The sequence below is a fragment of the Patiria miniata genome, unplaced genomic scaffold (genome assembly GCF_015706575.1).
Source record: "Patiria miniata isolate m_02_andy unplaced genomic scaffold, ASM1570657v1 HiC_scaffold_3, whole genome shotgun sequence".
In the NCBI taxonomy this organism is placed as follows: domain Eukaryota; kingdom Metazoa; phylum Echinodermata; class Asteroidea; order Valvatida; family Asterinidae; genus Patiria; species Patiria miniata.
The window spans coordinates 35,882,458-35,944,071 of NW_024037069.1; the positions used below are offsets into that span (position 1 = coordinate 35,882,458).

The 61,614-nt window shown below is 41.3% G+C and overlaps 3 protein-coding genes and 1 long non-coding RNA gene across 5 annotated transcripts; 1 reads left to right on the forward strand and 3 right to left on the reverse strand.

The window, feature by feature from the left end:
• Positions 1 to 2,067: 2,067 nt before the first annotated feature.
• On the reverse strand, positions 2,068 to 9,089 carry LOC119738129 (putative amidohydrolase YtcJ). The gene is made up of 7 exons (XM_038212871.1): positions 8,775 to 9,089; positions 6,290 to 6,596; positions 5,441 to 5,681; positions 4,532 to 4,811; positions 3,615 to 4,048; positions 2,893 to 3,126; positions 2,068 to 2,459 (listed from the first exon to the last, which is right to left on the reverse strand). Exons 1-7 carry the CDS (start codon positions 8,815 to 8,817, stop codon positions 2,094 to 2,096), a joined length of 1,905 nt encoding a protein of 634 aa, XP_038068799.1. The 5' UTR covers positions 8,818 to 9,089; the 3' UTR covers positions 2,068 to 2,093.
• Positions 9,090 to 37,375: 28,286 nt separating this feature from the next.
• On the reverse strand, positions 37,376 to 47,102 carry LOC119737518 (putative amidohydrolase YtcJ). The gene is made up of 7 exons (XM_038211941.1): positions 46,349 to 47,102; positions 43,897 to 44,203; positions 43,212 to 43,452; positions 40,683 to 40,962; positions 39,764 to 40,197; positions 39,041 to 39,274; positions 37,376 to 38,621 (listed from the first exon to the last, which is right to left on the reverse strand). The coding sequence occupies exons 1-7, from the start codon at positions 46,389 to 46,391 to the stop codon at positions 38,256 to 38,258; spliced, it is 1,905 nt and encodes a 634-aa protein (XP_038067869.1). The 5' UTR covers positions 46,392 to 47,102; the 3' UTR covers positions 37,376 to 38,255.
• A 3,132-nt stretch (positions 47,103 to 50,234) lies between these two features.
• Positions 50,235 to 53,326, forward strand: LOC119737519. Of its 2 annotated transcripts, none has more exons than XM_038211943.1 (2): positions 50,235 to 51,396; positions 53,238 to 53,326. In XM_038211943.1, exon 1 carries the CDS (start codon positions 50,273 to 50,275, stop codon positions 51,374 to 51,376), a length of 1,104 nt encoding a protein of 367 aa, XP_038067871.1. In that variant the 5' UTR covers positions 50,235 to 50,272; the 3' UTR covers positions 51,377 to 51,396; positions 53,238 to 53,326. The 2 variants fall into 2 exon arrangements, with proteins under 2 accessions (XP_038067871.1, XP_038067870.1); XM_038211942.1 differs by having other exon boundaries at positions 53,234 to 53,321.
• A 3,445-nt stretch (positions 53,327 to 56,771) lies between these two features.
• Positions 56,772 to 59,385, reverse strand: LOC119738182. The gene is made up of 2 exons (XR_005272438.1): positions 58,784 to 59,385; positions 56,772 to 57,482 (listed from the first exon to the last, which is right to left on the reverse strand). It is a non-coding gene; the product is annotated as an uncharacterized LOC119738182 (long non-coding RNA).
• Between the last annotated feature and the right edge of the window lie 2,229 nt (positions 59,386 to 61,614).

Here is a 61,614-nt window from a genome sequence, read left to right on the forward strand (position 1 = left end):
TCACAGAATAATGTACATATACCCGTAACCACGCTGGCTTTGTGCTATTTCGTATTTCGTGCAAAGGCGGACATTATTACTAGCAAAAAAATATTTTGTCGGAGCGGGGGGGGGGTTCACTTTTTTTCATGAATTTCTATGGCGTTTTTTGCCAGAGCCTTTATCCGCGCCTGGGAAAGTGAATATACGAGAAACATCTTTCGAAACTTAATTTCGCCCTACTTATCCTGAATATCGTGAGGGGACTAATCATCAGAAAGCATTTCTTCTCAATCACGATCATCAATGAGTGGAAACTTTTTCCTGCTGAAGTTGTGAAGGCTAGATCAACTAATCTATTCAAGAACAAGGATAAAGGGTCCAAAAGGCTTGAGCCTATTACTCACCAACCTGCGTGTACGTGTGTAAGTGTGTATTGTTAATGTTCAAAGCAACTTCTATAGATGAAGGATATATTTAAAAGCTGCTTGAAAAGAGTTGAGTCTTTGAGCATACTTAAACTCTCTTTTTTTATGAGGTAAACAAATATATAATTTTTTTTGCATGATGTCCAGAAACAGAACTGCCCCCCTTGCTTTAATTGTTTTAAGCACTGCCAGCAGGGATGGATTTGAAGACGTATATAAGGCACCTAGAAGGGTCGTAACGAATTAACAAATCAGAATTATATACCAGGGGCAGAACCATGTAAACAATGAAAAACAAGCAGAAGTAATTTGAAATGGCGAGAAAGCAACACTGGAGGTATGTGACCTTTACGACTTGCTATTAAAGCAGGCTGCTGTGTTCTGTAGTTTTTGTAATCGTGCAAGCTGTGTTTGGTCTTAAGTTCGTTGTAAAAGTCTAATAAAGCGGGATGATGTGAGGGCGTGGCATGAACATTAACTTCAGAGGTTGATTAACGTGTGATTGATTGATTAATAGGTTTCGCGAGTGGTACGGTATAGATTTACAAATATCAGATACACGGTTATGTAGAGTACATATGGAAATGAACAGCGCCCCTAGCGCCAGATGCGGTCAAGCGTCTGACCCCCCCCCCCTTGCCCTTTGTTGAATATACCCTTGAGTATTGGAAACACTGACTGCTAGACCCCTTCTCAGTTTAGAAGAAATACAAGGGTAGACATTGTATTAAATTGAAACTCAAAAAATGAAATTTCATTTCGGCAACAAAGCACTAACAATGCAAAAACCCGTTACAAACGCTTTATTCAAAACCACCATTTTTTCAATCACGATTAAAATTCATCTTAACTTAATTGTAAGGACAGAGAAATCAGCTTTAAAACAAACGACACCACAACATAAATTCAAAACTTGGCGTGTTTTTATAATTATGGAATATTTTATCTCTTGATAACCTCGAAAGTTAATTCCTTTATAGCGTTGCCGTAAAATGTGTAAGTCAGCATAACCCGATACCCTTTTCATCAAATACAAGCACTAAAAAATATTCCAACACCTTTATAATCTTAACATATCTTTCTGTCAGGCCAACTATTTTTTTTCTACATTTCATCCTAACACTACATAAGCAACAACCAGTATATCATAACTCAACCCACGTATTCCTCATACTTTTCGCCTTTCGTTTCTTTTTTGTACGTGAAAATCCTTTAACTTTACTTACGACTAAAAACATTTCTAATTTTTTAACTGCTCAAAACCCGAAACCTAAACATTTTCATCACACAGAAACAACAAATTCCAGCGTTTTCTTTTATCGAGAAAATTTAATTGTGAGGTGCAGAGGGAGCTTAATGTTTGTGGAATAATTCGTAAATGACCATTACAAATAAAATAAGTTTGAATTATTTTGTGATCAAACAGCACATATTTCCTTGAATACGGTCATTTTGCTCGTTGCTTTAGTTGCTTTAGTTGCTTATCGTATAGTTGGATATCGTTGCTTTAATATATCTGGCAGATTTAACGTGACAAAACTGCATGCGTATAATTAAGCCCTCATTCCTGAATGGATACGCCTATAGCAAGGCCTAGTTGATTGCAAATATTTGCAATGTTTGTTTTTATAATCATTTTGAGGAAAATATCGAATGATTCCTTATTCTGCGGCATGTCTAGTTTGCCTAAACCGGACGGTCTAGCACCTTGACGTTGACCGTGGGTATGGTCTTGATGTTGGCCAGGTTGTTGCGGCGCCCGTCCACGAAGGTCTCAATGACACGGATCTTCTCCAAGTCAAACGGGTCCACGTCGTAAGGGTTGTCAGAGAGAATCACCAGGTCGGCCTTCTTGCCAGGCTTGATACTTCCTACCTTCTGGTCCAGGTGGAGCTGCCAGGCCGCGTTGACGGTGTAGGACTTGAGAACTTCGTGGATGGACACGCGGTACTCCGGGCCGTAAGGAGTGGTAGGGTCATCCCTGGTGCAACGGGTGATGGCTGTCTTCATGTTGGCGAAAGGGTTGGCTTCTCCGGGGAAGGTCGGATGATCCTGTGAAGATGAAGAATATAAATTTCCGATCATTGTTTCTACCGTTATATCTTGAAGTGACTCTTTAATATTGTATTTTAATCCCCAGAAAATCCGTTCCCCCAAGTTATGGCCAGCAGATCCTCCCCTCCCCCCTTCTGATCTCCGAAATACAATTGCTGGTTTTAATTGAATTGTCCGACAGTGCTTTGTATGAATCAAGAACAAATATTTTTCGGTGCCCCGCGTCGAATGTTGACATTTTGCGCTGATGCTCATGATGTTTTATGTTATTGGATTCAAAACGGCAGATACATTTAGTCCGGCAAGATACCTTCTTAAACATATCAGACTCGTCACTAAAACAAAAGAAGGCGTAGCGATCATATCAGTAAAAAGGTATAAGGGGTCTGTTCAAAGCCCTTTAGGGGGTAAATAAAGAGCCGCCATCTACCTGATGAATGGTCCAAGTAATGCCATTCTTGGTTGCCTCAGACAGCGGAGTCCAGCGGTTGACTCGCTCACCAAAGATGTCAGTCTTGTAGACCAAGGCGTAGAAGCGGAGATGGTCCACGAAGAAAGAAAGTGCCAGATTGATCTTGCCAGCGCGTTCAATCTGGTCCACGGTCATCAAGCCAAGATGCTCCATGCGATGACGGTTGTTCTGATTCGGGAACTGGTTCAGGACCTAAAGGGAACATGATAGCTGGATAGTGAGTGATTGAAATCGGTACCAGATTGATCTCTCTGTCCTTTTACCAACATTTTTAAAAAGTGAGAGTCTCCTTGAATATGACAAACCGATAGAGTTTCGTAGTCTTCTGAAATGTCAGATTTCAGAACTGTAATTGGGAATGTGATATTCAAGTCAATCACGGGTCAAGTCACAAGGCAATCGCAAGACAAAACACAAGGTGTGTCACCAGAAGGACATGGACAAAGTTGACAATGACAAAGGAATGTATTTGTCATGCACAGCTGATTTGCATAGCTTATTTCTTGACTTGCGAAGTCTTGTAAATAATTCACTTGCGAAAACCTGTGATGACTTGTGACTGACTTTCCAAAACTTGAATACAATTCTGCGGAGGAGTATTTATTTTAGTTTCACCACAAAGTACGGGTCTTTCCCATTTATAGGAAATATCTTGATGTGCCCAATCATACTTCACTCACCTGCTCATACACCTTCAACACCTGTTCAGAGCTCCTCTCGCCGTGGCAGTGGATCGCCATCTGCTTCCCGTCCTGGTGATGTCTCTTGATGGTATCCAGGAGAGCATCGTCCTCCATGTTCAAGGTGCCGTAGCCAGGTGCCTTGGGGAACCCCAGGGTTTCAGTCAGCGGGGTGTACATGAAGGGTTCGCGGGTAGCGCATGTGCCGCAGTGCGGGGAGCCATCAGCAACCAACTTCAAGCCAACTTCCCACAGACGGGAGCTGTAGTTGCCAACTCCCCCGTCGTAGTTTTTCACGACGCTCCTGCCTTTCTTGGGTGGTGCGGGCTGAACGCGCCCCAGCTGGCTGCAGCATCTTACCTTCGGCGGAGGGGGAGCTGATTGGGGCTGATGCACCTCTTCGTCTGTCTGCGCATGGGTCATTTTGTACAGACCTGTCAAATGATTTAGAAACACTCCTCTAAGTCAAAACTGTAATTTTGTCATCCATAAACATCGAAGCATTACGATAACCTCATGGCTTACAAATTAGAGTGTCCTTGATATAACGTGCCAACAGTAATTAAGAAACATAAGTGAGTCAAAACAATTATTTCTGTCTATTACGTAACCATTAAAGAGTGCCCGAGTTGATGAACCCTCGTATTGGGACCTTGGAATGTATGAAACCCGTGAAGGAATGGATATCTTAGTACAGGACAAGGTGCATGCGCGAATCGGTTCACGCCCGTATGGTATACGAAGTATACGCATGACAACCTTTCCCCGAATTTCTACAAACTGTGCGCAGCATCATGAGGGAACTCGGAACGGCAGCAACGGTGCTCAGATGACATTCTGTTTCATATGAATTATAATTATGTTCAATCCTCTACACTCTTGTTCACTGTTGAGGGGTATTAAAGCTGATTACTCACCCAGGCGGACAGGGAAGTCTGGAGCATCAGCACAAGTCTTGAGAATCGCATCCATCTCGGGAGAAGGCATGTAGGCCAGATCAGTCACGGTGGTCAGCCCGGCTGAGGCGTAGGCTCTCCACTGATCATAGAAGCCCTGCATCACGAGCTCCTCGTCGGGAAGTGGGGCTCGACCCATGACCAGCATGATGGCCGGCTCCTCGAAGAGCTGCCCGGTGGGCCAGCCCTCGGCATCCAGGACCACGGTACCTCCAGATGGACTAGGGTAATTCTGGCCAATCTGGGGGGAAATGTTTATAATTATAAAACTTTGCATTATGGTACCGTTTTTGGCAAACTCTCCCTTGGTCCACGGGGCATTTTGGTCATAAGCCCCGTCTATCTTAGGTTTGTGTACTTTTCTCACACAGTTCATGTGACGAGTCTGACCGACTTACCGTGGTCACCTGATCACAAGTCGTGATCTAATTGGTCAATGCGCAATGTTTGATTGACAAGCACGGAAGGTCCATGTTGCTGGAAGGTTTCTAAGCATGAACTACACGCAATTTCAGTTTTAGCTGCCATTTTATAAACCTAGTCCCCTATTCAGATTGGAGTTCTGGAGTAGCGTGGAACTAAAAGTAGCCGACCCAATTAGATTTAAAAACGAATGTATAGAGTCCCATGTTAGCTAAACCCAAAATTTGGCTTTGTTTCAGAGTCAAAACTGACACTTTTCTGGCTCAAAATGAATATTCTGTTTCTGCTGGGTCATTTGATCCGGAAACATTAGCAAAAGTGTCGTGTTAACCAAGAAATGTGTCAATCCAGATAGAATTGTGGTTCATATCTAGCTGACCAGGGATTCTTGAGAGTATAAGATCGGTAAGTGGAGGAGCAAATGGAAACAAAACATAGGTCACTTACAGGTGGCTCAGGTGCCGCAAGAGCGGGACTGTTGACCCAGGCCACGTGACCGCTCTGACCAACCACGACGATCGGAATGGTGGAGGAGAAGTTGGCATCCAGGAAGTCGGCGCTGAGAGTGGGCAGGTCGGAGATGAGCTCAGGGTCCCAGCCGAAGAAGATGGCCCAGTCCTTGTTGTTGGGATCTGCGTCCAGCTCGCTGATTCTGTTCACCATGACGGTGTGAATGTCATCATAGCACCTGGGGTTTAGAATGGGTAAAGTCAAATAGAATCCAGATTCCGGGTCAATCTGACCATTGACTTTTTTTTAGTATAGTGCAAAATAGCTGAAAGTATGTGTCGCAAGAATACCGTATCCAATTTTTTAAACAAGTCTGACATCATGGTCTTTTGCCACAGTCTTTTGACTTTTCCTAGTCAATATGACCCGAAAGGCAGTCATCTGTGAGCTGGAAAAGAGTCATTTTGACCCCAAATAGAACGGTTGGCTGAAATAGGTGTCGCATGACTACAATATGCTATTTTGTAAAGGAATATGACATCATGGTCTTTTGCCACAGTCTTTTACTTTTCCTCGTCAAAATGATGACCCAAAAAGCAGTCATCTGTGAGCCGCAAGAGAGTCATTTTTACTCCAAATAGAACATTTTTGCTGAAGTAGGTGTCGCAAGACTACAATATCCAATTTTGTAAACAATATGACATCATGGTCTTTTTGCCACAGCAGCGTGCCAAATGTCATAATGAAGCAGTAATGCGATGGCCTTCTCGATGATGACGTACGCTGGATCGTGCACATTCGCCATCCTTACCCCCCCCCAACCACGCCCACAATAAAATCCTTTACCTGTAATTCAGGGCACTGATGTTGATGTACTGGCTCCGCATGAGGGCGCACTGTATAGCGTGCTGGTGGGGTTCGATGAAGCCCGGCATCAGGGTCTGTTGGTTCAGGAAGATGACCTGGGTGTCGGGTCCGGCGTGACGGAAGACCACATCGATGGAGCCCACGGCCAGGATGGTGTCCCCGCTGATCGCTACGGCCTCGGTCTTTGGCGGGGAGTCGGCATCGCGGGACCCCGGGTTGGCCTCGCTCCCCTCCATGGTGATGATGTCGCCCCCGTACAGGATGAGGTCGGCTGGCATGGCCGAGCCTTTGTTTGTTGCAAAAAAAATGATACCCAAACCATCATCTTAAAGACAGTGTTACAACGAACGTTGCTGGATTTTTCCTTCACGTTAATTCTTTCTGCACTCAGATTTGACCGGGAATTCCGGTCCTATTTAGCCTGACACTCTAGGCAGAGAAAACAAGTGTGTGTTTACGGTAACGCCTTCAAATTACCTAAAGTAGGTAAGGAATTCTTTCATTTTGTAACTTTTTCATGTTTCTGTTGGTCCATTTTACTTATTTTGTTTACTTGTTTTGGGGTACCTTTACAGGTAATGATTATACAACATTTGCTTTTGCGGTAATTTTCAGAAATCGATGGATATGGGGTTTATAGTATTTCATGGCAAAATGTTGTTTCACTGACCTGTTAAAAGTTTGTGTTTATAGATGACGTAAAATCCCCCCCCCAAAAAAAAAAGTTCTCAACTTCTTGTAGTCTGGCTCCCTGACCCTACTTGAGACGAAACGGAGCAGTTTATAGACGTTTTGGAATTGTCTAGTCAGGGAACCAGATTAGCTGGCTTGCACCAGTTCACGGATGTGTAAGCGATTGCAAACAAAATGTGGACTAAATAAATTGGGGGGCAATATTCGAAAAATGGCGGGGTTTTTTTCTTACGATGGTCGACAGCACACCAGGTGCCATGATTTTACAGGATGCTTGAGACTATTATTCACTTACAGTCTAGCAGGGTATTTCATAATGATTTGGTAGTTTTGTTTTTTGATGTTTGCAAATGTTGTATATTGCTTTTAACGGTATGATGTTTTATTAACCTGATTTATTGTTTAGGCCTAACCAATGACACACAAAACCGTCGCATAGGGAAGACTTTTTATTTTCAAAATAAAGTTAATTTTAAATGTTTGGCCAAATGTGGCAATAAAACATTTTGAGGTTGGTAAAATGGCCTTAAAAATCAGCTAGGTTGGGTTTTATACCATGGAGCAGGTTTAAGGATGATTTAGAGTACCGTGTTGGTTCAGGGACCCTGTTTCAAACAATAAATTATTGACAAATTCTGATTTGACCTGCGCCGCCGGCTTACAATTCAATGTTTATGTCAACATTATGCCAAGCCCCTTAGTTAAATAAACCAACTTGAACTACAACCACTAAAAACTGGAACACATACGTGTGTGCCTTTGGGGGTTGCCGAGCTCTGCCAATTATTTGTCTCACTTATGTGTGCATTTAAAGTAAATGATTTACCGGGACTTAAATCGTGGAGATTTAGGGTACGGTCTTTGTGACTCTACTAGCGCGCTTGGACTTGCGGGTACACGGCTCTGAGAAAAGTTTACTGTTGTTGATGGACATAAAAGGTTGACCGAAACGTCGAATTGATACCTCTGGTTCTTATCTTAACGGAATAGGATCATTGTGTATTTATCCCAAAAGTAACCTACCTAATTATTATCAAAACGTTTACTTGCATTGAAGATCTTCCTGGTACTAAACAACTCGTGAAATTAGAAGAAATGTAGAAATGTGGGTGATTTCCAACGATCAGTCATCGTGTTTACTGATCGAAGGGTTGTGCATGGTTTTTACTGTTTTCTTACAAAGTGTAATATCCACTGAGCTAAAACTTAAGCAGGGTAGGTTTTGAACATTCTTCTTTGGATTCTTAGTGGTGTTATTAGTGGAAACGATTAATATACGTGAAAAGCAAATGATCCTATATATGCCTTTAAATCGCTCCTGTTGGTTTTACTTCACTTGGCCTATCCGCAAACCTCTTCCAGGTTGCACTCAATTCGCATGTAACATTCCATGTTGCATAGGCTACATGGCTCATTGCGCTCAATGGTTGACGTCAGGTTGACGTAGCGGTTCTTTCCTCGCCTTCCACCGCGCGCTGTGACCCGGGCTCGAATCCCGCCTGGGCCAGTATGTGGCTTGGGTTCTCAGTCCCTACCTGATTCTGTGGGTTTTCCCCAGAATATATTCTGGGTTTTTCCTCGCACCTCTAAAACTGTAATTTCTTCTCATTGTCTTCTCTCTAAGTTGGTGTGATGTTTCCCCTGGGATGCTTTAATAAACACATACAGATACAATGTATATAACTCATGAAAAAAAGTTCCGAAGAAACTAGTAAGGAAACCCCTTGTGATTGGCTACCAATGCTTTAACGTCACATCGACAGGTGCCTACCTTTGGACATCCTGGATTTCGCTGTGAGCTGAGCTCTCTGCATGGTGACAGCGTTCTCTGGCAAAGTTTAGACAACAAACGACGCAAACAGACGGTGGGCCGTGTATGTAGGGTTTGTAGCAAGCGGCTCGCGACCAAGTTTCAACGAAGAAACCACAGTTGCAAGTGAGCTGTGCCTGAAGGGTAGCCCCGGGTTTTAAGCTCTCGCATCTGGCCCGTGGGTGGGGCAAAAGGGTACCGCAGTGGCGCCTAAACCGGCGCTTCTTGCCATTACAATTATGAAACAAACACCCATAGGAAAGGATTTATCACATTCGTACCTATGTGACTTATTTAATTTTTCAAATCTGGCAATATTTCATCGTGATATTTTTTCACTTAAAATGTTAATGTGCCAATGATATACATCATGTTATTTTACTAACAAACCCTTTTCGAACATTCTTTGTATTTGTTCCACCTTATTTTGAACAAGGGGGTAACAGCAAAAAGAGGATTAGGCCTGCCAGTATTTTGGCGGTGGTTGGGCCCAATAAAGCGCCCAAGGCTTACGACGTACCTGGACAAAACAAATCGCCAGATTTATTACAATGTCCTGGGGATTTATTTTTCAATTTTAAGTTTAGTTTACAAAAGCTGTTTTACGCAATAGCACTTGCCGGTGATCCTGTTATTATATGCCCCTGTGCACTTGGTACAGCGTGTGTCAATAAAAACGCAGGATTCAAAGCGATTTTTGTCTGATAAAATTATGCTACTGGTGTGCCAAATTTGATAAGGATTTGATTGTCCATAATTTCATCTTTGACAAGATTTTTGTTTGGTGGAATTTGGACTTTTGGTTCAAAAGTTATGACAAGTTTTGTGAAGCCCTTCTGAAGCGGGTTGGTCTGATTCAATGACGTGCGACGTACGACGTACCTGGACAAAACAAATCGCCAGATTCGTTACAATGTCCATGGGATTTTTTTCAAGTTTAAGTTTAGTTTACAAAAGCTGTTTTAACGCAACAGCACTTGCCGGTGATCCTGTTATTATATGCCCCTTTGCACTTGGTAGTACGGTGTTCCCTAAAGAGCGAATCTAGGTGCACAATTTACCGTTGTTACCATCCGCCATCGTGCGATTTCCACGGCAATAAAAGGACTCCATAGCACTTCACAGGAAATCGGTTAGACACCCACAGACATCCATATATATATATGATTGATCCAACAGTGATCAATAGTCTGCATCGCGTGTGTATCATAATTTATGACAGACGCGACAGTGTTTTCATGATTTTCTTTACCATTTGTTCCCACTTCACATGCATGGTTGACTTTTGAAATCGATTCCCGATTGTGGTCTTTCAACTGACCTCCTTTTTTGAAGCTATCAGCTTTCCTTGCCCTTCGTTTCTTTTTCTTTAATCCAAACGAAAAATTTTGGTAAATCAACGCTCCATGCATGACCAAATAAAACTCGGGAAATTCCAAGGGAAAAGAACCGTCAAACCAGTTAAACAAGAACATGAAATAAATCTTCGCATTTAAACGTGTTGTTGTACGAATATCCATGCCTCGATATATATGAACTATAATAACCCAAGAAACCATGCACTTAGACGCACCTATTGCCTTGCTTGAATTCTAGATGCATGCTCTGTGGTGCGATCTGAGGCTATTTCTGACTACTTTGTCCAATCTTTTGGAGGAAAACGACGCTGGTGTACGCAGTGCCTGCCTTTATTGCGACGCCACTGTAAAAATAAGATGGTTTCGTTTGGGAGGGGGGCATGGCCCCGTTGCCCCCCCCCCCCCCATCCGCCCTTGTTGCACAACACATTGCGTGCGAAAGACGAGTGAGGCCAACCTCGTCCCCAGTGCTTACTTTATTTCCAACCGCGTTTCCAATAGTAAACCCTGGATAGGAAACTTTCTTCCTGTAACCTGATTGGATATCGCAATTGGCTAGTAATGGATTTTTATCGTGTACTTGGTGCTATATATTCACAACGTGCAGTACGTGTTTTCGCGATCATTCGTCCACGCCTTCTCGAAAATACTAATTTCCTTTCCCAATTTGCTCATATTAATATGAAATATGATACTGCATGTTGTCTTGATAAGATCGTAACAGTTTGATTTCAAAAATCGTGTTTTCGTAACTCACGCCGTGCTCGCGCTGCTACGAATTGACTCTGTTTTTACCCCAGACACCGCATACAAAAACAAACGCTAACGTGTAACGCATATCCAGGCACCAGACTGTTCCTCATTTGCATACGTGTGCAAAAATTTTGCACATGCAAATGATCCAATACCAGGGTGAGAGAGCAGGTAGTGGTGGGCGCGTACTGCTCGACACCCTGGGGACGAGGTTGGAGTGAGGCGGCTTTGTATCCGCACTTCACTGTCAGTGTCAGTGTACTTTGTTACAAAAACCTGCCGTATAAGTGAGTTGAGTTGGATCCATGATACCGATGCGCACATGACATTTTTCACAAACAAAACCAATTTCGAACATTCTGTGTATCTGTTCTACCTAGTTTTGAACAAGGGGGTAACAGCAAAAAGAGGAGTAGGCCTGCCAGTATTTTGGCGGTGGTTGGGCCCAATAAAGCGCCCAAGGCTTACGACGTACCTGGACAAAACAAATCGCCAGATTTATTACAATGTCCAGGGGATTTTTTTTTTCAATTTTAAGTTTAGTTTACAAAAGCTGTTTTACGCAACAACACTTGCCGGTTATCCTGTTATTATATGCCCCTGTGCACTTGGTACAGCGTGTGTCAATAAAAACGCAGGATTCAAAGCGATTTTTTCTGATAAAATTATGCTACTGGTGTGCCTAATTTGATAAGGATTTGTTTGTCCATAATTTCATCTTTGACAAGATTTTTGTTTGGTGGAATTTGGACTTTTGGTTCAAAAGTTATGACAAGTTTTGTGAAGCCCTTCTGAAGCGGGTTGGTCTGATTCAATGACCTTAACACATCGACCAGTTATGTACAATGCAGGTATGCATTGAAGACAATTAAACCAGAACAAAACTTTCTTTAAAACAACTGATGATAAGTATCACTTAAATTTAATAACTGGACTATCATTGTTTCAAAGCATCGTGAATTATTGACTAATAACATTGATTGTGGACTAAAGGATTATGTAAGCCTAATCCTGCCACACATGTCACTTTCACCTGTACTGAATTCAAACCTTTCATTAGGTAAGTGTGATTTCACAAATCAGACCAGCTTGGAATTTATAACCCTTCTTCAATGTACTCTATTTCTGGACAGGATTGTCCAAATGATATGGGATAAAAAGCATAGTGAAGAGAAGGAAAGGTACTTTGAAAAGAAGGTTAACATTATGATGAATAGGGGTGGTTTATATTCTTAATATTTTTGTTTCTAATCCTGCGTTTTTATTGGCACACGCCGTAGTACGGTGTTCCCTAAAGAGCGAATGTAGGTGCACAATTTACCGTCGTTTCCACCCGCCATCGTGCGATTTCCACGGCAATAAAAGGACTCCATAGCACTTCACAGGAAATCGGTGAGACACCCACAAACATCCATATATATATGTGATTGATCCAACAGTGATCAATAGTCTGCATCGCGTGTGTATCAGATGCGACAGTATTGTCATGATTTTCTTTACCATTTGTTCCCACTTCACATGCATGGTTGACTTTTGAAATTGAATCCCGCGATTGTGGTCTTTCAACTGGCCGCCGATCAGCTTTGCTTGCCCTTCGTTTCTTTTTCTTTAATCCAAACACAAAACTTTGGTAAATGAACGCCCCATGCATGACCAAATAAAACTCGGGAAGTTTGAAGGGAAAAGAACCGTCAAACCAGTTAAACAAGGACATGAAATAAATCTTCGCATTTAAACGTGGTGTTGTGCGAATATCCATGCCTCGATATATATGAACTATAATAACCCAAGAAACCATGCACTTAGACGCACCTATTGCCTTGCTTGAATTCTAGATGCATGCTCTGTGGTGCGATCTGAGGCTATATCTGACTACTTTGTCCAATCCTTTGGAGGAAAAAGACGGTGGTGTACGCAGTGCCTGCCTTTATTGCGACGCCACTTTAAAAAATGAGATGTTTTCGTTTGGGAGGGGGCATGGCCCCGTTGGCCCCCCCCCCCCATCCGCCCTTGTTGCACAACACATTGCGTGCGAAAGACGAGTGAGGCGGCTTTGTATCCGCACTTCACTGTCAGTGTCAGTGTACTTTGTTACAAAAACCTGCCGTATAATAGCCTTGGTCAATGCTCTCGTGGTTATTCGTCCCGTACGAGGTCAATCGTCGGCATATATCCTCACGCGCTATGCACATGCATGTAAAATTACAGCGCGAACAGCGACCTCACGCGGCCACTATTTTTATATGCAAATCAGTTGAGGACGAGCTCGAGCCTTGGTTCAATCGTCCATGTGAGGTTTTGGGGGTGGTGGTGCTCATTATGTTAATAGCCTTAGCTGACCTTAAATGTCGTTTTCTTATTGGTCGATCGTTGCGTGGAAACTTGCATAGTGAATTATGAAACGTGGCACCGTACATAATCCATACACGAACACGTTGTGTGTCTCTGCACACGGCACCAATGCACAAAAACTGTGGTTACTGTCACGTCCGCAAAAGGCGAATAGCTGCAAATAATTTGATGACGTCCGGATTTACCAAGGTGTGATTGGACACTCCACATATTAGCCCCGCCTACACTTATCTGTATTCGCATACGAGGTCGTGCGCTAGAAATCCAGCGCAAAATAAAGAAAAACATAAGCTTTTGCCGACGATTGAACCAAGGCTCGAGATCGTCCTCAACTGATTTGCATATAAAAAATAGTGGCCGCGTGAGGTCGCTGTTTGCGCTGTAATTTTACATGCATATGCATAGCGCATGAGGATATATGCCGACGATTGACCGCGTACGGGACGAATTACGACGAGAGCATTGACCAAGGCTAGCCGTATAAGTGAGTTGAGTTGGATCCATGATACCGATGCCCACATGACATTTTTCACAAACAAAACCAATTTCGAACATTCTGTGTATCTGTTCTACCTAGTTTTGAACAAGGGGGTAACAGCAAAAAGAGGATTAGGCCTGCCAGTATTTTGGCGGTGGTTGGGCCCAATAAAGCGCCCAAGGCTTACGACGTACCTGGGCAAAACAAAATTTTAAGTTTAGTTTACAAAAGCTGTTTTACGCAACAGCACTTGCCGGTGATCCTGTTATTATATGCCCCTGTGCACTTGGTACAGCGTGTGTCAATAAAAACGCAGGATTCATAGCGATTTTTGCTGATAAAATTATGCTACTGGTGTGCCTAATTTGATAAGGATTTGATTGTCCATAATTTCATCTTTGACAAGATTTTTGTTTGGTGGAATTTGGACTTTTGGTTCAAAAGTCATGACAAGTTTTGTGAAGCCCTTCTGCAGCGGGTTGGTCTGATTCAACGACCAGTTATGTACAATGCAGGTATGCATTGAAGACAATTAAACCAGAACAAAACTTTCTTTAAAACAACTGATGATAAGTATCACTTAAATTTAATAACTGGACTATCATTGTTTCAAAGCATCATGAATTATTGACTAATAACATTGATTGTGGACTAAAGGATTATGTAAGCCTAATCCTGCCACACATGTCACTTTCACCTGTACTGAATTCAAACCTTTCATTAGGTATGTGTGATTTCACAAATCAGACCAGCTTGGAATTTATAACCCTTCTTCAATGTACTCTATTTCTGGACAGGATTGTCCAAATGAGATGGGATAAAAAGCATAGTGAAGAGAAGGAAAGGTACTTTGAAAAGAAGGTTAACATTATGATGAATAGGGGTGGTTTATATTCTTAATATTTTTGTTTCTAATCCTGCGTTTTTATTGACACACGCCGTAGTACGGTGTTCCCTAAAGGGCGAATGTAGGTGCACAATTTACCGTCGTTTCCATCCGCCATCGTGCGATTTCCACGGCAATAAAAGGACTCCATAGCACTTCACAGGAAATCGGTTAGACACCCACAAACATCCATATATATATATATATATGATTGATCCAACAGTGATCAATAGTCTGCATCGCGTGTGTATCAGACGCGACAGTATTGTCATGATTTTCTTTACCATTTGTTCCCACTTCACATGCATGGTTGACTTTTGAAATTGAATCCCGCGATTGTAGTCTTTCAACTGATCTCCGATCAGCTTTGCTTGCCCTTCGTTTCTTTTTCTTTAATCCAAACACAAAACTTTGGTAAATGAACGCCCCATGCATGACCAAATAAAACTCGGGAAGTTTGAAGGGAAAAGAACTGTCAAACCAGTTAAACAAGGACATGAAATAAATCTTCGCATTTAAACGTGGTGTTGTGCGAATATCCATGCCTCGATATATATGAACTATAATAACCCAAGAAACCATGCACTTAGACGCACCTATTGCCTTGCTTGAATTCTAGATGCATGCTCTGTGGTGCGATCTGAGGCTATTTCTGACTACTTTGTCCAATCTTTTGGAGGAAAAAGACGGTGGTGTACGCAGTGCCTGCCTTTATTGCGAGGCCACTTTAAAAAATGAGATGTTTTCGTTTGGGAGGGGGGCATGACCCCGTTGCCCCCCCCCCCCCCCATCCGCCCTTGTTGCACAACACATTGCGTGCGAAAGACGAGTGAGGCGGCTTTGTATCCGCACTTCACTGTCAGTGTCAGTGTACTTTGTTACAAAAACCTGCCGTATAATAGCCTTGGTCAATGCTCTCGTCGTTATTCGTCCCGTACGAGGTCAATCGTCAATAATATCCTCACGCGCTATGCACATGCATGTAAAATTACAGCGCGAACAGCGACCTCACGCGGCCACTATTTTTATATGCAAATCAGTTGAGGACGAGCTCGAGCCTTGGTTCAATCGTCCATGTGAGGTTTTGGGGGTGGTGCTCATTATGTTAATAGCCTTAGCTGACCTTAAATGTCGTTTTCTTATTGGTCGATCGTTGCGTGGAAACTTGCATAGTGAATTATGAAACGTGGCACCCAACATAATACATACACGTACACGTTGTGTGTCTCTGCACACGGCACCAATGCACAAAAACTGTGGTTACTGTCACGTCCGCAAAAGGCGAATAGCTGCAAATAATTTGATGACGTCCGGATTTACCAAGGTGTGATTGGACACTCCACATATTAGCCCCGCCTACACTTATCTGTGTTCGCATACGAGGTCGTGCGCTAGAAATCCAGCGCAAAATAAAGAAAAACATAAGCTTTTGCCGACGATTGAACCAAGGCTCGAGATCGTCCTCAACTGATTTGCATATAAAAATAGTGGCCGCGTGAGGTCGCTGTTTGCGCTGTAATTTTACATGCATGTGCATAGCGCGTGAGGATATATGCCGACGATTGACCGCGTAAGGGACGAATTACGACGAGAGCATTGACCAAGGCTAGCCGTATAAGTGAGTTGAGTTGGATCCATGATACCGATGCGCACATGACATTTTTCACAAACAAAACCAATTTCGAACATTCTGTGTATCTGTTCTACCTAGTTTTGAACAAGGGGGTAACAGCAAAAAGAGGATTAGGCCTGCCAGTATTTTGGCGGTGGTTGGGCCCAATAAAGCGCCCAAGGCTTACGACGTACCTGGACAAAACAAATCGCCAGATTTATTACAATGTCCTGGGGATTTTTTTTTTTTTTTCAATTTTAAGTTTAGTTTACAAAAGCTGTTTTACACAACAGCACTTGCCGGTTATCCTGTTATTATATGCCCCTGTGCACTTGGTACAGCGTGTGTCAATAAAAACGCAGGATTCAAAGCGATTTTTTTTTCTGATAAAATTATGCTACTAATGTGCCTGATTTGATAAGGATTTGATTGTCCATAATTTCATCTTTGACAAGATTTTTGTTTGGTGGAATTTGGACTTTTGGTTCAAAAGTTATGGGAAGTTTTGTGAAGCCCTTCTGAAGCGGGTTGGTCTGATTCAATGACCTTAACACAACGACCAGTTATGTACAATGCAGGTATGCATTGAAGACAATTAAACCAGAACAAAACTTTCTTTAAAACAACTGATGATAAGTATCACTTAAATTTAATAACTGGACTATCAATGTTTCAAAGCATCATGAATTATTGACTAATAACATTGATTGTGGACTAAAGGATTATGTAAGCCTAATCCTGCCACACATGTCACTTTCACCTGTACTGAATTCAAACCTTTCATTAGGTATGTGTGATTTCACAAATCAGACCAGCTTGGAATTTATAACCCTTATTCAATGTACTCTATTTCTGGACAGGATTGTCCAAATGAGATGGGATAAAAAGCATAGTGAAGAGAAGGAAAGGTACTTTGAAAAGAGGGTTAACATTATGATGAATAGGGGTGGTTTATATTCTTAATATTTTTGTTTCTAATCCTGCGTTTTTATTGACACACGCCGTAGTACGGTGTACCCTAAAGAGCGAATGTAGGTGCACAATTTACCGTCGTTACCATCCGCCATCGTGCGATTTCCACGGCAATAAAAGGACTCCATAGCACTTCACAGGAAATCGGTTAGACACCCACAAACATCCATATATATATATATATATATATATATATATATATATATATATATATATATATATATATATATATATATATATATATATATATATATATATATATATATATATATATATATATATATATATGATTGATCCAACAGTGATCAATAGTCTGCATCAAGTGTGTATCATAATTTATGACAGACGCGACAGTATTGTCATGATTTTCTTTACCATTTGTTCCCACTTCACATGCATGGTTGACTTTTGAAATTGAATCCCGATTGGGGTCTTTCAACTGACCGCAGTTTTTGAAGCTATCAGCTTTCCTTGCCCTTCGTTTCTTTTTCTTTAATCCAAACACAAAACTTTGGTAAATCAACGCCCCATAAATGACCAAATAAAATTCGGGAAGTTTGAAGGGAAAAGAACCGTCAAACCAGTTGAACAAGAACATGAAATAAATCTTCGCATTTAAACGTGTTGTTGTGTGAATATCCATGCCTCGATATATATGAACTATAATAACCCAAGAAACCATGCACTTAGACGCACCTATTGCCTTGCTTGAATTCTAGATGCATGCTCTGTGGTGCGATCTGAGGCTATATCTGACTACTTTGTCCAATCTTTTTGAGGAAAAAGACGGTGGTGTACGCAGTGCCTGCCTTTATTGCGACGCCACTTTAAAAATAAGATGGTTTCGTTTGGGGGGGGGGCATGGCCCCCGTTGCCCCCCTCCCCCTATCCGCCCTTGTTGCACAACACATTGCGTGCGAAAGACGAGTGAGGCGGCTTTGTATCCGCACTTCTCTGTCAGTGTCAGTGTACTTTGTCACAAAACCCTGACGTATAAGTGAGTTGAGTTGAATCCATGATACCGATGCGCACATGACATTTTTCACAAATACTAGAAATGACTGTGTTCGTGTACGAACACAAGCTGCTTCGTCTGTTTTTAAAATTGCTCTTTCCGACATTTTGTAATGAATTCGTCATATCACTAAATAATCATAACACATTACACATAATCCAACACGAATCGGACCTTTAGATAATAGGCCTCATACAATGGCCCTTGGGGAAAACGAGCACCTGGTATTTGGAAGATATGTTAATGATCAGTGACTGTTAATGATGCACACAAAAATGAATGTCTTGTGTATCTGTAGTACTTCACTTCATGCCCTGGCCGATCATGATGTGGCAAATTAGGATGTAGTTTAGTATGCGGTACTAGTTTTATTTGTTGCTGCCAGAAGACAAGTTCAAAGCAGTCTTCAAAAGAAGTGCAATGAAAGCAACTAATCAAAAAAGGTACATGTACCGTAAGGCGTAAACAGTAACGAAGCAATTGTTTTTCATTGTCAGGGAGCCAGACTACGAGAAGTTTGTTTGTTTTTTTCTAGGTTTTCCGTCATCTACGAACCCAAAACGTCAAGCAAGCCAGCCTTTAACTTTTAAGTTCTCAAAAAAACATGGCCATGACTTTTTAAAACTATTTTATTAATACCCTTGGCATAATAATACACATAAGGCCAAAAAAAAGTCTCCGGTTTCTGGTATGCGCGCGCGTCGCCGTAGCCAATCGCGTCGGCAAAATGAAAAAGGTTTTTTTTTTCAATACAAGATGATGTCTCAAAACCGCCAAACTCACTGGTTTGACTGGAATCCTGCTGCTGCACAATTTTAACGTTTTTTTAGATGGGGTTATGATCGAGTATAAGCTTTATGTGGCCTCTCTGGACTCCCATATATTTGCACTAAGTTTAGTCGGGCACCATTTGCAGTCATCAGCCGACATTTGAAGCCAAAAAAAAAAAAAAAAAAGCCGCGTCGCCACACCACTTTTGGGGCAAGCTCCATACCAGAAACCGGATCCTTTTTTTTTTGGCCTAAAGTGAATGCTTGTGGGCAATCAATTTGCCGAAGCAGCACAACACATTGCGTGCGAAGGCCAACAATGCGGTAAAAGTTGGTACCTTGATCCTGTCTAATTGAAGCATAACTTATTCTTTCAAATGGGGCTTTCGGTTGCTGCCGAAGTGAATGGAGCATGATCGATGGGCAGTAATAATAAATAACCGTCTGATATTTTCTACACAAACCCCCGGTGTAGGTGGTATTGCATATATAGACATTTTTAGATACCAACGTTTACGACAATGTGTTTGTAATGGTCGACAAGACCCACGTCTGCGTGCAGCCATGACATCCCTTCACTTTCTCTGGCAAATAGGACCCATTTTTCCACCGTAATTTTCTGCCCTCAGATGGAAACCCAGAAACCAGGGAGTTGATTCCCGGCTTTATTTACACAATTCCACCAGGGTTTTTTTAAGCCAAACGGTCTCCTTTTTTTCCAAAAAAAAAGTTGTGGGTGCGGTTTTCATGCAAGAGCTCGCGTAGAAATTGTCACTGTGCACAATCAAACGCGAATTATTTGCGTCCTCTGTCGTTCTAATCGCACCAGTCCGATATCGCTGTTAATTTGAACTATGGTATCCTAGCATGGGGGAATTGTGCAGCCAGTTATGTGAATGGAATTCTTAACCTACAAAAACGGGCATTGAGAGTTATTAATTCTGTTGACAGACTTGAGCCATTCAAATCCTCTTTTCTGTAAACATATTCACTTCAGCTTGGAGCCTTTATGCATCGTTTAAACAATAATTCACTTCCAAATTCCATTGCACAAATGTTCTGCAGAAACGAAACTATACATCACCATTTTACCCGACGACGTAGAGAATTTCACTTTTCATTTGCAAGAACAACTGTTTACAAAAAGACAATTAAGGCCAAAAAAAAGTCTCCGGTTTCTGGTATGGAGCTTGCCCAAAAAGTGGTGCGGCGACGCGGCTTTTTTTTTTACCTGATTTTTTTGCTTCAAATGTCGGCTGATGACTGCAAATGGTGCCCGACTAAACTTAGTGCAAATATATGGGAGTCCAGAGAGGCCACATAAAGCTTATTCTCGACCATAACCCAATCTAAAAACACGTTAAAATTGTGAAGCAGCAGGATTCCAGTCAAACCAGTGAGTTTGGCGGTTTTGAGACATCATCTTTCATTGAATAAAACTTTTTCATTTTGCCGACGCGCATGGCTACGGCGACGCGCGCGCATACCAGAAACCGGAGACTTGTTTTTTTGGCCTAAGCATGAAGGCCCTATGTACTGGAAGTCCTTACATAAAACACTTCAGGGCATTCGTAGCCTTCCATTACTTAAATCTAAACTTAAATCGAATTTACTATCAAATTATAATACTTAATAGCTCAGATTAATCTTCTTACTGGGATACTACTCCGTATTTCTTTTATTTTTGATCAGGATTATTATTGGTTTTAAAAGTTCAATTGTTTTTCATTTGTTTTTTATTAAATGTTTGTATTTATTCATGTTAAAGGGGATCCACTCGACAAGCTCCGCTTTTTGGGGATCCCCTTCCATCATCTCTAATTCAAAAATAATGCGCCCAAAGTGTACAAATATATTTTGTAAAACCAGTTCAAATTTCTTAATATCTGAAAACTACATGTATGTATTTATGCCTTTTCACTTAATGAAATGAGATATGGTAAAAATAATAAAGAAGAATGAATAAATGAATCAAATCTCTGTTATAATGACGTTATCGGCACTCTTTGTGGGTCGGGCCAAACAAGTTTTATTCTTGATTATTTTCATTCGTACACCCACCCACAAGACTCAACAAAAGCAATAACACCCTCTGGAAAGGATTTATTGTTTGGGTATCACATTTGTACCTATGTGACATATTTAATTTCCAAAACTGGCAATAAGGTCTCCTGATATTTTTGCACTTAAACGGTTAATGTGACAGTGATGAACATCATGTTATTTTACAAACAAAACCCATTTCGAACATTCTGTGTATTATTTTCTTCCTAACTTTAAACAAGGGGTAACAATAATAAGATGATTAGGCCTGTCAATATATTGGGCTCAAGAAGGCGCCCAATCTACATCCTAGACGTGTCTGGACAAAACAAATCGCGAAATCTATAAAAATGTCCTTATGTTTTTGTAACTTCAAGCTTGATTTACAAAAGCTACTGTGTGCAGAAGCACTCGCCGGTGATCCTATGATTATGTGCCCTTGTGCAGTAAGGTGTTCCTCGAAGAGCCAACCTATGGTCACAATAATTTACCATCATTAGGCCCTACCATCCGTAATCGTGTGTGTTCCAAGGCAACTAAAGGACTCCATACCACTTTACTCGGAAACAAACTGGTTGTACCCAGACCCGGATTAAGTGTTTCGTAGGCCCTAGGCTCTAAGGCGGCACCCGTGCTCCGTAGGCCCTGCCCCACCCTAGAGGCACCGGCACCAAGTTCATGTTGATGCTATTTAAGTACAAAGCACTATACAAAACAAACCAGGCCAAAGTGGTATGGGTCCTAGTGGCACCAGGAGCTCAATCGCCTCTCAAAAGTGTGATGGGGTGGTACATAGCCTACAAGTCGTCTAGATCAGAACTAAACGGCGTGGGGCTCGGGGCCCACTTAAGGGCCCCGGGGAAATGGATTCTAGACGTTCTGTGGTGCGATCTGAGGCAATTTCTGACTACTGTAATGGTTTAGCAAAAGATCATCATTTAAACATTATTTTTGAGTTTGGAGTCATTGGATCAGCTATTCTGAGCTATAGAAGCAAATGTAGGCTACAATTTTGTTTTATTCAGGGACGAAAATAGTTGGGGGGGAACGACATGTCCCCTGATCGACGCCCATGGTTGGCACCGTGCTTCAGAACGGTCGACAGACTTTACACGTCAATTGTATACGTAGGGCCTGCATGTATGCCTAAATGCTGTATGTACAGCGTCAGTTTGTGAAATCGAAAATTCTGAGAGAGACCCTAAAACTTAAAAAGAATTAGTATATGGCACACTGCGGTATTATCGTAGGCCCCCCCCCCATTTTCCGTAGGCCCCCGAATTTTTCGTAGGCCCTGGGCACAGTGCCTACTGTGCCCATTGGGTAATCCGGGCCTGCGTCTGTATCGCATGACAGACGCGACAGTATTTTGTCCTTGGAGAAAATATTTTCTTTACCTATTTGTTCCCAGTTGATATGCCTGGTTAACTTTAAATTAAGGGTAAAAGATTTGGTATTTTCAACTGACCTCCGTTTTTGAAGCCATCAGCTTTGCTTGCCCTTTGTTTCTTTTTCTTAAATCCAAACACAAAGCCTTGTCAAATCAACGCCCCACGCATGACCAAGTAAAACTCAGGATGTTTGAAGGGAAAAAACCCTTCAAACCATTTTAACCATGGGATTGAAGGACATGAAATAAATCTTCGCGTGCATTTTTAAGTATGTTTCTGTGCGAATAGCCATGCCTCAATTTGAACTATATAACACAAGAATACCATGCACTTAAACATAATTATAATCTGGCTTGAATTCCTAATCCTCAAGTGTTATTTTCTGATACTTCATTTTACCACCACAAGTTGCTGTGGTGAGACTTAACAGTTTAAATTGTGAAATGAAAATATCACACGGTTGCTTATTGACTTGCTTGCCTTGTACTTAATAAATTAAATAAAATTTGATTAAATTTTTAAAAAAAACAGGGAAAGGACCTCAATTAAAGGGAAAACAGAATTCTAGCAACAGTTTGTGCTGGACAAGTTGTTACCCCCAAAGATTCTGCCTAAGATGGATGTCATTATTGTTCTCATGGAAATGGTAATTCACCTTACAATTTACAGAACTTAAAGGCTTTGAATTATCCCGTAGATGACATTGCAGAAAACTGAAGATGAAGGCTAATAACTATATTACGGACTCAAACATAGCTTTGAAGATTCCAGTTAAAAAGTAGCTTCAATTACTTTGACCATTTAGGCAGGTTTTCGTGGATAGTATAGGCCTACTGTTTCTATGCAACGGAATTAACTTTTCCGAGTGGTTAAATGGGAGGAATATTATCGCAAGGTTTCGCCTCGTGAACTGGAAAAGTCCCGATTTTTGAGCGATAATATTAGTTGAGCGATAATATTCTTCCCATTTCACAATTTAAATCCACTCAATATTTGTTTTATATAACTGACATATATTTCGATGTCTCATGCACAAGTGAATAACTTTGTAAGTCTAGAAAAAAAATAGCAAATTAAAAATCGAATGTATTTTTCGGGATGAAAACGAAACAGCGCGCACAGTGCTGATGATGGGCGCTTACATGGGTTCAATGACCTCGATTGTTATGCGGGGGAGGGGTAATACTAATGATTTGTGCGGGGAGGGGTTAATAGCAATAACCCATCACCGTAGGTGTAGGGAAGGTCATTGACACGTAATTTGGCTTCTTCTCTGGTCGCTCTGTCACATGATCAATCAGCTGATTTTATATCCCCCAAGAGTAAATCCCCAAATGAGACAGCTGATCAAGCTTAAAAAAAGATCGATATTAAAAGGCAAAGCGATCAATGTTGAACCTTTTGAAAACGCCACAATGATTTTGGATCGGCGCGGGACCAAAGGAACGTCATCGTCGATTCCATCTTTCTTTTATCCATTTTTCCATAAGTTATTCAATTTTTCTTTATCAAGCCGTGGTTCATTTCTGAAAGGATTTCCTTGGCCGTCAGGTTGTTTGTTCCAGCCGAGGGGACATTAATGAATGGAAAATGGAGCCCCAAAAGTGGACAACCCAATTTTCCCATTTTCTGCTTGCAAGATTTGAGGGTTTTTTTTAAGTCGTGGCACTAGTTTTTAGAAAAGTCAATTTTCTGCTAGCAGAAATTTGGATTTTTCTTTGATTACTCTTTCGGCGCCCCAAAAGTGGACAACTAAAAATATAAAATTCCGACTAGCAGAATAATGGGTTGAACGTATTGGACCAAACATTGACAAACTAAAAAGCCAAATTTTCTATTTAAAAAAAAGGTTGAACGTTTTACAGAAATCACAACTTCTTCAGTGTTCTATACAAACGGAAACTGGTCTATACTTGTTTATTCAACGTGGTGAAAGGCACTAGACTAACTACAAAACTTGACCAGATATTCCGTAACTAGGCTTTCTTTAGTTGGGTATGTTGTCCTCTCACTTGGGCATGTAGTCATAATTATTGATGTCACATAATTAGGTGGCAACAACATGACCATCAAAAAGTGCAAATTTGCAGCGGATCAGTTTATATTTAACCTTATGGCAGAAAAGCTCATAAACTGGGCGTAATATGCTGAATAATACTTTGATGAATTTATTAGTGATGCTCTTTTTGATATGAAGAACGTGAGCGCTAGAGATAACTGTAAATTTATATGCCTTTCTTGACAACCTCATGTCTTGTTGCACAATGTGAAAATAAGCGCGGCCAATTTTCTTGAAACAAAGTTGACCATTAATGTGATAGAAGTAACAGACTTTATAAACGTTGGTGAGAAGCCATTGACCAATTTATGCGAACATGAGACACCAATGTTGTTGAAGTATAGTTGACCATTAATTAATTGAGTAAACTAATGTTCCGTGTATTGGTCAAAGCCAACTTGCCATCCATTATGTAAGATAATTTTGACCAATAATGTGATAGTAGACGTTATAAGCCAGTCACCAATTTATGAGAACAAAGCTTGGAAATGGAGGGGGGCCATAAGAAGCACAGCTTGTCGAGTATGGGCCCCCTTAAAGTTGTGTTGTTTGTAGATTGGGTGCACACAATGATAGAAAGGACCCAAGCTACAAGCAACACAACAAAGTAAACACAGAAGGAATCAAACGAGACATATTAAGGCAAACAATAGGATGGCCAAAGAGAAATGCATAAACTTAGAATATTAAACATAAGGGTAAACAAACAAAAACAAAAGTGTAAATCATGTGAACATGCACAAATATTGGATAGGTAAATCAAAATAAACACGTCAATAATAATGAACGCAAAAGATGCGACTTACAGATAAATTATATATATAAATAATTATAATTGGGAAAAAGGCTGTCTGCTCATCAGCTGGTTGGATTTTTATTACCCATCTTCTGGTCAAAATGGCCTGCCAATGACAGTTGGTCATTAAGTGATCAAAAGTTGGGAAGTTGATATACACCAATTAAGGGCAAGAAGTTGGTCAACAAATGCCCAACTTCTTTTACAGTGTGGAGTGTACGCTCTGAGGTTTTGGACTTTTCCCCTAAAAACATGAGAAAATATATATATAAAAGAAAAAAAAGAAATTAATTCAAACCTATAAATGAAATTCGGACTTTATTTCCATAAAAAAACCTCCTCCAAAGCCGCAAATTAGAAAAAAAAATAGAAAATGTGGTTTCGAACTCACACCTTCCGATCTCAACCACAGTAAACCGTAATTCATGGCATTAAATGCCTGCGTATATATACGTATTATAAAAGTATCGTAGAGGGCGCTCAACAACCATCCTTATATATAAAATTCCATCTTATAATAACCATCCTTATGATGTTGTTCAGGAAAACTATAATGACCGTTTTAGCCAAATTTTGGCTTAACTTGACAGACTTTTTCGGGGGAAAAAAAAGCTTTTGACAGAAAATTTAGCAGAACGATCTTTTTCTAGCAGATTTCTAGCAGAACGCTGTAAATTGGTGATGTGACAGAAAAATATCCAGCAGATTTTTGAAGTGCATCTAGCAGAATGTTACGGACACCCTTTCGGGTCGTCAAACGGCCTGTTCAATGAACTGTTAAATCCCCTCGCCGCTAATCCAATAAAAATACAAAGCCGATTCACAAATAAATCAGACAAACAGTAAATATCGATAGTGGCACGACGAGAGATCTTAAGAATAGAGAACCGGATCAAAAAGGATCTCGAGTAGAGGAGGGATCGATACCGTGGATAAGTAGGGTCCATTTATCTTCTTTTGGTTGGGGCTGTTTGAGAAACGATATGGCTCGCTTGACACAGCTGGTTAAACTTCTTTTACGACTAGGTCCAGACTGTACATGGCCAAATTCATCATCCACGGAATTTGATTAAGCATAAAAAAGTCTTGCCTAATAAAATCAGGTTGCCGGCCAAAACTCCATGCGATTAAACAACAGCTAAATACCTGTCACAAGCAATGTACATCACATGGAGTTTTGGCCGGTAATTATATTAACCTGATTTTACTATTTCGTGCTTAGGCCCTAAGCAAATCGTGTGCTTAAGCAGCTCTATGAAATTGGGCCCTCTAGTGGTTTAAAAGAAAACGGATACAAAATAATGACCTTAGCTTCTTTGACCTTTACGCAGCCCGGTGTAAAAACGGTAGACAATAGAAGGTGAATAACTTAAGGTATTTCAAAAATCACGAGTGAATAACTTTCAAGCAATTCAAAGTGAATATCTTTTATAAGAATATAGGAAAGGAATTTATTTTTTCAGGATAAATCTTAAGAATAGCTGTAGGAATTCATTGACGACTAGTATTAGGCCTACATCATTTTCATTACTGACTAAAATACCAGCGGGTTGAAGGTTTTTCAAAGGGTTGGTGGGTGCGAAGTCCTGGTTTTTCAGGGAGGCTATAATAGGCCGCCTTTTGAAATCAATTTTCAGTTATTTTTTTCTTGGCTCATTTTAGTACATCGCAGCCGCAGTGTAATATCACCATGATAAAATATCATGTTTTATATTTACTGAATAAGTTGTATGGGTTGACCTGCAAGAAACAGGACCACTTCCTGGTAACGAGACACATCTAAGGAATGGCCAGTTTAGCCACAAGGTCCGCGTGGGTGGATGCTGGGCTGCACCGGAAGGCCACAGTGATTCAGCCCACAGACTTATAAGGAAATCCGATTGTTCTATTAATTTGCCAAGCTCTACCCCAGATACAAGTTGACCAAACACCTTCAATCTTGTATTATTAATATTCAATAGTTAGTGAACAATTCCTAATAAGGCAAGAAAACCTGTAAGATAGCTGTAAGATCGGAATGTTCATTTATTGTATAAAACAACAGTAGAATCTAGAAATCAGACAGAGAGCGTCACAGCCAACCCAATAAACCACAGGAATTTTATATTCATCTCGGGGTCGGGGGTTCGAACCCCAGGTTGTCACCAACGACTTTTTTTGTCAGAGCGGAGGGGGTGGCGAGGAGCGACTGACGACGACACGTGACTTTTGACGTCACCATCGTTGAAACCGGAGGTTTATATATATTATAATTTCACGACTTGATAAGATTATCTGAGAACGCCACTCTATATAACGACTGGGCTACCAGCTCGCACTTATCAAGCCGGGAATTTATAATATATATAAACCTCCGGTTGCAAAGGGTGATGCCGTCAAAAGTCACGTGTCATCGTCAGTCGCTCCTCGCCAACCCCTCCGCGCTTACAAAAAAAAAAAAGGTTGTTGGTGACGACCCGGGGCTCGAACCCCAACCCCGAAATTGATGATCTGAGAGCGCCACTCTACTGACTGGGCTACCAGCTCGCACTTATCAAGCCGGGAATTTATAATATATATAAACCTCCGGTTGCAAAGGGTGGTGACTTTAAAAGTCACGTGGCGTCGTGTCTCCCCACCCCCTGCTCTGACGAAAACAATAATAATTGTCGTTGGTGACAACCTGGGGCTCGAACCCCTAACCCCGAAATTGATGCTCAGAGAGCGCCACTCTACATACCGACTGGGGTACCGGCTCGCACTTATCAAGCCGGGAATTTATAATATATAAAAACCTCTGGTTGCAAATGGTAAAGACGTCAAAAGTCACGTGTCGTCGTCAGTCACCCCTCTCCAACGAAAAAAAAATGTTGTTGAGGACAACGTGGGGCTCGAACCCCCAACCCCGAGATTGATGATCTGAGAGCGCCACTCTACTGACTGGGCTACCCACTCGCAGTTATCACGCCGGGAATTTATATATTAACCTCCGGTTGCAAAGGGTGGTGACGTCAAAAGTCGTCGTCAGCACCCCTCCCCGACCCCCAAAAATATTATTGGTGACAACCTAGGGCTCGAACCCCCAACCCCGAGATTGATGATCTGCGAGCGACACTCTACTGACTGGGCTACAGGCTCGCACTTATCAAGACGGGAATTTATCATGTATATAAACCTCCGGTTGCAAAGGGTGGTGACGTCAACAGTCACGTACCGGCGTTAGTGGCCTCTCCCCACCCACTCCGACCAAAAAAAAGTTGTTATTGACAACCTGGGGATCGAACCCCAAACGCCGAGATTGATGATCTGAGAACGCCACTCTACCGACTGGGCTACTGGCTCGCACTTATCAAGCCGGGAATATATTTTCAATTAGGGAATTTAGCCTAGGCCCATCCGTTGGTTCGAGTCCCACTAATGGGTGTCATTTTGCTGATTCCGTTCGTTTTTTTCTTTCTTCAATTTCTTCTTTACTTTTGTTTTTATCTCCAAAAAGTGGGTCCCAAACTGACGGCTCGGGGCCCGCTTAAGGGCTCTAGATGCTCTGGTGCGATCATCCTGAATCAATTGCTGACCACTTTAAACACATCTTTTTGAGGAAAAGATGGTGGTGTATGCAGCCTGCCTTTATTTCGACGTCACTTTTGAAAAATAAATGGGTTCTTTTTTTGGGGGGGGGGGGGTGGCCCAAATTCCCCCCCCCCCTCCCCCATCCGCCCTTGTTGACGTCCCACTTGAGGTTTACAAAAATCCGGCTTCGTTTACGGTTCGTCTCGTCTTCTGTCTGAGAGTCATAAAAATCTTGTTACGTTCACACCAAAGAAGTAAATACACCAATCAATAAAATAGGTAGCCCTTTATTGGAAAATGGACCGAGATTGTACTGGGGTAGATGAGATGGTCAGCAGGGGAGCTAAAATTATGAAATTGAATCGGAAATGAAGCCAGGAATTAATTGTAAACCCAACAAGCATTCTGGGTAACAGAAGTTTACATTATGTAGGCGATAGAGGGCGCTGTTTGTGCATTCACAAAAGCTTTGAAGAAAGAAAGAAGGTCGATGTTATTTCTCAAACGCCACAGGTCGAACAGAACGATCCGAACAAAGATAGATTCTATATCGCTTGAGGGCGCTGTTCTTTTCGCGCGTACTATTAAACTTGCAAAAGTGATTTGAGAAGTGCAATCCACACGTAGATATTTCCACGCTCGGTCGGTAAGGCCAAAAAAAAAAGTCTCCGGTTTTTGGTATGCGTGCGCGTCGCCGCAGCCATGCGCGTCGGCAAAATGAAAAAGGTTTTTTTTCAATACAAGATGATGTCTCAAAACCGCCAAACTCACTGGTTTGACTGGAATCCTGCTGCTGCACAATTTTAACGTGTTTTTAGATGGGGTTATGATCGAGAATAAGCTTTATGTGGCCTCTCTGGACTCTCATATATTTGCACTAAGTTTAGTCGGGCACCATTTGCAGTCATCAGCCGACATTTGAAGCCAAAAAAAAAAAAAAAACAGGTAAAAAAAAAAAAAAGCCGCGTCGCCGCACCACTTTTGGGGCAAGCTCCATACGGAGACTTTTTCTTTTTTGGCCTAAACTGCACATTTTGCCAAACACGGATTGCAAAACTATGAAGGTCCAACCATGGAGGTAGAATTGGTCCAACACTACCAAGCTACCACGTGCCTTCAGTTTACTGTGTATTGAGGGCGTTATGAGGACTCTCGTTTTGGAAAAATATGTTGTCAACTGGCACGGCTTAAATTAACACGTACGCGTCCATGGAGTCGACGCTGCCCTATTTCATTAAATGACTAAAAAACGATTAGACAATAATCATGAACAGGACGTTGTCCGTACCGCGGGTTGAACTGAATTTGCAAACATATTTTGCCCGGCCGTGTAAATTCGAAAAGCGGGGTGGTGGGTGCATGATGGTTGGTGGGGGAGGGGGGGGGGGGGCTCGACACCAGCTGAGTCTTGGGAGCGATCTTCACCATGTACACAAATTGTGTACTGTGGCGTTTGAGATGGTTTTTGAACATGGTTTATATGCATGTACAGGCTAAATCGACCTGTGGCGTTTGAGATGAGCCTGAACATGCATATAAACCATGTACAAAAACCATCTCAAACGCCACAGGTCGATTTATAAACCATGTACAAAAACCATCTCAAACACCACAGGTCGATTAAGCACTCATGCAGATTTATTCCGCGGCCAGTGCCAAACACAGGTCGACTTATTCGTTATAACTCAACAGAAATACATGAAAAATGTGAACAATAAACCACTAAAGAAGGACCCGGTTCGAACGCTTGAGAATTATTTTGGTAAGCACTACTTTGCCGGAAATTTTCTGAACTGTATACCTCCATATAAATTGCATGAAATATTGATAATATGCACTTAATTCAGACGTAACTATATATACAAATTAGAGCACGATAAATTTGGCAAAAAGGACACGTAAAACATTCCAAAATTGTAATCAGCCTGTACGTAATAAAGAAAAACACACAACAAACTTTATTATAACGAAACACTTCCAGGCTAAATTATAACGCTAAGCCACTGAATGACTTAATCAAGTCTGAACCAGCCTCGCACGGTGCCCTCGTAAGATACGAAACCCATTTTCCTTCGGATATTTCTGGTGATGCAGCGTTCGACCTGTGGCGTTTGAGAAGTAACATCGACCGCGTAGTGCACGTCGTGTACATGTACATATACACACCACCATGATTGGAGGCTTGTGTTTTATTCTTCGATGTTCATTATCACGTACAGTACAGCTAGACTGTACGTGATAATGAACGTCGATCGTTGCAACAAATACAAATTACAATTAACATAACCATGATAACCGTTAGTATCCCTCTAAATTGCCATTGCCCGCTACTTACACTCGTATCAGCCTCTGATTAATACCTCTATCCACCGGTATAACAGTGATTTGACCTTCGAAAATTCCGAAACTATAAAAAAATCCGTTGTTTCTGGAGACGTATCGTTGTCACATGAATCTGACAAGTGACAATCGGACTAGACTGCAAAGAATGCGCACGCGTAGTGTGTGAACAATCTCTCTCTCTCTTTACTATTGGAAACCAGGTTGGAAATAAAGTAAGCACTGGGGACGAGGTTGGTTTCATGTGTGCACTGAACGAATTTCCCACTGAACTAATTCAAGCCCCCATTGAAAACAGTGTAAAATTAACTAAGTTCAGGGACAAAATTAATAACATGCAAGCCGACACCACGGGGGCTTCTCAAACAAAAATGTAAATTATTGTCTTCATCTTTTTATTTCTGTTCAATTTTAGGTACATTAGCCAATTATTTTTTTAAATATTTACACCAAAACAAAATAAAAGTGCATCCTTCCTGCTGCGACTGATTTGTCAGGCAAATAGGACACAATTTTCAACCTTAATTTTATCAAGCCTGCCCTCAGATATAGATAGAAAGAAGCCCAAAAATCAGGGAGGTGATCCTCGGCTATATTTACACAATCCTACCGATTTGAAAGCCAAGCGATCTCCGTTTTCAAAGGAAATTGTGTGTGTGGGGGGGGGGGTACTGTTTATGCTAATGACACGCGTATAAATTCTCACTTGAACTAGTGCACTGCACCCTATAAAAATATCGATTTTAATTACCTGACACAAAATGAATATTAAAAAGATCAAGAATTAATCAAAGACCTCAATTAAAGAAAAAAAACGGACAAAATTGATCCACTGGCCGTTTATGGGATTAAATGTTGGAGGCCAGTCTATTGCATTTTGCACAGTTTTTAACCAGCATACTTGATGTTGAAACAGAAATGCATTTTCTTTTAGAATGTCCATTATATAATGATCTTCGATCTAACTTTCTTACTGACATTTGTAAAATGGAGCCTGGCTTTAACCGTTTAACAAAAAATGATAAATTCATTTTTCTGATGTCGTCGGCAGATAAACATACTATTATATGTGTAGCTAAATTTATTTTCCAATGTACAAATCTTAAAGAGAGGCAAAGCATGACGTAATTTCAAAGCATATTCTTTGTTAACCCATCTGCCAAATAATTCAATGTTTAATTTCACTGTTGTAACCCTTCCCCAGGGTCATGGGGTTTGTTCCTATTTGTGGAATAAAACATAACATAACATAACATAACATAATCTGCAATGTCGTCAGCTATAGCATCATTTAATAATTTTCAATTTTTGCCAAATGTACATGGGTGTGGGTGTATGGTGTTTTGGGTGAGAATTATTTTTGTTTATTATTATTTATTTCCTTTTTGAGGGGTTGGCGTGGTTATCTTGAAAAGCAAATATCTCTAAGAGTGGAGAGGAAATGTATTGAAGGTTTTACTTAGCAGGCTCACCCCATCCACCCCCCCCCCTCAACCCAACCCACCCACCGCGTACCCTCTTTACCCCCCCCCCCCCCCCCACCACCACCATTCCAGTTAGGGTTACGTTTCATTATTACCCTCCGTCAGGGTTACGATCCATTAGGGCTGCCCTCCGTTAGGGTTACGATCCGTTAGGGTTGTCCTCCGTTAGGGTTACGATCCGTTAGGGTTACGATCCGTTAGTGTTGCCCTCCGTTAGGTTTATAACCTCCGTTAGTGTTAAAGTTGGCCTGAGCTAGGGTTATGTTGTTGTCGTTGTTGTCGTTGTTGTCGTTGTTATCGTTGTCGTCGTTGTCGTCGTTGTCGTCGTTGTCGTCGTTGTCGTCGTTGTCGTCGTTGTCGTCGTTGTCGTCGTTGTCGTCGTTGTTAAAATATAACATCAATCGCTTTCTCAACATCAGCATACACCTGGGGCTTCATGTACTTCGTTTTCTTCCCATTTGTTGATTGAGCTAAGTCGGTAGCATGAAATGGTATTGCTGGTTAGTGCCAGGGTATCTGAAAATGGCAATGAACTCTCCAGGAGAAATTTAGAAATAAAAAAGAGAGATTCGCGGTTGTTTCAGCTGAATAATAATACAAAAAGGTGATCATGGAATGACTTTTTTTATTGTTGTTTGTGTAAAAAAAAAATAATGACAACATCATATATTATAACCTATGGTTCTCACATACATTTAAAGGGAATGTACATCATTGGGATTAGCTTTAATTTTCAGAAATGAACTACTTGAAGGGTTAGTATAAAATATCAAATTATTGTTACACTGACATGTTTGAAGTTTTGTGTTGGAAAATGCTGGGAAAAACTAATAAAGAAACAGAAATGTTCGAGTAGTCTGGTTCCCCGACTCCACTGAAGATGAAATGGATTAATTTATAGATGCCGGAAAATTTTACGATAAGGGAATTAGTCTAGCTGGCCTGCACCCATTCAGAACATGCAACCAATAGCAAACAAAATTTGGACTGAAAAAATGGTACATTTGGAGCAGTAGTTGATTGGCCGACCACCCTTGGAAATGTATACAAAATTACCATTTTCCTGAAAATAACTTCACACCAGGTGCCATAACTTTACAGGATGCTTTAGACTGTCATTTACCAACATCCCGGTGTGTATTTCGTAAAAACCTGTAATTTTATTTTTCGATGTTTGCAAATGTTGTATTTTCCCTTTAAATAGTACATCAAAATTGATGTTGTGTACTTCCTAAAGATTGTAATAACTAGATTTGCAATATTGTGATAAAAAAAATGGAAGTGAAAAAAGATTACCGAAACGTTTTTGTTCACAACTGACAGCCGCGATGACATCAGCCTTTCCGTTGTATTCAGTAAGGTAGAAGTTGTTATGTGAGGACTTTCAGTTTAATTGTAAGAAAGGAAGTCTACGCCACGCCCTGGACCTTCTGTGCTGCATTTAATACCAGTATTTTTACCCAGTTTACCAGTTGGTCTAAGTTTAACTTACCGGCTTTCTTCTTTCTTTCAGCTTTCTTATTTTGTCCGTTGAAATGGCCGGCAGAGGTTGTGGGTCCACTGTACTAATTCAAGCCCCATTGAAAACAGTGTAAAATCAACAAAGTTCAGGGCCAAGTAACATGCAAGCCAACATCACTGGGGTTTCTGAAACAAAAATTAAATTATTGTCTTGTCTTTCATCTTTTCATTTCTTTTCAATTTGAGGTACATTAACCAATTACATTTTTAAATATTCACACCCAAATAAAATCACCTCCCAAAAAGTGATAGTTCCCGAGCCTGCATGTAGCCATTTTACAAATGGCATCCTTCCACTTTCACAGGCAAATAGGACCCATTTTTCATCCGTGATTTTATCAAGCCTGCCCTCATATGGAAGCCCCAAAACCAGGGAGTTGATCCTTGGGTATATTTAAACAATTCCCCCGTTTTTAAAGCCAAACGGTCACCGTTTTCAAAAGAAATTGTGGGGGCACTTTTTATGCTAATCAGCTGGCGTAGAAATTCTCGCTTGAATTAGTTCAGTGCACCCTATATTGTTTGTTTTGTTTGGATTCTCACTGCTGAGTAATTCCGCCCTCTATTGGTTACAAATTGCAAGATTTGGGTGACCTCAGTTGTATTGCCAACTGTACTTTTATAAAGGATTATGCGATTATCGTCCAGTCGTCGACCGCCCTCTATTGTCGACAAAATCTTTATCGGAGAGGGAAGAGAGATGTGCCTACAGCTTATAAGCTTTATATTTGTGTGTCCCCCCCCCCCTTTTTAATTCATTTGCCTCTTAAAATAATCAAAAAGTGTGGGGGGAGGTGGCTTGTACCATACTTTCAATGGGGGCGGACGATTATAAACACTGTATCACAAAATAATGTTCATATACCCCGAACCACGCTGGCTTTGTTCTATTTCGTATTTCGTGCAAAGGCGGACATTAGTACTAAGAAAAAATATATATTTTTGGTGTCGGAGCAGGGGGGGTTCACATTTTTTTCATGAATTTCTATGGGTTTTTTTGACAGAGCCGGGGGGGTCGAACACCCCCCCCCCCTGGATCCGCGCCTAGGAAAGTGAATATACGAGAAACATCTATCGAAACTTTCGGCCTACTTATCGTGAATATCGTGAAGGGACTAAACATCAGAAAGCATTTCTTCTCAATCACGATCATCAATGAGTGGAACATTTTTCCTGCTAAAGTTGTGAAGGCTAGATCAACTAACCTAGTCAAGAACAAGGATGTAGGGTCAAAAAAGCTTGAGCCTATTACTCATCAACCTCAGTGTACGTGTGTAAGTGTGTATTGTTCAAAGCAACTTCTATAGATGGAGGAGCCATATATTTAAAAGATGCTTGAAACGAGTTGAGTCTTTGAGCATACTAAACTCTCTTTTTTATGAGGTAAACAAATATATAAAAAAATTGACATTATGTCCAGAAACAGAACTGTCCCCCTTGCTTTAATTGTGTTAAGCACCGCCAGCAGGGATGGATTTGAAGACGTATAAGACCCCGTTCCCACTTGATCCACCAATTGGGGGATCTGATCCACCTTTTGCCAAATTGCCGGATCAGATCCCCCAATTGGTGGATCAGATCCGGCAATTGTGTGTAGTGGGAACGCTAACCGTTATAAGGTGGATCAGGATCAGATCCACCTTTTCTGATCCACCTCTGGACCAGGATACAGATCCCCCAATTGGTGGATCAGATCCGGCAATTGCCGGATCACGATCAGATGGGAACGCAAAAGGTGGATCTGATCCGGCAATTTGACCTGTTAACATCCGCCCGGTGCACGAGTGGCGCGAAAATGTTGCGGTCTCATGAACGAAGAAACACGTTTTCAGGCGTGTAGCTCATGTGAACATTTCCAGCGTATACAACATGCACAATAAACAACCGCTGAACTACGGGCTAGCACCGCGCATGCAAAAGCGCACGTGGTATCCTAAACTACACTATATAGGCCTTATTTTTGTTGCGTGTTCGTCCATTACTAAACCTTTTTCATTCCTGAAATTTACTTATTTTTCCATCCATAAATGACTCTGAGTCCGCACTCACCAAAAGACTTCACTTTGGCACAGAATCATGGAAAAGCTTACGAGTATGCGATGAGAATAGTGCCGATAACGCGGTACGTACGGAGGTGACAAATCTGAAGTATTGATTATAGAAAATTGGAAATTGATGTCGTAGTACATCTTGTGACCGTTTCTAACCAATGAGAATCTTCAGAACCAGGGAATCCCTTATCGATGCATTGGTTTCTGCCGTGATGTCACACAATGAGCGGCTCTGTTGGATTTCACCTGTTAATTTATGCACGCACGCATCCTCTACGGATCCGTGATTTATGTTGGTGAATTCGCGTAATTTTTGTCGGTGAATTCTGATAGTGCTATTTGAAAACTGACCCATCCTGGCCTAGCATGCAACCATGCAACAATGGCACTCCCACAGAGCGCGCGTAATTCCGAACTCAGTGACCTTTCGGACCCAACATTTCGTACGAAAAGGTGGATCAAGCATAAGTGGAAACGCGACTTGCGGTTTCCTTGCGGTAAGATAACGATCACACCAAAATGCTGGATCTTGATCCACCTTTTCCCAATTCAAGTGGGAACGCGGTGTAAGGCACCTAGAAGGGTCGTAACGAATTCAGAAATCAGAATTATATACCAGGGGCAGAACCATGTAAACAATGAAAAACAAGCAGAAGTAAGTTGAAATGGAGAGAATGCAACACTGGAGGTATGTGACCTTTACGACTTGCTGTTAATGCGGGCTGCTGTGTTCTGTAGTTTTTGTAATCGTGAAAGTTGTGTTTGGGGGTTTGGTGTTAAGTGGGTTGTAGAAGTCTAATAGAACTTGATGATGTAAGGACGTGGCATGAACACTAATTTCAGTGATTGATTAATGTGTAGGCTACTCTCCAAAAAGTTTCGCGAGTGGTCCCGTATAGATTTACAAATATCAGAAACACGGTTATGTACAGTACATATGAAAATGAACAGCGCCCCTAGCGTCAGATGCGGTCAAGCGTCTGACCCCCCCCCCCTTGCACTTTGTTGAATATACCCGTGAGTATTGGAAACACTGACTGCTAGGCCCCTTCTCAGTTTAGAAGAAATACAAGGGTAGACATTTTATTAAATTGAAACTCAAAAATGAAATTTCATTTCGGCAACAAAGCACTAACAATGCAAAACCCGTTACAAACTCTTTATTCAAAACCACCATTTTTTCAATCACGATTAAAATTCATCTTAACTTAATTTTAAGGACAGAGAAATCAGCTTTAAAACAAACGACACCACAAAATTCAAAACTTGGCGTGTTTTTATAATTATGGAATATTTTATCTCTTGATAACCCCGAAAGTTAACTCCTTAATAGCGTTGCCGTAAAATGTGTATGTCAGCATAACCCGAAACCCTTTTCATCAAATACAAGCACTAAAAAATATTCCAACACCTTTATAATCTTAATATATCTTTCTGTCAGGCCAACTATTTTTTTTCTACATTTCATCTTAACACGACATAAGCAACAACCAGTATTTCATAACTCAACCCACGTATTCCTCATACTTTTCGCCTTTCGTTTCTTTTTTTGTACGTGAAAATCCTTTAACTTTACTTACGACTAAAAACATTTCTAATTTTTTAACTGCTCAAAAACCGAAACCTAAACATTTTCATCACACAAAAACAAACAAATTTCAGCGTTTTCTTTTATCGAGAAAATTTCATTGTGAGGTGCAGAGGGAGCTTAATGTATGTAGAATAATTCGTAAATGACCATTAAAAATAAAATAAGTTTGAATTATTTTGTGATCAAACGGCACATATTTCCTTGAATTGGGTCCATTTTGCTCGTTGCTTAAGTTATCTCAGCTAATACTTTTGGCAGCTTTAACGTGACAAAACTGCATGCGTATAATTAAGCCCTCATTCCTGTATTGATACGCCAATAGCAAGGCCTAGTTGATTGCAAATATTCGCAATGTTTGTTTTCATAATAATTTTGAGGAAAATATCGAATGATTCCTTATTCTGCGGCATGTCTAGTTTGCCTAAACCGGACGGTCTAGCACCTTGACGTTGACCGTGGGTATGGTCTTGATGTTGGCCAGGTTGTTGCGGCGCCCGTCCACGAAGGTCTCAATGACACGGATTTTCTCCAAGTCAAACGGGTCCACGTCGTAAGGGTTGTCAGAGAGAATCACCAGGTCGGCCTTCTTGCCAGGCTTGATACTTCCTACCTTCTGGTCCAGGTGGAGCTGCCAGGCCGCGTTGACGGTGTAGGACTTGAGAACTTCGTGGATGGACACGCGGTACTCCGGGCCGTAAGGAGTGGTAGGGTCATCCCTGGTGCAACGGGTGATGGCTGTCTTCATGTTGGCGAAAGGGTTGGCGTCTCCGGGGAAGGTCGGATGATCCTGTGAAGATGAAGAATATGAATTTCCGATCATTGTTTCTACCGTTATATCTTGAAGTGACTCTTTAATATTGTATTTTAATCCCCAGAAAATCCGTTCCCCCAAGTTATGGCCAGCGGATCCTCCCCTCCATCCTTCTGATCTCCAAAATACAATTGCTGGTTTGAATTGAATTGTCTGACAGTGCTTTGTATGAATCAAGAACAAATATTATCAAATGTTGACATTTTGCGCTGATGCTCATGATGTTTTATGTTATTGGATTCAAAACGGCAGATACATTTAGTCCGGCAAGATACCTTCTTAAACATATCAGACTCGTCACTAAAACAAAAGAAGGCGTAGCGATCATATCAGTAAAAAGGTATCAGGGGTCTGTTCAAAGCCCTTTTGGGGGTAAATAAAGAGCCGCCATCTACCTGATGAATGGTCCAAGTAATGCCATTCTTGGTTGCCTCAGACAGCGGAGTCCAGCGGTTGACTCGCTCACCGAAGATGTCAGTCTTGTAGACCAAGGCGTAGAAGCGGAGATGGTCCACGAAGAAAGACAGTGCCAGATTGATCTTGCCAGCGCGTTCAATCTGGTCCACGGTCATCAGGCCAAGATGCTCCATGCGATGACGGTTGTTCTGATTCGGGAACTGGTTCAGGACCTAAAGGGAAAATGATAGCTGGATAGTGAGTGATTGAAATCGGTACCAGATTGATCTCTCTGTCCTTTTATCAACATTTTTTAAAAAGGGAGAGTCTCCTTGAATATGACAAACCGATAGAGTTTCGTAGTCTTCTGAAATGTCAGATTTCAGAACTGTAATTGGGAATGTGGTATTCAAGTCAATCACGGGTCAAGTCACAAGGCAATCGCAAGACAAAACACAAGGTGTGTCACCGGAAGGACATGGACAAAGTTGACAATGACAAAGGAATGTTTTTGTCACGCCCAGCTGATTTGCATAGCTTATCGCTTGACTTGCGAAGTCTTGTAAATAATTCACTTGCGAAAACCTGCGATGACTTGTGACTGACTTTTCAAAACTTCAATACAATTCTGCGGAGGAGTATTTACTTTAGTTTCACCACAAAGTATGGGTCTTTCCCTTTTATAGGAAATATCTTGATGTGCCAAATCATACTTCACTCACCTGCTCATACACCTTCAACACCTGTTCAGAGCTCCTCTCGCCGTGGCAGTGGATCGCCATCTGCTTCCCGTCCTGGTGATGTCTCTTGATGGTATCCAAGAGAGCATCGTCCTCCATGTTCAAGGTGCCGTAGCCAGGTGCCTTGGGGAACCCCAGGGTTTCAGTCAGCGGGGTGTACATGAAGGGTTCGCGGGTAGCGCATGTGCCGCAGTGCGGGGAGCCATCAGCAACCAACTTCAAGCCAGCTTCCCACAGACGGGAGCTGTAGTTGCCAACTCCCCCGTCGTAGTTTTTCACGGCGCTCCTGCCTTTCTTGGCTGGTGCGGGCTGAACGCGCCCCAGCTGGCTGCAGCATCTTACCTTCGGCGGAGGGGGAGCTGACTGGGGCTGATGCACCTCTTCGTCTGTCTGCGCATGGGTCATTTTGTACAGACCTGTCACATGATTTAGAAAAACTTTCCAATAAGTCAAAACTGTAATCTTGTCATCCATAAACATCGAAGCATTACGATAACCTCATGGCTTACAAATTATAGTGTCCTTGATTTAACGTGCCAACAGTAAGTAAGAAACATAAGTGAGTCAAAACAATTATTTCTGTCTATTACATAAACATTAAAGAGTGCCCGAGTTGATGAACCCTCGTATTGGGACCTTGGAATGTATGGAACCCGTTAAGGAATGGATATCTTAGTACAGGACAAGGTGCATGCGCGAATCGGTTCACGCCCGTATGGTATACGAAGTATACGCATGACAACCTTTCCCCGAATTTCTACAAACTGTGCGCAGCATCATGAGGGAACTCGGAACGGCAGCAACGGTGCTCAGATGACATTCTGTTTCATATGAATTATAATTATGTTCAATCCTCTACACTCTTGTTTACTGTTGAGGGGTATTAAAGCTGATTACTCACCCAGGCGGACAGGGAAGTCTGGAGCATCAGCACAAGTCTTGAGAATCGCATCCATCTCGGGAGAAGGCATGTAGGCCAGCTCAGTCACGGTGGTCAGCCCGGCTGAGGCGTAGGCTCTCCATTGATCATAGAAGCCCTGCATCATGAGCTCCTCGTCGGGAAGTGGGGCTCGACCCATGACCAGCATGATGGCCGGCTCCTCGAAGAGCTGCCCGGTGGGCCAGCCCTCGGCATCCAGGACCACGGTACCTCCAGATGGACTAGGGTAATTCTGGCCAATCTGTGGGGAAATGTGTACAGTTATAATACTTTGTAAAGATGGTACCGTTTTTGGCAAACTCTCCCTTGGTCCACGGGGCATTTTGGTCATAAGCCCCGTCTATCTTAGGTTTGTGTACTTTTCTCACACAGTTCATGTGACGAGTCTGACTGACTTACCGTGGTCACCTGATCACAAGTCGTGATCTAATTGGTCAATGCGCAATGTTTGATTGACAAGCACGGAAGGTCCATGTTGCTGGAAGGTTTCTAAACATGAACTATACGCAATTTCAGTTTTAGCTGCCATTTATAAACCTAGTCCCCTATTCAGATTGGAGTTCTGGAGTAGCGTGGAACTTAAAGTAGCCGCCCAATTAGATTTAAAAACGAAAGGAATAGAGTCCCATGTCAGCTAAACCCGAAATTTGGCTTTGTTTCAGAGTCAAAACTGACACTTTTCTGGCTCAAAATGAATATTCTGTCGGCAGACTGTTTCTGCTGGGTCATTTGATCCAGAAACATTGGCAAAAGTGTCGTGTTAACGAAGAAATGTGTCAATCCAGATAGAATTGTGGTTCATATCTAGCTGACCAGGGATTCTTGAGAGTATAAGATCGGTAATAGTCCAGGCAATATAAGGTTTGACCTCAAACAAATTGCAACAGAATTTTTTTCACCACAGTGCATTTCTATAAGGTCCCTAAAATGACATACTAAAAGTCCAAAAAAATCCAAGTGGTGGAAATATGCCTAATTTGCATAAATCCAAAATGGCCGCATATTTTAGGACTTTTACATTGATTTGGTCATATTTATCATACTAGATAGCTTCTTGAGGAACTTCAAACATTAATTTTAGTCCTTTTACATTGATTTCATCATTATTCTAGTCCTAGGTAAATTTCAAGATCCTTATGCTTCCCAAATTTGCCAAATGCGGTGTAATAATTTGCATAAATGCCATATATTAATTTGCATAAATTAAAGTTAAAATTATGGCTGTCATGTGTTGATATCACAATTAAATTTTTCCTAATAACTTCTAGTTCATTTATGTATACATAAATATCACACCACAGAGGTCTCTATATGGTCCCGAAAAGACTTAAAAAAGGAAAAATCCAAGTGGTGGAAATATGCTTAATTTGCATAAATTAAAAATAGCCACTAATTATATGATTTTCATATTGATTTGGCCATAACTCTCGTCCTACATTACTTTTTGGGGTACTTTAAACAACTTTATGTTTCCCAAATTTGCTAAATGCCGTATAATAATTTGCATAAATGCCGTATATTAATTTGCATAAATGCCGTATATTAATTTGCATAAATTAAAGTTAAAATTATGGCTGTCATGTGTGGACATGTCACAATTGAATTTTCACTAATAACTTCTAGTTCAGTTATGTATCACACCACAGAGCATCTCTATGTGGTCCCGAAAAAAAAAGTAAAAAAAAAATCCAAGTGCTGGAAATATGTCTAATTTGCATAAATTCAAAACGTCCACTAATTATTTGATTTTCATACTAATTTGGCCATAATTCTCCTACATTACTTTTTGGGGCACTTTAAACAATAATGTGATCATTTCGTTTTTGATGTTTGCAAATGCTGTATATTCCCTTTAAAGCACCCCAAAAGCAATGTAGGACGAGAATTATGGCAAAATCAATATAAAAATCATGTTTTTAAGTGGTCCTTGAATTTATGCAAATTAGGCATACTTCCACCACTTGGATTTTTTGGGACTATTTAGGGGCCTTATAGAAATGCAAATAACTGAACTTGGATTATCAGGGAAAATTGAATTGTGACATGTCCACACATGGCAGCCATAATTTTAACTTTAATTTATGCAAATTAATATATGGCATTTATGCAAATTAATATACGGCATATGAACAATTTGGGAAACTTGGGGATCTTGAAAGTTACCTAGGACTAGAAGAATGATGAAATCAATGTAAACGGACTAAAATTGTCGTATTAAGTACCTCAAAAAGCTATCGAGTATGAGAAATATGACCAAATCAATGTGAAATTCCTAAAATTTTCGGCCATTTTGGATTTATGCAAATTAGGCATATTTCCACCACTTTTCTTTTTTTTGGACTTTTAGTATGTCATTTTAGGGACCTTATAGAAATGCACTGTGGTGAAAAAAATTCTGTTGCAATTTGTTTGAGGTTCACTCAAAAAATGAAGTATCTTGCCTGGACTATAAGTGGAGGAGCAAATGGAGACAAAACATAGGTCACTTACAGGTGGCTCAGGCGCCGCAAGAGCGGGACTGTTGACCCAGGCCACGTGACCGCTCTGACCAACCACGACGATCGGAATGGTGGAGGAGAAGTTGGCATCCAGGAAGTCGGCGCTGAGAGTGGGCAGGTCGGAGATGAGCTCAGGGTCCCAGCCGAAGAAGATGGCCCAGTCCTTGTTGTTGGGATCTGCATCCAGCTCGCTGATTCTGTTCACCATGACGGTGTGAATGTCATCATAGCACCTGAAGTTTAGAAGGGGTAAAGTCAAATAGAATCCAGATTCCGGGTCAATCTGACATTGACTTTTTTTTAGTATAGTGCAAAATAGCTGAAAGTATGTGTCGCAAGACTACAATATCCAATTTTTTAAACGAGTCTGACATCTTGGTCTTTTGCCACAGTCTTTTGACTTTTCCTAGTCAATATGACCCGAAAGGCAGTCATCTGTGAGCTAGAAAAGTGTCATTTTGACCCCAAATAGAACGGTTTGCTGAAGTAGGTGTCGCAAGACTACAATATCCAATTTTGTAAACAATATGACATCATGGTCTTTTTGCCACAGCAGCGTGCCAAATGTCATAATGAAGCAGTAATGCGATGGCCTTCTCGATGATGACGTACGCTGGATCGTGCACATTCGCCATCCTTACCCCCCCCCCCACCACGCCCACAATAAAATCCTTTACCTGTAATTCAGGGCACTGATGTTGATGTACTGGCTCCGCATGAGGGCGCACTGTATAGCGTGCTGGTGGGGTTCGATGAAGCCCGGCATCAGGGTCTGTTGGTTCAGGAAGATGACCTGGGTGTCGGGTCCGGCGTGACGGAAGACCACATCGATGGAGCCCACGGCCAGGATGGTGTCCCCGCTGATCGCTACGGCCTCGGTCTTTGGCAGGGAGTCGGCACCGCGGGACCCCGGGTTGGCCTCGCTCCCCTCCATGGTGATGATGTCGCCCCCGTACAGGATGAGGTCGGCTGGCATGGCCGAGCCTTGTTTGTTGCAAAAAAAAATGATATCCAAACCATCATCTTAAAGACAGTGTTACAACGAACGTTGCTGGATTTTTCCTTCACGTTAATTCTTTCTGCACTCAGATTTGACCGGGAATTCCGGTCCTATTTAGCCTGACACTCTAGGCAGAGAAAACAAGTGTGTGTTTACAGTGACGCCTGAAAATTACCAAAGTAGGTAAGGAATTCTTTCATTTTGTAACTTTTTCATGTTTCTGTTGGTCCATTTTACTTATTTTGTTTACTTGTTTTGGGGTACCTTTGCAGGTAATGATTATACAACATTTGCTTTTGCGGTAATATTCAGAAATCGATGGATATGGGGTTAGTATTTCATGGCAAAATGTTGTTTCACTGACCTGTTAAAATTTTGTGTTTATAGATGACGTAAAATCCCCCCCCCCCCCCAAAAAAGTTCTCAACTTCTTGTAGTCTGGCTCCCTGACCCTACTTGAGACGAAACGGAGCAGTTTATAGACGTTTGGGAATTGTCTAGTCAGGGAACCAGATTAGCTGGCTTGCACCAGTTCACGGATGTGTAAGCGATTGCAAACAAAATGTGGACTAAATAAATTGGGGGCAATATTCGAAAAATGACGGGTTTTTTTCCTTACGATGGTCGACAGCACACCAGGTGCCATGATTTTACAGGATGCTTGAGACTATTATTCACTTACAGTCTAGCAGGGTATTTCATCATGATTTGGTAGTTTTGTTTTTTGATGTTTGCAAATGTTGTATATTGCTTTTAACAGTATGATGTTTTATTAACCTGATTTATTGTTTAGGCCTAACCAATGACACACAAAACCGTCGCATAGGGAAGACTTTTTATTTTCAAAATAAAGTTAATTTTAAATGTTTGGCCAAATGTGGCAATAAAACATTTTTAGGTTGGTAAAATGGCCTTAAAAATCAGCTAGGTTGGGTTTTATACAATAGAGCAGGTTTAAGGATGATTTAGAGTACCGTGTTGGTTCAGGGACCGTTTTTCTAACAATAAATTATTGACAAATTCTGATTTGACCTGCGCCGCTGGCTTACAATTCAATGTTTATGTCAACATTATGCCAAGCCCCTTAGTTAAATAAACCAACTTGAACTACAACCACTAAAAACTGGAACACATACGTGTGTGCCTTTGGGGGTTGCTGAGCTCTGCCAATTATTTGTCTCACTTGTGTGTGCATTTAAAGTGGATGATTTACAGGGACTTAAATCGTGGAGATTTGGAGTACGGTCTTTGTGACTCTGCGGGTACACGGCTCTGAGAAAAGTTTACTCTTGTTGATGGACATAAAAGGTTGACCGAAACGTCGAATTGATACCTCTGGTTCTTATCTTAACGGAATAGGATCATTGTGTATTTATCCCAAAAGTAACCTACCTAATTATTATCAAAACGTTTACTTGCATTGAAGATCGTCCTGGTACTAAACAACTCGTGAAATTAGAAGAAATGTAGAAATGTGGGTGATTTCCAACGATCAGTCATCGTGTTTATTGATCGAAGGGTTGTGCATGGTTTTCACTGTTTTCTTGCAAAGTGTAATATCCACTGAGCTAAAACTTAAGCAGGGTAGGTTTTGAACATTCTTCTTTGGATTCCCAGTGGTGTTATTAGTGGAAACGATTAATATACGTGAAAAGCAAATGATCCTATATATGCCTTTAAATCGCTCCTGTTGGTTTTACTTCACTTGGCCGATCCGCAAACCTCTTCCAAGTTGCACTCAATTCGCATGTAACATTCCATGTTGCATAGGCTAGATGGCTCATTGCGCTCAATGGTTGACGTAGCGGTTCTTTCCTCGCCTTCCACCGCGCGCTGTGACCCGGGCTCGAATCCCGCCTGGGCCAGTATGTGGCTTGGGTTCTCAGTCCCTACCTGATTCCGTGGGTTTTCCCCAGAATATATTCTGGGTTTTCCTCCCACCTCTAAAACTGTAATTTCTTCTCATTGTCTTCTCTCTAAGTTGGTGTGATGTTTCCCCTGGGATGCTTTAATAAACTCATATACAGATACAATGTATATAACTCATGAAAAAAAGTTCCGAAGAACTAGTAAGGAAACCCCTTGTGATTGGCTACCAATGCTTTAACGTCACATCGACAGGTGCCTACCTTTGGACATCCTGGATTTCGCTGTGAGCTGAGCTCTCTGCATGGTGACAGCGTTCTCTGGCAAAGTTTAGACAACAAACGACGCAAACAGACGGTGGGCCGTGTATGGAGGGTTTGTAGCAAGCGGCTCGCGACCAAGTTTCAACGGAGAAACCACAGTTGCAAGTGAGCTGTGCTTGAAGGGTAGCCCCGGGTTTTAAGCTCTCGCATCTGGCCCATGGGTGGGGCAAAAGGGTACCGCAGTGGCGCCTAAACCGGCGCTTCTTGCCATTACAATTATGAAACAAACACCCATAGGAAAGGATTTATCACATTCGTACCTATGTGACTTATTTAATTTTCCAAATCTGGCAATATTTCATCGTGATATTTTTTCACTTAAAATGTTAATGTGCCAATGATATACATCATGTTATTTTACTAACAAACCCTTTTCGAACATTCTTTGTATTTGTTCCACCTTATTTTGAACAAGGGGGTAACAGCAAAAAGAGGATTAGGCCTGCCAGTATTTTGGCGGTGGTTGGGCCCAATAAAGCGCCCAATGCTTACGACGTACCTGGACAAAACAAATCGCCAGATTTATTACAATGTCCTGGGGATTTTTTTTTTCAATTTTAAGTTTAGTTTACAAAAGCTGTTTTACGCAACAGCACTTGCCGGTGATCCTGTTATTATATGCCCCTGTGCACTTGGTACAGCATGTGTCAATAAAAACGCAGGATTCAAAGCGATTTTTTCTGATAAAATTATGCTACTGGTGTGCCAAATTTGATAAGGATTTGATTGTCCATAATTTCATCTTTGACAAGATTTTTGTTTGGTGGAATTTGGACTTTTGGCTTAAAAGTTATGACAAGTTTTGTGAAGCCCTTCTGAAGCGGGTTGGTCTGCGATTCAATGACGTACGACGTACGACGTACCTGGACAAAACAAATCGCCAGATTCATTACAATGTCCATGGGATTTTTTTCAATTTTAAGTTTAGTTTACAAAAGCTGTTTTAACGCAACAGCACTTGCCGGTGATCCTGTTATTATATGCCCCTGTGCACTTGGTAGTACGGTGTTCCCTAAAGAGCGAATCTAGGTGCACAATTTACCGTCGTTACCATCCGCCATCGTGCGATTTCCACGTCAATAAAAGGACTCCATAGCACTTCACAGGAAATCGGTTAGACACCCACAAACATCCATATATATATATGATTGATCCAACAGTGATCAATAGTCTGCATCAAGTGTGTATCATAATTTATGACAGACGCGACAGTGTTGTCATGATTTTCTTTACCATTTGTTCCCACTTCACATGCATGGTTGACTTTTGAAATCGAATCCCGATTGTGGTCTTTCAGCTGACCTCCTTTTTTGAAGCTATCAGCTTTCCTTGCCCTTCGTTTCTTTTTCTTTAATCCAAACAAAAAATTTGGTAAATCAACGCTCCATGCATGACCAAATAAAACTCGGGAAATTTCAAGGGAAAAGAACCGTCAAACCAGTTAAACAAGAACATGAAATAAATCTTCGCATTTAAACGTGTTGTTGTGCGAATATCCATGCCTCGATATATATGAACTATAATAACCCAAGAAACCATGCACTTAGACGCACCTATTGCCTTGCTTGAATTCTAGATGCATGCTCTGTGGTGCGATCTGAGGCTATTTCTGACTACTTTGTCCAATCTTTTAGAGGAAAACGACGCTGGTGTACGCAGTGCCTGCCTTTATTGCGACGCCACTGTAAAAATAAGATGGTTTCGTTTGGGAGGGGGGCATGGCCCCGTTGCCCCCCCCCCCATCCGCCCTTGTTGCACAAGACATTGCGTGCGAAAGACGAGTGAGGCCAACCTCGTCCCCAGTGCTTACTTTATTTCCAACCGCGTTTCCAATAGTAAACCCTGGATAGGAAACTTTCTTCCTGTAACCTGATTGGATACCGCAATTGGCTAGTAATGGATTTTTATCGTGTACTTGGTGCTATATATTCACAACGTGCAGTACGTGTTTTCGCGATCATTCGTCCACGCCTTCTCGAAAATACTAATTTCCTTTCCCAATTTGCTCATATTAATATGAAATATGATACTGCATGTTGTCTTGATAAGATCGTAACAGTTTGATTTCAAAAATCGTGTTTTCGTAACTCACGCCGTGCTCGCGCTGCTACGAATTGACTCTGTTTTTACCCCAGACACCGCATACAAAAACAAACGCTAATGTGTAACGCATATCCAGGCACCAGACTGTTCCTCATTTGCATACGTGTGCAAAAATCTTGCACATGCAAATGATCCAATACCAGGGTGAGAGAGCAGGTAGTGGTGGGCGCGTACTGCTCGACACCCTGGGGACGAGGTTGGAGTGAGGCGGCTTTGTATCCGCACTTCACTGTCAGTGTCAGTGTACTTTGTTACAAAAACCTGCCGTATAAGTGAGTTGAGTTGGATCCATGATACCGATGCGCACATGACATTTTTCACAAACAAAACCAAACATTCTGTGTATCTGTTCTACCTAGTTTTGAACAAGGGGGTAACAGCAAAAAGAGGATTAGGCCTGCCAGTATTTTGGCGGTGGTTGGGCTCAATAAAGCGCCCAAGGCTTACGACGTACCTGGACAAAACAAATCGCCAGATTTATTACAATGTCCAGGGGATTTTTTTTTCAATTTTAAGTTTAGTTTACAAAAGCTGTTTTACGCAACAACACTTGCCGGTTATCCTGTTATTATGCCCCTGTGCACTTGGTACAGCGTGTGTCAATAAAAACGCAGGATTCAAAGCGATTTTTTTCTGATAAAATTATGCTACTGGTGTGCCTAATTTGATAAGGATTTGTTTGTGCATAATTTCATCTTTGACAAGATTTTTGTTTGGTGGAATTTGGACTTTTGGTTCAAAAGTTATGACAAGTTTTGTGAAGCCCTTCTGAAGCGGGTTGGTCTGATTCAATGACCTTAACACAACGACCAGTTATGTACAATGCAGGTATGCATTGAAGACAATTAAACCAGAACAAAACTTTCTTTGAAACAACTGATGATAAGTATCACTTAAATTTAATAACTGGACTATCAATGTTTCAAAGCATCATGAATTATTGACTAACAACATTGATTGTGGACTAAAGGATTATGTAAGCCTAATCCTGCCACACATGTCACTTTCACCTGTACTGAATTCAAACCTTTCATTAGGTATGTGTGATTTCACAAATCAGACCAGCTTGGAATTTATAACCCTTCTTCAATGTACTCTATTTCTGGACAGGATTGTCCAAATGAGATGGGATTAAAAGCATAGTGAAGAGAAGGAAAGGTACTTTGAAAAGAAGGTTAACATGATGATGAATAGGGGTGGTTTATATTCTTAATATTTTTGTTTTTAATCCTGCGTTTTTATTGGCACACGCCGTAGTACGGTGTTCCCTAAAGAGCCAATGTAGGTGCACAATTTACCGTCGTTTCCATCCGCCATCGTGCGATTTCCACGGCAATAAAAGGACTCCATAGCACTTCACAGGAAATCGGTGAGACACCCACAAACATCCATATATATATTGTTGCGTTCCCGCAAATTGCGTAGTTTACTTCTTTCCACACCAATCCATTCCACTCCGTGCACAGCGTAATGCTTGCAGCGATCCTGTGTGCCCTCACACAGCGCGAAGCTTACCACGAAGTCTTAGACACACGTATAAGTGTGCAGCACATTCTACCTCATAATCACCTCCACTTCGGACTTACATGAGATTACACTTTCCACCGGAGGATTAGTCACGGTTGAGAGATTTTGAATAGACTCTCTTCCCTATAAAGGGCCACCACGCCCTGCACGCCTCAATACATTTTTCTGTGCCGGAGCGAGTCACACAGTGTATTACAGTTATACAGTGTATTTTCAGTCTGTTAAGGCATCCCAATGGATAGCACACAAGAAACAGATTTCTTAGAATTAATGGCTGGACCGTCGGACACAGTCGACGACTTGAACACCCAGCAGGTTACGGGCGGGAACCAACATGTTTCTTCGGTCAAACCGAAAGAAAAGACCCGTAAAACTAAGACCGTTTCTCGACAAGAATTTGTCGACGTAACGGAAAAGCTAGCCGTAATGGCAGAAGCTATTGAAAATATTCAAACGGCCATCCTCAGTCCACCTGCCGCAAAGCGGCCGCGCCTAGCGTCGGAGTCTGACTCTGATAATACAAGTGCCTCAAAGGCCATAGATGAACTGCTCAAAGAATCAGTTCTCGATTCAGAAAATACAGGCCAGGACGACCAGCTGTTAAACAATTTCGAACAGCTATACACAGAGGATGCCCCGACTGCTGCTGCAGTCAATGAAAAATTGGCTAAGGTCATTGATAAAATGGTGCGTAACAAGCTACCAGAAGATAAGGCTGCTGAAAAGCTTAAGGCCCTCCAACGACCAACCAATGTAAAAAATCTGGAATGTACACGAGTCAATCCAGAGGTCTGGAGCTCTTTGAAGCCGAAAACTCGGTCACAAGACATAAAGCTGCAAAAAGTGCAGCAAGCACTCATGAAAGGAGTGGTGCCTATCGTGGGCGTAATAAATTCGCTCATGACGCGGCTAAATGGGTCAGCTGCAGGTACTGATAATCTAGATGTTAAGGGTGAAATCACCAAACTGCTTGACGCGATAGCAGTGATCGGGCATGCCAACCACGAGCTCAATATGAGAAGACGTGAGTTAATTAAGCCTGACTTAAACAAACAGTTTTCTGGCCTGTGTTCATCACATGTTCCAGTAACTGGGCTCCTGTTTGGGGACAATTTACCGCAACAATGTAAAGACATCCAACAAACGAACAAAATTGGACAGAAAGTTGGATTCTCTACTGGATCGCGGGGGACCGACAACAAGGGTTCCCTACACAGAGGGAACTTGGCTAGTGCCGGCAGAAGACGCGGTAGCTATTTAAACTATCAGCGTTACAGCAAGCACCAGGGATCTCGGTGGAATCACAAACCGCAGCCATCAGCAGGAGCCAAAAAGTAGATTTGCCAAGCAAAAAACTGGTGAGTCATTGCATTGAAAATACATGTACCAAAATTGCAGGTAGATTAGCCTACTATGTAGCCAAATGGCGAACTGTAACCTCGGACAAATGGGTCTTAGAGGCAGTACAGCATTACTTTATAGAATTTGCCAAACAACCTGTCCAGTTGTATCAGCCGAAACAAATGGCGTTTTCTCAAAATGAGACTGACATTATTTCGGCAGAAATAATTAAGCTTCTTCAAAAAGGAGCAATTAGGCAAGTTACCCACATGGCTGGGGAGTTTATTTCTACAATTTTTGTTCGTCCAAAGAAGGACGGATCCTTTCGGCCGATTATCAATCTTCGAGAATTGAACAAATCAGTGGCCTATTACCATTTCAAAATGGAGACCATTCAGTTTGCACTGCAACTTATACGGCCTCAGTGCTTTATGGCATCAATCGACCTGAAAGATGCATATTTTGCCGTGCCCATTGCAAAAGAACATCGCAAGTATTTGCGATTTCAATGGCAGAACAAATTGTTCGAATTCACCTGTTTGCCATTTGGCTTAGCATGTGCCCCTAGAGTTTTCACAAAGATCATGAAACCTCTGATTGCCTCCTTAAGACAGAGAGGCCATGAGTCATGTGATTACATTGACGATTCATTGTTGCTAGGTTCAACCATTCACGAGTGTAGAACTAATGTTAAAGCTCGTCTGACCCTTACTAAAGAGCTAGGGTTTATTATCAATGCTCAGAAATCGATTCTAGAACCCACACAGACCATTCAGTTTCTTGGGTTTATTCTGAATTCTGTCAACATGACCATTGCGATTCCTGTCCTTAAAGTACGGAAAATCGTTACAGCCATTGATAATTTGATCACGATGCCACGCCCAAAAATACGGGACGTTGCACATGTGATAGGGCTTTTGGTGTCTTGCGAGATAGCCGTGCCATACGGTGCTTTATTCAGAAGATCCATTGAAGTGGATAAGAATGAGGCTTTATCTCTTAATGCCAACAATTTTGATGCAAGAATGTCTTTATCTGACAGAGCCAAGACAGATTTAAGTTGGTGGCATGCTAATTTACAGTATGCAAATGCCCCCATTCACAGAAATAACCCAAATTTCTTTGTTGAATGTGATGCATCCAAAAGTGGTTGGGGTGCTCAATGCAATGGTCAGGTATTAGGCGGACAATGGTCTGCCACAGAGATTGATTTCCATATCAATTATCTTGAGCTCAAGGCATGCTTTTTTGCTTTGCAGTCCCTTTTCAATAAACACAGGGACATCCATGTTCACCTAAAAACGGACAACACAACAGTTGTTTCGTATATTCAGTATTTTGGTGGCACACATTCCCCTCAGTTAAATGAACTTGCGAGGGAAATTTGGTTATGGTGCATGGCCAGAAAGATATGGCTATCTGTATCGTATTTGCCTGGGGTTGATAATGTGATGGCAGACTTTGCCTCACGCAATTTCCACGAAGATATAGAATGGAAATTACACCCAGACGTTTTCCGCAAAATTATTGCGAAATTCATGGTGCCTGACATTGACATGTTCGCGTCAAGATTGAATTATCAAATTCAGCCATATGTATCATGGCAACCTGATCCGGGTGCATTCAGTTATGATGCATTTACACTGGACTGGTCTGACTACAAAGTGTATGCATTTCCCCCATTCTGTCTAATTGGGAAAGTCTTGGCGAAAATTGAATTCGATGAATCAATCGCCATACTCATTGCCCCACGATGGCAAACACAAGTGTGGTTTCCAAAAATGTTGAAACTACTCACAAACAAGCCAGTTATTTTGCCTAAAAGGGCTGATATACTTTCGCTTCCTTCCTCAGGCAGACTCCATCCGTGGCAAGAGCGGCTACAACTGATGGCATGCCATTTGTCCGGGAAAACCTGCAACGTCAGGGAATTTCACAAGACGCTGCCGACATTATCATCGCCTCTTGGCGACCTGCAACCAAGAAATCTTACAGATCAGCGATCCAAAAGTGGATTTTATTCTGTGCTCGGGGACAAATTAATCCCGTTCGAGCACCTGTAACAGTTGTTCTTGATTGCCTAACTGAAGAATTTCATAAGGGTAACAGTTATAGCTCAGTGAATACCCTACGTAGTGCCATATCGGCAATCGTAGCTCCGATAGATGTGAGTCCTATTGGGTCACATCCATTGGTAAAAAGATTCATGACAGGTGTGTTTAATTTGAGACCTGCTATGCCAAGATATAATTTTACTTGGGACGTAAATATTGTTTTCAAGTACCTAAAAGAATTAGGTCCTGGAGAAAAGTTGCCTTTAAAAGGGCTTACAATGAAACTTGTTATGTTGATTGCATTGATTTCAGGACAAAGGTGTCAAACATTATCTTTGCTTGATTTAGATCAGGTCAATGTCACTCGAAGCAATGTGACTTTTGTTGTTACTAAGTTAACAAAGACCAGTAGAGTTGGCAGTAAGCCAATAAGTGTGGTGCTGTCAGAGTACCCGCACGATGAACACCTATGTGTTATAAAAACACTTAGAGAGTATCTGATTAAAACTAGAACTTTCCGAGGACGCGAAAGGAGTTTGTTTTTGAGTTATACTTCCCCTCACAAGCGTGTAGGGTCCGAGACAATTTCTCGTTGGATCAAGATGACACTGCAAGATGCAGGTATTGACATAGGTAGATTCAAGGCTCATAGTACTAGATCGGCTGCATGTAGTGCAGCTTTGCAAAGGGGAGTTCCCCTGGATGTCATAATGACTACTGCCCAATGGGCAAGGAGTAGTACTTTTGCTAAGTTTTATAATAAAACTATTGTACCAGCAAGTCAGAAGTTTGCTGACGCTGTTTTGAGTTGTGAAGCAAAATAGGCTTCGAATGTTTGTTTTCTGAATAAATATACAGAAACATCAGAAATGAATTGTTTATTGTACGACTCTTTTTTTTTTTGTCGTTTGTTTGCCCGTTGCATGCATGGGCTCTAAATTTCTCATGTAAGTCCGAAGTGGAGGTGATTATGAGGTAGAATTTAAAAATTAAACGAATGAAATGAAGTTTAATTAGAATTCTACCGATTAAATCACCGACACTGAAGGACTTACACCCTCCACAATTGGTATATGTACTGCTATCATGCATTCCCCACCCCTTTTATATGCACCGGGCATTTTCATAAAAATGTATTGAGGCGTGCAGGGCGTGGTGGCCCTTTATAGGGAAGAGAGTCTATTCAAAATCTCTCAACCGTGACTAATCCTCCGGTGGAAAGTGTAATCTCATGTAAGTCCTTCAGTGTCGGTGATTTAATCGGTAGAATTCTAATTAAACTTCATTTCATTCGTTTAATTTTTAAATTATACAGTACGCTATTGTATAGCGCGCAATGCATGTAGCTCTCACAGCTATTGAACATGTACCGCCATGGGACATGTACTTAGGACTTAGCCATTTTCCCTCCACCTTTCCCCGGAGTCGATGCGAATTCCCCTCACACACCTTACCTCGCATCTGACCCACATTGACCCGAAGCATTTAGCGAATGTGGCTCGCTAAAACCTACCCGTGTATTCACCCCTTAGTGACCCCGTACACCACAGCGAGTGTGTCCCGCTAACTCACTGGCCGAGACCTACGGTAGCTAGAGGTCAGGTTACGTCCTTCATCTCATAGTTTTACTCCATAGCATTAGTGTGTAGATTCTTACCTAGTCTAGAGACTTGTACACAAACCTATGTACCGAGAAGTTATTCCCTTTCCCTTTTCCTTGAGGATCAGTTCCCCGTAACGCACCCACGAGTGATCCTACTTCGCCCGCTAACCACTGCTCTCGGACTTTCTTCCACTAGAATGTCTAAGTCAGTCGTGTACGAATCTCCCATAGAGAACTTTCCCCATGCCTTTGTACACGGATGCATTATTCATAACTACTAGAATCCAATGCTCCCATTGGCTAAGACGCGCCCCCAAAAGTCTATATAAAGCGCGCAGAAATAGCAGTTCTGGTCATTGTTGTACTGGGCTCTTCCCCAGTAGATTCCTGACCTGGGTCCTTATTCACAAAGCACCCGTAAATGCTTGCGGGCGCGCAACTTCCCCGCAACCCTCACTTAAGCACTTGCGGGTTATTCACGAAGCCCCCTTAAATCTGCGTGTGCCCGTAAACCACCCGTAAATTTGCGGGACCTCCAGACGTCCCGCAAGCACACCACAACTTGCGTGGATCATCTCGATTGTCACAATGGCGGCACTCTTGGCATGTATTTTGGATCTACGAACTGATTTGACGTGCCGGTTCATCTTCCGTGACCGGTTGAACCAACTATAGGATGAGTTAAAAAGAAAGTGACCGAATTTGAAGAATGTGTTCAAAATATTTAGCGCGTTCCATTTTCATGGGCGTCAATCGGTGGGGGACAAGTCCTCCCCCCACTTTTTTTTTTTAAGTAGCGGATATCATATCGTTGCCCCCCCCCCCGCCCCCCCCCCCCCCCCCCCCCCCCACACACACACTTTTTCTATCCACGAATAAAAATTGTAGCCTACATAATGATTCTATAGTAGCTGATTCAATGACTCCAAACTCAAAAAAATGATGTTTAAAAGATGATCTTTTGCTCACAAAAGTGGTTTGAGTGCTCAGAAATTGCCTCGGATCGCACCACAGATTAAGCATGTAGAATCCAAAAAATTTCGGGGCCCACTCCATGCCGTAATAGGTATGTCCTCCACTTTTGGGAAGCGACTGCCGCCCTTTGTTTTTTTATGGGACGAAGTACATCTTATGGGATTTTAAGTGTGAACATTTCACCTAAATTGCACAGTCTAATCCGAAGTTATGTCTATTTCAATAAAACGATCACAAACTTGTTTACCACTCATCACGTGATGCAAACTGAACACCCATTGAGTACAATGAAACGTGGACTTTCCCACCTCCACTGAATGAACAAGAGCATGGGAAAGGATACAAAAATCACCATCAATATTTAAAAAAAATTAGAGCTAACTTGTTTCTTATATATTGAAAGCACACATTTTGACAGTGGTTTCTGTCTTGAGTTCAATTATTAAAGGGAACCTGCAAAAGGATTTGTATGACTTAAATAGATTTAAAACAGCTTTCTTGACATGTTACTATGACTTTCAATCTTCTTTTGTAGTAGTAAAAGGGAGAAATTTCAACATTTCAATTTTTATGCTATTGAAACTTTCCATATTCATGAGCCAAAGCGTGATGTCATTCAAAGCAGAACAGAAGTGTCTCTACAGCTTTGAGTACAAATATATGTCACAGGTTTATCTCAAGCATAGTCTGAGGACCTATGTCGGTTCGTTGTTAAATGACGGAACTTTGCTCAGAATGAAAATCACACAGATAGCAGAAATTAAAGTTGGTCCTTTCCTCTATGAACTCACTCTGTTATTATTTCATCAACACATCATAAATCATCAATGTCAACAGTGATTGGTCAAGAATCAATTATAAAAGAATCATCAAAATCCAAAATATCATGCGTGTGACTTTTCAGTGGTGTAACGTTTCAAACAACAATGCAATCCAAACAATGGGAAAATCTGAACAATTGCAACAAAAAGTTAATTGAAAAAAACCAAAAAATATCAAAGGATGTGAAAACAATAGGCAAAATCTCAGATCATCTGAATCCAAGGAAAGAATTTGCAAGTGTTCAAAGTCAACAAACTTCAAATTTTGTGAAAGTCAAAAGTCAACAAGTATGCAAAGGTTCAGCATGAATAAATACAACAAGCTCAATGAAGTCAAACCACTGAAACATCAACACAAGGAATTATAGCAAACATCAATGAATACATCGATAAAATACAACAAGGAGATTTTATACAATAGTATAAAATTATAAGATCTTAGCTGGGTCCAAAGCGTCGCGTTGGAACTCGTCTTGATTTGCCGATGCGGTGTCGTACTCGGATGGGGTCCAGGTAGAGCAGCAGCGTCCAGGCGAAGTCCAGCGAACGGTGGTCCAGACGGAGAGGGGTGGTGGTGAGAAGCAGGAACAGGCCGGGCGAAGAATCGAACCGGGTCGACTCCTCAAAGCGTGACCTGGGGACTCCGTGTTCTGTATCACAAAGCACGTTTGCAAATGATGCGAGGGAAAGTGTTAGGAACGTTTCTCACGAGAAAATGACTTAGTAAAGTCCGCAATCGTTCCTAGGCTAACTTATCAAAAGTGCTAAGGGTAGCACTCTAAGATATTCTCGCATCGAGGTCTTCTTCGCTTCTTATTTAGAACCAACTTTGTATTAAATTACTAACTACAAAAAACATTAAAAACTGAGATTACAAATAGTATAAAGTAAGCCAAAATAGTTTAACAACTAATAAAAACTAAAGTTTATGGTGTTCACCCAGAACATTATTCTAAGTCAGAAACAAGTTCGGAACAAGGAAGTGGTTTGTACATGTGCACGCTTGACACATGAGATTGGTCGTGTGGGGGCAAAGGGCATGATTGCTCACATATTCTCAACCGCAACCGGTCGTAAGACACACTAACTAATTAACTGAATGGGATGCGTAACAAAAACCTTAAACCAGTGGTCATCTCGAAGTAACGACAAACATAGTGTAAAGGGACTCAAAAACAAACCCTAGAACGAATGGAACTTACACGCACGTATTTTGTACATGTGTGTACACTGCAGAGAAAATAAAAGTTTCACAACTGCTCATGATCACTTGGACATGCACTCATGCAATGTTTTAGCCAAAAAGACAGTGTGCGTGTGGGCACTGACCCTACTCAAGGTCACCTAGGGGTACAATTACACAAGACACTCAATCCCGTGTCCGTGGTAACAGACTAGCAAGAAAATAGCACAGATGGTAAAGATCAGAACAGAATCAATGTGGCACAATGAATGAGGGATGGCAATAAACGGCCTCATCAACAGTTCACTTTAAAATCATGAACTGAAAACACTTCAACATAAGATTACAAGGAAATATAGAATACACGAATAACACTTGAAGCTAAAATGCAGAATTATCAGGTACAAGTTATATACAACTATCTAACTGACCGAGGCAGTTATTCTGAAATCAGGCAAGGATTCGGGTTACATGAAAATTGGTCAAAACCTTACGATCAATTCAGTGATAAAAACCTACATCGTATAACGGTAACGATAAGAATTGGAAAGTGAATAAAAGGATTATAGAGCAAATATCTACACTACAATAGAGATACAGCATACATAGTGAATCAAAATCTGGCAATCATATTATTAATGGCTGAAACTCATGCCGGATGTGAAGCTGTCTCGAAATTATCCATAGGCGGGACAATTCTTATGCTATCACAATCATCAAAATTATATACAAGTGGATTATACATAAATAAGAAAAACATCGGCTTACCTGTATCACAAAGCACGTTTGCAAATGATGCGAGGGAAAGTGTTAGGAACGTTTCTCACGAGAAAATGACTTATTAAAGTCCGCAATCGTTCCTAGGCTAACTTATCAAAAGTGCTAAGGGTAGCACTCTAAGATATTCTCGCATCGAGGTCTTCTTCGCTTCTGAAGAATTGAGGTGGAGCAGGGGTTTAAAAACCCCTACTGATCACGCGCTCGGACAGGTTTGGGAAAACTTTCCAATTGGTCAAAAAGCTAAAATAATGATATCATCTTCGGAAAAGCCAATCAGAAAAGGAGTAGTGGGCTAACATTCTTGAGGGAACGTGGCCAGCTTGAGATTGACCAATCTGGTCCTCCTTTTATGACTCAATGGTCAGCGTGATCGAACTTCCTTGAATTGAAACAATGGAAGCTGTGAACTTTGGAAGGAAAAACTTAGATCCGTGGAGTGACGCAATGTCTAAGATGTCCTTCTGAACAGGACGTGGTCAGCGCGGAGGAGGCCCGCTTACTAAGAATTCCAACCACACACCGTGGGAAAGGGACAAACAACTTGTCGGACCAAATTTTAAAATGGTTCCTAATTTAACAGGGTCCGACATATATATCACACTTGTTTCTATTTTCTTGCAGTAAGTTCCACTTTTTACTTGTTTATCATGTTAAACAGCTTGTTTGGACACTAGCAGTCGCCACTAGTTTTTTTCGAAGCTTTTTTTGTGGGTAACTTTGAAGGAGTTATGTTTGTACTGTTCATATGCACTTTTGACAAGGAGTTCCTTGTGCGTCAAAAGCAAAATAGCGCCCATTACATGCGATTGTTTTGATGAAAGGATTTGCTAACAATTGAAAAACTACCACTCTCTTGTCACTTCCAACGAAAACAAGTAAGACGATCCTGTATGTATTGTTGCGACACATAATAATGTGTAAGAGAACAAGATGGACTGAATTTCCACTGCATGTTTCCTTTAAAGTCTTGTTGGCATTTTAAAGTTTGTCTGTAATATGATTCTCACTATTAACTCAATAGCTTCCAATGACATTCAAGGACAGCTATAAAAATGGGCTACGTTTGTAACACATGCATAACTTCTGAAAGCATTGGTAAATTTTAGTGATTCATTTTTTTCTTTAAATGAGTGGAAGAACATGCTCTTAAAGACATGCTTGATTGGTGTTGATTGTTTGCTAAGAAAACAAAGGCAAGTTAATCTTTAATCGAATCTGCCTGTAATTTTTACAACGAGCAAGTTCTCTAAAATGGGATAAAATGTCTTGGTATTAAGTTCAACCAATTAGTTGCGGGTGCCCGCAACATGCGGGTCCACTAAGGGAACTCTAAGGGTGCTTTGTGAATACCACTTAACGCAAGTCTTACGTGCCCTTAACATCCACTTACGGGTCCCCGCAACGCAAACATTTACGGATGCTTTGTGAATAAGGACCCTGAGCTCTGACCTACACAGAGCTCCCGCATATGACGCATTAGATTGTTGCTCTGGGCTCTTGGTGCTTATTCACAAAGCACCCGTAAATGTTTGCGTTGCGGGGACCCGTAAGTGGATGTTAAGGGCACGTAAGACTTGCGTTAAGTGGTATTCACGAAGCACCCTTAGAGTTCCCTTAGTGGACCCGCATGTTGCGGGCACCCGCAACTAATTGGTTGAACATTAAAAAAACACATGCCAAGACATTTTATCCCATTTCAGAGTTCTTGCTCGTAGAGTCGATTAAAGATTAACTTGTCTTTGTTTTCTAAGCAAACAATCAACACCAATCAAGCATGTCTTTAAGAGCATGTTCTTCCACTCATTTAAAGAAAAAAAATGAATCACAAAAATGTACCAATGCTTTCAGAAGTTATGCATGTGTTACAAACGTAGCCCATTTTTATAGCTGTCCTTGAATGTCATTGGAAGCTATTGAGTTTAGTGAGAATCATATTACAGACAAACTTTAAAATGCCAACAAGACTTTAAAGGAAACATGCAGTGGAAATTCAGCTCATCTTGTTCTCTTGCACATTATGTGTTGCAACAATACATACAAGATCGTAAAACTTGTTTTCGTTGGAAGTGACAAGAAAGTGGTAGTTTTTCAATTGTTAGCAAATCCTTTCATCAATACAATCGCATGTAAGGCCCCCCAAAAAAGTCTCCGGTTTCTGGTATGGAGCTTGCGGTGACGCGGGTTTTTTTTTTTTTTACCCGACTTTTTTGCTTCAAATGTCGGCTGATGACTTCAAATGGTGCTCGACTAAACTGAGTACAAATAGGCCTATATGGGATTGGGAGTTCAGAGAGGCCACATAAAGCTTATTCTTTAAGTTAAAAATGTGCAGCAGCAGGATTCCAGTCAAACCAGTGAGTTTGGCGGTTTTGAGACATCATCTTTCATTGAAAAAAAAAACCTTTTTCATTTTGCCGACGCGCATATGGCTACAGCGACGCACGCGCATACCATAAACCGGAGACTTTTTTTGTGGCCTAACCAACTGCAAATGAGATCAAAGAAAGTCGTCGCCTGAAATTCCCCTCGCAGTTTAGGTTTAACAATAATGCGAATGACTTATGTCCTTTTGGTTTGACAGCACTTGATTCACGATCCCGGTGGTGCAGCTAAAAATAAATATTGTATAGGCTATTAAAGATTCAGAAACTGCTGAAATTTCCCTCGCAGTTTAGGTTTAACAATAATGCGAATGACTTATGTCCTTTTGGTTTGACAGCGCTTGATTCACGATCCCGGTGGTGCAGCTAAAAATAAATGTTGTATAGGCTATTAAAGATTCAGACAAACAATTTGTGAAATGGTTTACAGTTATGGTT

Coding starts and splice junctions, on each gene's coding strand:
- LOC119737519 (XM_038211943.1), top strand. CDS start 50,273: ATGGATAGCACACAAGAAACAGATTTCTTAGAATTAATGGCTGGACCG.
- LOC119738129 (XM_038212871.1), bottom strand. CDS start 8,817: ATGCAGAGAGCTCAGCTCACAGCGAAATCCAGGATGTCCAAAG. Junction 6,597..8,774: donor GAAATCCAGGATGTCCAAAG/GTAGGCACCTGT, acceptor CAACAAACAAAG/GCTCGGCCATGCCAGCCGAC. Junction 4,049..4,531: donor AGACTTCCCTGTCCGCCTGG/GTGAGTAATCAG, acceptor ATCATTTGACAG/GTCTGTACAAAATGACCCAT.
- LOC119737518 (XM_038211941.1), bottom strand. CDS start 46,391: ATGCAGAGAGCTCAGCTCACAGCGAAATCCAGGATGTCCAAAG. Junction 43,453..43,896: donor ATCAGTGCCCTGAATTACAG/GTAAAGGATTTT, acceptor TCTAAACTTCAG/GTGCTATGATGACATTCACA. Junction 40,963..43,211: donor TTGCGGCGCCTGAGCCACCT/GTAAGTGACCTA, acceptor ATTTCCCCACAG/ATTGGCCAGAATTACCCTAG.